The sequence below is a fragment of the Gobio gobio genome, assembly GCF_949357685.1.
Source record: "Gobio gobio genome assembly, chromosome: 12".
In the NCBI taxonomy this organism is placed as follows: domain Eukaryota; kingdom Metazoa; phylum Chordata; class Actinopteri; order Cypriniformes; family Gobionidae; genus Gobio; species Gobio gobio.
In genome coordinates this window covers 6,266,726-6,338,814 of record NC_137105.1, presented here as the reverse complement: position 1 = coordinate 6,338,814, position 72,089 = coordinate 6,266,726, and the positions used below count along the sequence as shown (strand labels likewise).

The following is a 72,089-nucleotide window of genomic DNA, read 5'->3' as shown; positions in this document are numbered from 1 at the left end:
CCTAAGATAATTAAACAAATTTATCAGAATATTAACAAAAGCTTATCAAACACTTACATGCTGGCTATACGGATAAAGGTTAACAGAACTTCAAATGATTTTACATATGAGAGCAGTTTTTTCCTTTTCTTTTAAGGGTAGTTCTAGGCATCATTCACTCACTAGATGGCGCTCTCACACAATGCATGCCATGAAGCACGCGCTTACACAAATCTTTCAAATTTTCGATTCTATTTTTAGCTGTCATGCTTTCACTATACAACTATAGGCTAAAGGACAATATGCAAATCCGAAGCATATAAATAACTGAACTTTTATAGCACTGGCTACATGCATTGGAAACGAAAGACACTTCCGTTCAATTGCACACATATATGTAGGCTAAATAATGTGTAGGTTGTTATGCTAGGCCTATATTTTAAAATTAATTTTGCTAACCCAGCTTTTCTTCGTTCATATTTACAGCTTGTTTCAAAACATCCTTGAGATTTGTTTCATGTAGTTTTTTTAGAGCTTTCAAAGCACTGAATCCTCATGCTCGCGCTATTATTCATCACAGCACGGGCGTCTTTTTGAGCTCTTACACTAGCAAATCCATTGGCTGGTCGTTGGTGATGAAAACCCCATGCGTGCTTGAACGCAATAAATTATATCTAAAGCTACCGCAGAAAACTCTCGAATATTTCGCTATGAATGTCTAATTTGTTTTTGTATAAGACAGTCAAAGCTCTAAACATGAATGAAGGAATCGTTCATTGAGGCCAGTTGAATGCCATGACAACAAGGAGCGCGCTCACTTTTATTTGGCCAGTTTGGGTGTATTGTGTGAGGGCGTCAATCAACCATTATTTCTGCGCCCCAAATAAATGCAAAACCTGATCTAGCACAAAAACTTCCAGAGGGAGGCTTTCATTGGTCTATTGTCCAGAGCTTAGCTGTTGGTTTGTAGATGTGTTTGCACAGTCCGACCACCCATGACGCGCGCAGAGCGCACTGAACATTCACATCACATATACTGTCAAATAGAGGAACCAGAGACACCCGAATCATTGCAGAGGAGACGACTGGACAGACGCGTAAATGAGGCGTTCAGAGTCGCACAAAACAGGCAAAGTTATAATCTACAGAAAATCGTTTTGATTTAGATCGATTCAAATCTTTGGAAATGTGTATATGCACTTAAATCTCCCGTTTTAAGGAAAGTAAAAAATAACTTGTGCATAGCAGTTTTTCCTCGAAGACGAACAACAAAGAAAAATAAACCACTTATAAGAGCTACTAACTTCTAATTGCATATGCATATTTTTTATACTAAAAATGATGATGATAATAATAAGGTTTACAATGAGGTTTAACTAGTTAACATAGTTAACGGCTTTAGTTAACTTGAATTAACAATACTTCTACAGCATTTATTAGTGTCAATTCTGTCAAATCGATTAATCACGATTAATTGCATCCTACAAAAGTTTGTGTATTGTGTAAGTTTTATATATAAGCCTATATGTGTGTGTGTGTGTGTGTGCGTGTGTGTGTGTGTGTGTGTGTTGTGTGTGTGTGTGTGTGTGTGTGTGTGTGTGTGTGTGTGTGTGATGTATATAACAATATCTGAAACCTATAATATAATACAGCTAACATAAAAGTTAATATATATTAACTTTTGTTAGATGTGATTAATCGCGATTAATCTATTTAACAGCACTACTAATTACTGCTAATTTAACATTTACTAATACATTATTAAAATATATTTGTTAACATTAGTTAATGCACTGTGAACTAACATGAACAAACAATGAACAAATCTATTTTTTGATTAACTAACAAAGATGAATAAATACTGTAACAAATGTTTGTTCATAGTTAGTTAACTAATGCGAACTAATGAACCCTTATTGCAAAATGTTACCATAGGCTATTAATTGAACCTGCAACAGATTCAGAACTCATCTGTAAAATATTGTGTAAATATAATGTAATAAATATAACATGTTTTCGGTCTAAAAATAAACGCTTTGTGATCATTGTAAAACAAGTATGCAGTGAAGTATGTCGTTTTAACGCGCAGTACTTCAGCATCAGTTTAAACATCTGAATGAATGAATCATCAACGAAAAGCTTTTAAGCATCAGTGACCTACAGCATATAGCATGGATTCTGAAGGAGGGCAGTAACAGGATTCTGCTCTTGTCGGCAAATATGGGTCTGTGGCTTGATGAATTTGGTACTTGACTTAAGCTCTAAGCAAAATATTGACCCAAAAGGTTTCCATAATTTAGCCACTTGCCATTTGAAACAATCCCATTTCAACACGAACAGCTCATCATCCACAACACACAATGTTTCCGACTAATCACACCTTATACGATGTAAAACGCGTGCGTTTTTGATAGATAATTATAACGGAGGGTTTCCATTTGTGCCACGGACGCTTCTGATATGTAAATGAGTTTGGGGTGGGGTGGGGGGTGTCCCCCCATTTTAGTCGTGTCACCTCATCCCACTCAGGCATTTCTGGTGTTCCGCTGATAGAAGCTCAACTCACCATTTCACACTTGACTTCAGAGATCCGCCCTCGATCGTCAAGGCCTTTTGGGACGCTTTTCTGCAGGTCCAACACTCACCTGCGACCTTAAATGGACCAGACTAATGGATTGGTTGGGTCAAGCACTGTATAGCATCCAAGGAGCATCTGTGATCTGAGCCTGGATCCGTGTGCTGGCGCGCTGTCCAATCCGACGGACCTTCATTTGTAACTTAGCAGAACGCGTTTGGAGAGACTTCACTGTTTATTGGTTTGGAAAATGTCCCTAAAGAATTCCAAGTCAGGATTCTCTGTCCGGGATATTCTAGACCTCCCGGACACGAGCGACGAAGGATCAGTGACTGAAGACACTGAAGATGAGGCGGATGAAGGACTCTCTGGAAATCAGCAGCACGCGTCCGCCACAGATGCGCTTTGGCTCGGATCTCCATGTGGCCACACATATCCAAGTACGTTTATGCATTTTAATTAGCGAGATAAATAGCCTACTTCACGCTGCTTTCAGTATTTTATTCCAATCAAATAAAACAATAAAATGTGCATTTCAAAGAAACGGTCATGGTTTTACGCATTTACGCAACTCTTAAAAATAAAGGTTCCTTATTGGGGCATCGGTGGTTCCATGAAGAACCTTTAACATTATTATTGCACAAATGTTCTTTATAGTGGGAAAATGTTTTTGGGATTACTAAATTTTTAAAAACTGAAGATTATTGCAAATCCCCCTTTATTTTTTAGCAGTGCATATCAACATTGGTCAATTATTTGATCTAATACGATGACGCATATAGGTTATTAATTTGCATAATTATACCCAGCAGTGCCATCCGCATCTCCAGAGGACTTGAATCCAGAACTGTCCACGGATGAGTCTGTTGATCGCGACAGGGAGAGTTTGGAGGACTCGGGGAAAAGGCGCAAACGGAGAATCCTGTTTTCAAAGACGCAAACGTTTGAACTGGAGAGGCGCTTCAGACAACAGAGATACTTATCCGCCCCTGAGAGAGAACATCTAGCTAGGCTCTTACATTTGACTCCAACGCAAGTGAAGATTTGGTTCCAGAACCATCGGTACAAAGTGAAAAGAGCCCGGGCTGAGAAAGGAATGGACCCGTATCTGCTCTCTCCCGCACGGCGCGTTTCTTTCCCCGTCCTGCTGAGGGACGGAAGGCCGTGTCATGTTCTCAGTCCTCAGGACATCACTGCAGCGGCACCATTTTCTGCGTTTAACATCAAGCAATTCCCCCAAATGCATCAGAGTCATAGCATCATGATGACACACCTGACACCCGTCAGTCATCTGGGACACATGCAGCCCTGGTCCTGGTGAAGAGAGCGTTTACGCAGCGGAACTTTGTCGTTGAAAGTTGTTTCCGTCACTGTTCGCTTCATGAATTATATTTCTACAACGTGGACATATCTTTTTTAATGAGTTTTAATGTTCTAACGTTTTCTCCCCGTGGGTTTGTTTTATTTTCGATGAAACAGAAATAGCACAATGGGACACTCGTGCTGTTTGTAGATATATTTATGCTGGCAATTTTACAGTGTATGGATGAGTAAATGTCTTTTATTTAACAGTCAAATGTGTTACTTTCGTTACATGTAGAAGCCCTGATTTAATAACGTTTAAGAAATTCATTGGAAAGTTTCCGAGGATTTTCCCCCTGTTGTTTTCTATTATTTTAGTTGTATACTGAAAATTATTCTGACTAACCTGTAATAAACTTAATAAACTTTTTTCCCTTCTGAACACCGCGCAAAAGCGATATTATTGTTATTATATTTTTGTTTGTTGTTGTTGTGTGTGTGTGTGTGTGTGTGTGTGTGTGTGAGTGTGTGTGTGTGTGTGTGTGTGTGTGTGTGTGTGTGTGTGTGTGTGTGTGTGTGTGTGTCCTGGTAAACAAAGATGGCAATATCCGAAATCCTTGTCCTTGTGTGGACATTTCTTGGTCCCCATGAGGAAAACAGCTTATAAATCATAAATTTATGTTTAAAAAAAAAAAAAAATAGAAATGCCTGTAGTTGTGTGTGATGGGTAGGTTTAGAGGTAGGGTTAGTGTAAGGGGAGAGAATATACAGTTTGTACAGTATAAAAAACATTATGTCTATGGGGAGTCCTCATAAAGCATGAAAATGCAACAAGTGTGTGTGTTTGTGCGTGTATGCAAAAATATTCAAATACGCGCCCTGGCCATTATTTTGAGATTAATGTGCAGTTTGTTAGCGAGAAAAATAATTTAAAATATTTTAAGTTAATAATAAAATAAGTTGTGAAAGTAAAAAAAAAAAGTGCCGTGTTTAATCGTTCATATTTCCTGAATGAACTGAAATGAACCTTTTCACTATATGGCAGTTACCCATACTTGTTTTTAAGGGCATTTTTATAACCACATAAAAAATAATACTTGTAAGTTGATTGGAGTTGTCTCGAATGTGTTCAGAGCTGACTTGAGCTGCTTCACACACACTCCAGACGCACGTACGTCTCGGAGACGTCTATTTGATGTGCGTGTTGACATCTAGAAGACATAAGAGTGTTTGCTCTCCGATACGTCTATAGGACGCTGTGTTAGATGTCAAATAGGCGTTTAGAAAATGTCTTTAAGATGTTGATGATTTAGAATATATGTAAAACTGACATCTTAAAGAGGTCTATCAGATGTTTGTTAACAGCATTTCCAGATGAAGTGATCTTTAACAGACATATTGCAGACGTACGTGTTCTATAGCCTACTAAACCAACATGATAGACTAGAAAAGACTCATAATGGGGGGGGAAAAAACTTTTTTTTTTTTCTTTTTTTTTACTATGGGTCGATTTTTGGTTCCACACATGAAATATGGTGTATAGGCTATTGTAGGCCTATTAATCACTTTCAGTGGTAGCCTACTGTGAAATCAGGTGGTTTTATTGTACTATGAAGCGAAAAAAAATAAATCGAAAGAAATGGAGGTCACTAAGAAGTCACTATTTAACGAATATCACCTACGAACTGACAAGCTGGTAAATGTGCTTATGCGTAGCCTATATTACAAGGCGCACACGCACTGCATTCTCTTCGATGACCACTGGGTGGCAGCCTTGTATTATTATAACAATTTAAATGGGAAACACTGTCACTTGTGCATCTAGGGCCGCTTCTGTAGGGCTGCTGTCCTGCAGAGATCAGCTCCATCTCCAATTAAACACAACTGAACCAGATAATCAAGATCTTACTAAGCATAGGCCTACTGGAAACTTCCAGGCAGGAGTGTTGAGGTAAGTTGGAGCTAAACTCTCCAGGACAGTGCTCCTGTCACGTTATGCTGAGGGAAACTGAGGTGAGGACTCAATTGCAGGGAAAAGGTTTTAATTAACGAAATAAACAGAAACACAAAACAAACACCCACGAGGGGGGAAACATAATATAATACAAAACATCATATAAATGAAACAAACAACAAACCAAAAAGTCAGGGAGCGGATCACAGGGAATGGACACCAGGGAGCGGATCACGGGGAAGGAACACGTAGACAATACAACGTAACCACAAAGACTGTGAGCACATGGGAACTATATAAAGGGGAAGAAATCAGGAGGGAACAGGTGGAGGAAATCAAACACTAATCAGATAACAAGGGGGAGGGATCAGACAAGACACGAGCACAGCCCAAAACAACAACACACCACATGTGCTTCACAAGACAGGACAGACATGTGACATTACCCCCTCCTTAAGGAGCGGCTACCAGACGCTCCACCAGAACAGGGCGGGACCGGAGGGACAGACCAGGGCGGGGCGGGAGGGACAGACCAGGGCGGGACGGGAGGGACAGACCAGGGCGGGACGGGAGGGACAGACCAGGGCGGGACGGGAGGGACAGACCAGGGCGGGACGGGAGGGACAGACCAGGGCGGGACGGGAGGGACAGACCAGGGCGGGACGGGGGGGACAGACCAGGGCGGGACGGGGGGGACAGACCAGGGCGGGACGGGGGGGACAGACCAGGGCGGGACGGGGGGGACAGACCAGAGAGGGAAGGGGGAAACAAAAAGTTCAGGCGGCCGGAGCAGCCCGCGGAATTCAGGCGGCCCGCGAAGTTCAGGCGGCCAGCGGAGTTCAGGCGGCCGGGACGGCCCGCGGAGTTCAGGTGGCCCGCGGAGTTCAGGCGGCCAGCGGAGTTCAGGCGGCCGGGACGGCCCGCGGAGTTCAGGCGGCCCACAGAGTTCAGACGGCCGGGACGGCCCGCGGAGTTCAGGCGGCCGGGACGGCCCGCGGAGTTCAGGCGGCCGGGACGGCCCGCGGAGTTCAGGCGGCCGGGACGGCCCGCGGAGTTCAGGCGGCCGGGACGGCCCGCGGAGTTCAGGCGGCCGGGACGGCCCGCGGAGTTCAGGCGGCCGGGACGGCCCGCGGAGTTCAGGCGGCCCACGGAGTTCAGGCGGCCATCGGAGTTCAGGCGGCCAGCGGAGTTCAGGCGGCCAGCTGAGTTCAAGCTGCCAGGGCGACCTGCGGAGTTCAGGCGGCCAGGGCGGCCCGCGGAGTTCAGGACGCCGGGCCGGCGCTGGAAGAGCAGGGCGCCGGGGCGGCGCGGGAAGAGCAAGGCGCCGGGGCGGCGCGGGAAGAGCAGGACGCCGGGGCGGCGCGGGAAGAGCAGGGCGCCGGGGCGGCGCGGGAAGAGCAAGGCGCCGGGGCGGCGCGGGAAGAGCAGGACGCCGGGGCGGCGCGGGAAGAGCAGGACGCCGGGCCGGCGCGGGAAGAGCAGGACGCCGGGCAGGCGCGGTCAGAGCAGGGACCACCGGCACAGGGACCACCGGCACAGGGACCACCGGCACAGGGACCACCGGCACAGGGACCACCGGGACACGATCCACCGGGACACGATCCACCGGGACACGATCCACCGGGACACGATCCACCGGGACACGATCCACCGGGACACGATCCACCGGGACACGATCCACCGGGACACGATCCACCGGGACACGATCCACCGGGACACGATCCACCGGCACAGGGACCACCGGCACAGGGACCACCGGCACAGGGACCACCGGCACAGGGACCACCGGCACAGGGACCACCGGCACAGGGACCACCGGCACAGGGACCACCGGCACAGGGACCACCGGAACACGATCAGCTGGGACACGATCCACCGGAACAGGGATCACCGGAACTGGGACCACCCGAACACGGACCACAGGAGCAGGCATGGAGGGAACCTTTCTCCTCCTCCTCCGTTTCGGAACCACTGGAACTGGGTCCACCGGAACTGGGACAACCGGGACTGGGACCACCGGGACTGGGACCACCGGGACAGTCGTGGAGGTCAGTGGAGGACTAGGGTTCAAACGGTCGACAAACTCCCGGAACCCAAGACCTCCCATTCTCCTAATCTCCTCTGGACTGAGGGGCATATCCAGACAGAGATTGAAGACCTCCGCTTTCTCCAACTCATTGAGGCTCAAATGATGCACCTCAATAAGGAATTGGCAGGCAAACTCTCTTACATCCGCCCCCTGCTGACGGATGTATCTTGAGTTTACCTGCCGCATCACATGAAGCCGTCTGCTAAACTCCATGGCAAAAAATGGGAAACAAAAAAAAACAAATCCTCCTGCTGAGTCCTCTATTGGTGGTTACGTTCTGTCACGTTATGCTGAGGGAAACTGAGGTGAGGACTCAATTGCAGGGAAAAGGTTTTAATTAACGAAATAAACAGAAACACAAAACAAACACCCACGAGGGGGGAAACATAATATAATACAAAACATCATATAAATGAAACAAACAACAAACCAAAAAGTCAGGGAGCGGATCACAGGGAGCGGATCACAGGGAGCGGATCACAGGGAATGGACACCAGGGAGCGGATCACGGGGAAGGAACACGTAGACAATACAACGTAACCACAAAGACTGTGAGCACATGGGAACTATATAAAGGGGAAGAAATCAGGAGGGAACAGGTGGAGGAAATCAAACACTAATCAGATAACAAGGGGGAGGGATCAGACAAGACACGAGCACAGCCCAAAACAACAACACACCACATGTGCTTCACAAGACAGGACAGACATGTGACAGCTCCAGCGCCGAGTTTGTTTAAAACAAAAATACAGGATCAATATTTGCTTGAAGCTCTGATATTTCAACTCATTTTCTCCTGGAAACCAGCCTTGATTAGTTTTGTCAATACTAACAGAAAAGTAAATAACTTTTTCCACACATAAACTTATTGTAACTTTACAATGCATTCGATAGTGCTAATAATAAGCAAGCCTACACATGTTCATTTCAGCAGCAAAAGTGCACCGGACTCTCTTGCTGAAGGTAATAGAGATACATCTGCCTACTCAAGATCAAAGTTCCCCTTCTGGACTACATTTCTAAATGGACAGGCCTATTAAAAATAATCATAAAAATGAATGTGATGGCATTTGATGCATCCAGTGTAACCGCGCATCTTATTCGAAGGAATATCAAGTTGAATCCAAGGATGGCCTTTGCAAATATTCCATGGTAAAGTTCTGTTACACATTTAATTAAAACTCAAGGACTTCAGATTCATCCCAGAAAACTGACCTTGTCTCAGCTGAGCTCTTCATGAAGACGCCATGTCCTACAACCATGTGTTTCATCTGCCATCAAACACAGATATCCTCTGGATTCATCATAACTTGTGTTTGTTTTTATTTTAAAAGAGCTCAAGGTCTCGGAATTATGGGAAGGATACGACGTCACGGCGACGCCCGAACGTCGCAAAACTTGTGACAAAAAAAAACAAAAAACAAACACATTACCCTAAATATTCCTTAAATATTATGGAGAAAATGTAAAGAAAACCAGTGTATTTACATGCTTTCTTAGTGTATCACCGTCTGTGTGTTATTATATGACTACAGTGGTAGTTTCTGTGTCTCTGTCTGTCGTTTTGCATTTTATGTCTCGGTTAGGTTTTTGTTGTGGGCTATAACTTGAGCTATAATTTACAGCTATGGCTGTTATTCTCAATAATTATTGCTATGTTCTAATTTATACTGTAAACTGAATGTTCAACTAAAGCGTTTGTTTATTTATTTTGTAACATCCTTCAGTTATCTTTTTCTTTCTCTTTTTTTAATATTCTTATTTTTTATATATTTAATGGCAAATATTCTCAATTTGTTGTAAGATGTGTGTGTTAATTATGTATAATTCATCTATTTTTGGAGTTTATTTGGTGTAGGGGAGACCGGGGATGGTTGTTACACGGGTCAGTTGTAACATTTCTGATTTCTCCAATTAGGAACTAGTTACAAATCACCTGATTCACTTCACACATGCTCAGTTTAGTCTTTATTACACATGTAATAAAGTAGAGCCCTGTGGCACACACAGCAGATGTTAGAGTGGAAAAAAAACTTTTTAAAAAAAAATTTTGTTTATTTTTGGTATGGGAATTTCTGCTTCGTAGTTAAACTCATTAAAGTTAAATTATGTTTATTGTGTGTCTGTGTAGATATTTTTCATGCAAATTGTTAGTGCTAATGTTTTAGCTGTGAGCTAGTTTATGGCTATGTGACTCTGGGTTAGTTTTAACAACAATGAAACTTTATAATCTACCCCAAGAAAATGTTGTTGAATTCACATAGCCTATGTTTTATTTGATTTTCAGTATGCCTAGGTCTTGGAAGATGTTAGAAGAGAAGGGATCAGGAGAACTAGAGTATATCACAGTGGAAAGAGGGTCTTCACTGAGGAACAAGAATAACATCCTCAATTGTTCAAGTTATTATTGTCAATTACTAAGACTGAGAGTGACAAACACACTGAGAATGAGAGTGACACACACACAGACACTCACATCAGTTATATTGAAAATCAGTGTTGAAAAGCTTTCAAAATAATTTTTTTTGTCATAATCCTTATTTCAATTTGCTACTTATCACCCCGGTGGATATCATAATGTTTTTCACCCCAGGGTATGTTACAACTAACCCAGGGGTGAATTGTAACATTTCACTCCTTGTGTTTGAAACTAAACCATGCATTTTGTTTTCGTGTTGCTAAGATATTTTTTTATGTAGCCTAATCCCTTGGCAATGTTCTTCATGTAGCCTAATTGTTCAAGCTTTAAAAAAAAAAAAAAAGCATATTATTAGGCGAACCACTTCTTAATTTTCTGTCCAAAAAAAGATGCACATTAGCCCCCAAAATAGTTTAAATTCGGTTTCTTTGAAAGCAAATGGAATGTTGAACATCATCAAACGTTCTATTTTCTTTGTCCTGGAGGTGGCGCCATTCCAGAACAGCAGATCATCAGGTTTGTTCATGGTGATCCAAACAACTGTGAAAGAACAGAAGACTCTCTTTTTGTATCAGTTGCTCTTTAATCACAGGGTGCAATAATACGAATATAGATTTTATAATCTGTATCTGAACTTCTGCCATTAAACTCTGTGGTTTTTGGCTGGTGGTGCCTCTTTCTGAGTCATGAGTTTTGGAGTGATTTCAGTGGGAGAGATGTTGTAATTGTGCTGATGCAGAACATCTTTCTGTGTGGTTGTTCGCTGTACCTGAACGTCTCCACTAGAAGTCAGATGTCATTCAGTTGTGTGTGGACGCACCTGAGTGCTTTAAGCTTCTCGAGAGCTCTTCTGTAGACAAACTTCTTCACAAAACATCTGCTTACCTCAGCAAATATTACAGAGGAAGCAAATGTCACTTCGTTCTGAGACCCTTAAATCTATCTATCTATCTATCTATCTATCTATCTATCTATCTATCTATCTATCTATCTATCTATCTATCTATCTATCTATCTATCTATCTATCTATCTATCTATCTATCTATCTATCTATCTATCTATCTATCTATCTATCTATCTATCTATCTATCTATCTATCTATCTATCTATCTATCTATCTATCTATCTATCTATCTATCTATCTATCTATCTATCTATCTATCTATCTATCTATATATCTATCTATCTATCTATCTATCTATCTATCTATCTATCTATCTATCTATCTATCTATCTATCTATCTATCTATCTATCTATCTATCTATCTATCTATCTATCTATCTATCTATCTATCTATCTATCTATCTATCTATCTATCTATCTATCTATCTATCTATCGTTTTATCCACCCATCCATCCATTCCATCTACACTCAAAAAAATGCTGGGTTAAAAATAACCCAAGTTGGATTGAAAATGGACTAACCCAGCAATTGGGTTGTTTTTTTACAGTTTTTTTTATTCGCTTTGGTACTATTTTGACAAGCAAGGTGTACATTTTCGAAACTCATAGTGCTAATATCACAACAGATCATCAAATGTGCACTTTTTTCAAACATTTCAGCATATTTTCAATTGTGTTAGTACAATACACAAAACCACAAAGTATCCACTACACAAAATAAGTGTTTCATCTTTATAAATGTTTCATTCACAGAAACTGCCTTTCATAAAGCTCTTACTATCAAACTTTTGATTTGCATCTCTTCTCGTTCAGTTTAATACATTTGTCTTTTATTTAATCCATTGATCTTAATGGTTAATCAATTAATCATTTGGTACACCTATAGATTTCTATATATATTGATTATATAGACATAGTTTATACTTCGTTTGCAATTTCCGAAATGGATAACCATATGAAATTTATTTTTTTTATTTTTTTTTTGCGATTTTTCTTAGTTTATAAGGTGTGTGTTTGTTTACCAGGGTAAACTCTACATTATGGGGACAAAAATATGGCAATATCCTAAATCTTTGTCCTTGCAGGGACATTTTTTGGTCAAGCTTGTAAAATGTAAAAATGCAGAAATGTTTCTTTGATGTGTAGGTTTAGTGTAAGGGGGAAAGAATATGGATTTTGACCAGTACAAAAATCATAATGCCTATGGAGAGTGGGACAGAAATATTAGCAATTTGTGAATAGAGCAGAATAGAGTATAAGGGAGTGGAAATAGTCAATGACGGTGTAACATCAGACTAATCAGAAATGCATCAGAAGAAGGGAGACAGATGGTATCAAATACATCATTTTACATAGCAGCATGTATGCCATGTGATACTGAAAACAGATTACCATGGTAGAGACTGTCACATTACTGTAACTCACCCTTATAAAGCTCAACTACAGTAGATTCAGACATATGGTACAGTGAGAACATTTACTGGCAGCAAACTCTGATATAGCACAGAACATCATGGATGTGTCGTAACTTCATCACACCTTTTTGATAACACACTGAATACTATTACAAACATCATGGATTCAATTACATAAGTTAGGTAATGCAAGTGTATTTTCTAATGAGGCATATATAGCCTGTGTTACTGTAGATAATTCAGCAACGAGGGAGATTTGAAACATGTATCTTGCATTGTTTGCTGTTGGATGAACTGATTGTTTAAAGTACTAAACTGAAAGAAGATCACACTGTTGTGTGTTTCAGTGATTAAACCAAATGTTCTCATTACATATTACAATAAGCTTGTGTTTGAAACCGTGATTATGTGGACTGAAAATATGTGCAACTGAATGAAAGCATTACATCAGGGTTTGAAAGAATAACTTGTTGTGTTACAAGTGTGATCAGTTTGGATTTTTGTACTATGAGTTTTGAAAATGTACACCTTACTTGTGAAAATAGTACCAAAGCGAATAAAAAAAACTGTAAGCAAACTTTTAACCAAACCACTGGGTTAAAACAACCCAATTGCTGGGTTAGTCCATTTTCAATCCAACTTGGGTTATTTTTAACCCAGCATTTTTAGATTGTATTCTGATGAGCCAAAACATCATGACCTAATGCGTGTTGCCAAAACAGTGCCATCCCGCCCAGACACGGCTTCTACAAGAGCCCTGAACCACAACGTCAGCAGTAGATCCTTCAAGTCCTGTAGATTGTGAGGTGGAGTCGCCATGGATCGAACCTGTTGCAGCACATCCCACAGATAATCATCTGGATTGAGATCTGGGGAATTTGGAGGCAAGGACAACACCTTGAACTCTTCATCATGTTCCTCAAACAGTTCCGAAACAGTGTGGCAGAACGCATTATGCTGCTGAAAGAACCACTTCCACATGAATGGCGGGACCCAGGGTTTCCCAGCAGAACATTGTCCAGAGCGTCACACTCCCTCCACCGGCTTGTTGTCGTCCCACAGTTCATCCCGATGCCATCACTTCCCCAGGTAAACAGTGCACACCAGCACGGCCGTCCACGTGATGTAAAAGAGAATGGGACTCAACAGACGACCTTCTTCCACTGCTCAAAGGTCCAGTTCTGACGCCTGTGTGCCCATTGTAGCTTTAGATGGTGGACCGGGGTCATCATGGGCACTCTGATTGGTCTGCGGCTACGCAGCCCCAAACGCAGCAGATGCACTGTGTGTTGTGATACATACGTGCCACAGTAAACCTTCTGTTGGCTCAGACAAGACGGGATAGCTTTCGTTGCCCTTTTGTTGCCCTACCCAACACCCTGTTACTGGTTTGTGGTTTGTCCCTCCTCGGACACTGTTGGTAAATTCTCACCACTGCTGACCAAGAGCAACACACAAGCCTTGCCGTTTCAGAGATACTCCAACCCAGTCGCCTTGCACAACAATTTGGCCCTCGTCAAAGTCGCTCAGATCTTTATACCTGCCAAAAACACAGACTACGAGAACTGATTGTTTGCTTACCATCTAATCTCCCCAGACCTTACAGTTTTTCTGAACTGCTAAAACACTAAACCCCATTAACATTCTCAATAGCCTAAACCAATGTGTCAAATAAATCACTCTTTCTGCAAAACCTTAAACAAGTTCATGCAGTTAGAGACTGCTTACAAATGTCATACTCGTTTTGCACAAATTCCCACTCACTAAAACACATTTCACACTGTGATACCTTTGAGTCACAAAACACTAAACAGACAAAAGTTAAACACAACTAAAACACAGCTGACATGGTTTACACACAACAACTCAATTGTTCACACTTATTTCTAATGATGTGATTACAGTTTTTCTCAGTCGCTTTGGTACATTTCTCAGATCTCAGAATTGAAATTCTCAAAGCTACCTGTTCAATCTTCACATCATTGTGTCACTTGTGCACATCAAAAAAGCAGTTTCTCATTTCTTGTTGCAAATGCTTGTGTGCATCCATGCAAATGATTATGTACAATTCTCTGCTGTTTCCTACATTATCAGTTGCTTATGTCATGTTGATCAAAATGTATTATAATGGGTCTCTGTTGAATAGTCTCACCCCCCACAACATTTCGGCATTAGTTCATAGCAGAAGTCTTTACATGCAAAATGGTTGAACAAGTTGTCATAAAATGTCAAGCATATTTCTATACATTTCTGTTAGACATTCACATTTCTACTTTTGTTTTTCTGGGGTTTTTTTTCCTTTGTGCTATGCAGTGCTGTCTTTTCCTTTCTGTATCGCAATGACATGGTCTGTCAACAAATTACAGTACTTACAGTAAAAGCGTAAATGTGAATCTTGTCCAGTCTCTTGCAATCAAACTCCCACATACACTAAGGTGTAACCTACAATTTACAATAATTGTCATCAAAATTTTAGCCATATTTACATCAGAACATTGGCTTTTGCCAGAGACTGGCTTTTGCAGGTAATCCATGGTGTTTTGTACGAATTGTTTTGAGAAATGCACTTGCTGTTTTGCTAATGTCGAGGATGATTCAAGAAATGTACCAAAGCGACTGAGAAAAACTGTAAGCCAACTGTACAAAATATATAATATAATGTTGATACCAGCAATAGAGGGAAACAGTCTGAGAGGGAGAGGAGGAAGAGAACGTGCAAGAGATGGTGGACGAGGAGGAAGCATGGTGTGGAGAATGTTGTCAAGACTGGACCTGGCACAACCAAGGGTTTTCCCCTTTGCCTGGCAAGAGACGACATTGCCTGCGATGTGGAGTCCTCGACAATATTCGATAATATTCAACAATATGATTGATCTGCACTGACACTATTGAATGAGAGCTGAGCTTAGCCGGACATTGACATCGCTGTTTTCTCCAGACCTGCTTTATACTCATTTAATAATTGATGATCTTTACAAAGGAACTGAATCAACACTGAACCGACACAATGACAGTATTTTCTGTTGCTGCTGTACAGTCGAAATGAACTCTCTTTGCATCACTGATCATCATTTTCCTGAAAAGCTGCTTTGAATCCATCTGTATAAAGCACTATATAAATGAAGAGGACTTGACTCAGGCCGGACCCAGCACAAAGACGTGATGCTGAGGCAGAATCAATCTCTCACTGACCTTGATTCAGTTGCACAACTCTTTTGAGCAGTACTGTAACACAAGCTTTCTTTGACCTTTTGCATGCCGTATTTTTACAGTAAAAGTGTTGAAGTGATCATTACCATACACTATTCAATACAGTACTGTACTTGCAGAACACAGTGTACAATATATTCACCACATCTATAGCTTTTGATTACAATACTTTTTTTCACGAGTTTGTGTGCCCATATAATCTTAGCGAAAAGTGGTAAACAGATTTGGTTTGCTGTCTGCTATAGAGGGGCTCGGAGAGGATATTCTCCTCCAGCTCTGATTGCTCCTCTATAACAGGAAAAAATTGTACAAAAAGGAGGAGAAGGGGAGGAGGAGGGATGCCGAAAGAACTAACAACGGGTAGAGGTAAGATGCTGCTTTTATACCTGGAAGATTAGATTGGCGTACTCCTATCGAAATTACGTTTAATAACTTCACTTACATAATTGCATGCAATATACATATTTCTTATGTTCTCCATTTTTTTTGATGTAGTGTTTAATGGAGGATCTGTAGTGCTTATATCATTGACTCATGTATATGATCTGAAAGCTTTGTTTGATTTTGAGAACGGGTGAAGTATTTTGAGGCAATTGCTTGATTTTGCCAGAAGAGTCAGGGGTTTTGTGAGAATTTGGATTTGTGTTTAATGCTGTGAGAAATGAGTGATGAAGAAATGTGTTTTAGCAATTCAGAAAAACTGACCTTGTCAGGAGATGATCAACATATTCGCTTCACCTTGACTGGTCATAATGTTTTGGCTCATCAGTGTGTATCTATGTATGCTGATGCATTAGCATGCAAAATTGCCCAAACACAAACACTGTAAGCTATAGCTATAAGGACATGCAGCAGACATCCACTGTTTTTATATAGACTTAATTCAATTTAATATAGATCTAAGTAAGCCCAGACAGCAAACTCTGAAAAAGGGACTGGTTTGATGGGGTGATATGGGTCCGCTGTGGGGATGCCAGGTGGTCTGAACCCAGTCTTTAAAGTGAGCAGAGTGGGTCGCCTCTTCAAACGCTGCAGGAGCTCAGCTGCCTGGCCTACTGCTCTTCTCATTTAAACCCAAGAGAGAGAGAGAGAGAAAGAGAGAGAGAGCAGGAGAGATTTGCTGCTTTAGGTGAGGGGGAAGAGGCAGGACAAAGAGAGAGAGATTCAGAGAGAGAGAGAGAGAGAGAGAGAGAGAGAGAGAGAGAGAGAGAGAGAGAGAGAGAGAGAGAGAGAGAGAGAGAGAGAGAGAGAGAGAGAGAGAGAGAGAGAGAGTTGCTACTTTAGGTGAGGGGGAAGAGGCAGGACAAAGAGAGAGAGAGAGCGAGAGAAGGTAGGTATGTGAGAAAGAACTGATGGAAAGCTCAACTGAAGAGGGGGAGGAGATTAGAGGTCAGATGTGAATTCAACAGAGAACATGGCCTAAAAACCCTACGTTTTGTTTTGGATATATTTGGACTGGGGGAAACAATGTTTGCTTTGAATAATTTATAACATATGAACATATATATGTTCATATATATACATACAGTACACACACACACACACACACACACACACACACACACACACACACACACACACACACACACACACACACACACACACACACACACACACACACAAATATATATAGCTATATATATGTGTGTGTGTGTGTGTGTGTGTGTGTGTGTGTGTGTGTGTGTGTGTGTGTGTGTGTGTGTGTGTGTGTGTGTGTGTGTGTGTGTGTGTGTGTGTGTGTATGTATATGTTGTCCTATATATTTACTAAATTTACTTTGAATAAATACAACTTTTTGACACACATTGCTACAATGTAAACTGCAATGTGAGAGAAAAAAAATACAATATATCGTTGATAGCATTAATATAGATAGTTAATAGAGCTAATAGTTAATATAGATAATAGCATTATCAAATAAAAAATGTGACATATCATCACAAATGAATTAATGATATACCACAATCACAGATTCTTCTTTTCCATTTTTGATTATAAGCTGGAAAACGTTGATATGTCGTCTTTAAGTGTTTCGATGTGCAGTGCGCGTGAAATTCACGTGAAAAGATTAAAAAGGGGCAACCATCACAATTTTTCTAGACTGAAAAAGCTCAAATAAAAGAACTCAATAATAACATATTATGTGTTATTTGATTTAAGCATAAATATTCTCTTTACTTCCATTAATAAAATAATACAATTGATGTGCGTATGTGTAATATGCATACATCACGGACATCATATGGTTCTGGTTTTTGTGCATTCTTTCGTGTCAGAAAATATTTAATTACCATGCGTTTTAAAAAGTATATTGCCTCGAAGCGCATGCAGTGAATCTGGACTGCTTGTGTTTAACACGTCACCGTGGATACTGTGCATTTTTATTGAAAATAAATAATTATACTAATCTTTAAAGATATATTGGTAGGCCTATCGAGATACAACGTACTGGGCATATGTTTGGTTAGACTATACGCACGTCAACTTTATTTATATGTAAGTTGTATTATACTCTATAATATAGAATTAGCTTATATATGACATATTTAAGATTGATATATTTCATAAGGAAATAAAAACACGAATAAACGTAATAAAAATGCACACGCTGAAGCAAATAATAGCATTTGGAGTTTTGTAGCAAAATAAAATCGATGTTTCCTTTAGATTTCCTTTCGTTTTTGTAAAGACACGCAGTGAATATAGTCTACATTTAGCGATACAAAAAAAGAAAATAAAAATAATCTTTACGTGAGAACTTTTGCCTCTTTCTGAAATTGAAATTGATACGATAAAAGTCCTCACATTTTGATTTCCAAAATTGATTGATTGTTTGCCGTTTCAATTTCGTTCGATTTTAGTTTGAAAGCATTTTTGTCATGCAAAAAAATAAAAAAAAGATGATGCAAATGAAATAAAATTAAGTATCGTCGTAACATGTTTTACCTTTAAAAAAGACATGAAATATTCATATATATATTTAGACATTAATAAAAAATAAGCATACAACTGTAGGCCAATACAACTCAGCTCGAGTCTTTATTAAATCTGTTCGTAAAGAAATATGCAGAGGTATTAAAACAGGCAAAGGCTAACGCTTTTATCATCATTGATGCAGACCTTACCTCACGTCAAATCACTGCAGGGAATTCTTCAGATTATCTTTTTAACTCGTACATGTTTTTATAATCGCTGTTCCATTAAAACGCAATGGCAAACTGATTAGATACATGTATTTCCACACCGCCAGAGGCTTTCTACCTAACTATTAGCATCATTTCAGTCCTTCAATATCATTAATTGCGGGAGACGGCAGAAGAAAGGCTGTTTAAGTGCTCTGTCACTTGCGTCGGACCTTTCACCTCATCACAGGCTGGAATGCGTCCTCGAGCGCGCCACCGCGACACATCTACACCTGGAGAATCACCGCGCGAAGCCTTTGGAGGACAAAATAAAGCACGTTCAACAAAGAAACTCTCGATGTTACAAGCCACACATATCCAACAACTTTTGATGATTTCGTGAAACCTTTAACGCAGGGATTTGTCGAGGTTTAACGTCAAATTACGCATTTCAAAGCTAGCAAAAACATCATCATAAATAACACAAACGCAAATAATATCACAGGCATATTTTACGCAATCAATTAAAACCCGTTTGTTGTTTTGGAACAAATTCCAGTTGGCCAAGTCCCTTCAGTCCTGTCCAGCACGAGTTATGGCTTTAAAAATGCAGATAACCCGTGTGATTTATTTACATCATTGCAGGACTGCGCTCCTCTGACCCTTTCCAAATGTTTCATGGCACATTTGGAAATAATGCGACTGTTTTTGATTTGTTTAGCATCCCCCCCAAATTGGCCGATTTAACCAAAATGACAAATATCCCCTTTTTGTTCTTACACGGCCAGAGAAAAACCGGGAATATTCAACGCTAAAAACGTTCTTAATCGTTTGATTAGCAACTCTCTTCCATATGGACTCATTTGAATCAAGAACGTTCCAAAGTTATGACCTTATCAAAACACAATCAGAAGAAATTTAGTTTTAATGATCAGGACGGAATTCGAACAAACACGTTCCTGCTTTGTTTTTGTGATTTCACAGACCATTATAAAACTATAAACTAGCACATATCGATTGATTACCTGACATATTTTGCAAAACTTCTGCCTTTGGCTCCTTAGAAATCCAAGGCAATACATGCGGGAAATATAGGAATATTCACAAACTGAGAAAGTTTCCTTCATCCGTTTGCTCTGCGCGGACAGTGGCGCTGGATACACACACACACACACACACACACACACACACACACACACACACACACACACACACACACACACACACACACACACACACACACACACACACACACACACACACACACACACACACACACACACACACACACACACACACACACACACACACACACACACACACACACACACACACACACACACACACACACACACACACACACGGCTGTGGTCGTTGGCCATGCCCTCTGACTTCATATACAGGGTTAAGGGCTTCTCAATTTGCATAGTGAAACCACACGAATTTTAAACATAAATGATTTCATCGCGTAAGTAAAGTGATACAAACTTATACAAAATTGTTTCATAGCCTACATTTGTATCGATTCAAAATAAATAATCTAGACTTTGCCATTTAAACTAGAGCTAATGCGTGTTCGCTTCGGTGTCATAAGAACACACTGAATTATAGTTCATATTGATGGTTGAATATCACATCCTTCTGATTTTTAGCATAAACTGTGAAAGTGAAATTGTAGCCTGACCGGACGCGTTTCGTGTTAAACCGAGCTCTCAAGTTTGTATAAAGAGAAATCTCTGATGTTTGGAGGAGAATCCAGATTGTGAGCGCCACTTATCATAATGCGAAAGCTTGGATACATTGATGCAAAAAAAAAAAAAAAAAATAGCTGACGCCATGCACTTGGAAGCTCAAAATGATACAAATTTACGTTCTGATGGCATTCTTTGTGTATCTTTTGCTCCGTGAGTATTTTCTTCAATTACTGGGATGTCAATGGCTCGTTTGGCTCGTTGCTCCGCCCCTCGTGTTTGTCGTAAAGCAGCGGTCTGACGGGAATAAGGCAGAAATAAGAGCGTCCAGGACTCGCCTCTTACTCCAGCGCGCACATTCGGACCTCAGCGAGCGCGGTTACGCACGGAGGACACTTGGCGTCTGGCGGTCGCGCGCAACTTCCACGGGCTTGTGGCAGCTTCAGCAAACTCGCTCGCGGGCTGAACCATGTCCTTGAGCCCCAAACATTCAACGCCTTTCTCAGTGAGCGATATTTTGAGCCCGATCGAGGAGACCTTCAAGAAGTTTGCGGCCATGGAGAGCAGCGCGAGCCTGGCGTCTCCTCTGTACAGACAGACCCAGGTGTCTCAGGCGAACCTGCAGCAGCACAGCATGGGCCACAACACCTACCACATGCCGCACTCTCAGTTCTCGCACGGCGCTATGGGAGGATACTGCAACGGGACTATCGGCGCCATGGGAGACCTGCCGTCCTACCAGGATAGCATGAGGAACGGCGCGACGGCCACGGCGTGGTACGGCTCGAACCCGGAGCCGAGATATCCGACAAGTGAGTCAGATCAAAAGAAGCACTCGTTTTGGATAGCCCACCTTATACGGATCAATAGCAAACAAAAAGCTGTCGTGTTTTTAAAGCCCTTTTGATAGCATATATATATTTGATTCGGGGGGAAAAAATCCATTATTTTACTGTAAATATTGGATATTGGTAAACTTTTTGAGTTTATTGAAATTCAAAATTTGAGTTAATTCAATGAAGGAGATTAACGGAAACTCAAAATATGATGTTATCTGAACCACAAATTATCTAAATTGATTTAACAAGAAAAATATGTTTTACTGTCAAAATAAGACTTAAGAAATTTGTCTTGTATTTAATTCTTTAGATTATATAACATAAATAATGCATTGGTGGCCTACACATCAGAAACATGCACATGAAATAAATAAATAGACATAGATAGATAGACTGTAAATATTATCTTCCGAAGTTGTAAATAAAAGGAAAAAAATATGATTAGAACACATAATATTTCAGTCTTTCTACTTCAAAATTTCACCTTTAATTCTAGTCGTTTCTTTCTAATTATTTGTGAAATCTATTGCAGTGAAAATAAGTCAATCGTACAGTTTTTTTTTCAGTGTAAATAGAGAATAGAGATTTCTCTTTTCGTTTTTTTTTTTCAAATCTCTTTATTTAATTCGATTTCATTTATAATTGGCCGAGATATGTGGACGTTTACTTGCATCTTAAAACACAGTAAATCATTTTAAAAATGCTAGGCCTATATATGCTATAGAATATAAGGTTACGCTTTATTTTACAGTGTATACAGCAATAACAGTTCATTTTGCATAATTACATGCAACTAACTTAAACCAAACCACAATCCTAACCCTATAGTAAGTCACGTAGTTACGCAATATTACAGTAATCGCAGTGTAACAAAGACACCTTCAAATAAAGTGTAACCCTTTATTAGGTGTGCGTGTTACAGTGTGATAATCAATTTATGCACTTTGTGTAATAATAATTAATGTAGGGTCACGGTTAGGATTGGGGTTTGGTTTAGGGTTAGTTGCATGTAGGCTAATTATACATACATTTATATTTATATCACTACGGTAACACTGTAAAATAAAACGTTACCGAATACAGGATTTATTTTTTAATTGTAAAGCTGCTTTTATGGGTCGACGCTAATATTAATTTGCCTGTTCTCTCAAGTCTCCAGGTTTATGGGTCCCTCCGCGGGCATGAACATGGGAACATTACCGGGCATGGACGCGAGCAAATCTATGGTGACTTTACACGCTGCGCCGCGGAGGAAACGGCGCGTGCTCTTCTCTCAAGCGCAGGTGTACGAGCTGGAGCGGCGCTTTAAGCAGCAGAAGTATCTGTCGGCACCGGAGAGGGAACATTTGGCCAGCATGATTCACCTGACCCCGACCCAGGTCAAGATCTGGTTCCAGAACCACAGGTATAAAATGAAGCGCCAGGCGAAGGATAAAGCGTCCCAGCAGCCGGACAGCGGAAACCTGTGCGCGCAACAGTCGCCGAGGCGCGTGGCCGTGCCCGTGCTCGTTAAGGACGGTAAGCCGTGTCCGGCTCCAGCACGCCGACGCCGGTCCATCAGCAGGTGCAGAGCGTGATGGGCAGCGAGACTTTGGCTTCAGCGGAGGATCTGGAGGAAATGTCGCCCAGTCCTCCTCTGATGAACGGCCTCTCTCAGACTGACGCCGCGCTCATCGAGTACACGAGCGGCATGGTGAGCTCCAACCTGCTGTACGGCAGAACGTGGTGACACGGATCAATACGTCCATTTACACAAAGACCTTTTCTAAAAATCCTTTTTTAAACAGCACTCGTCTGATGCAGGACCCTCGTGTGAATTGTATGGATTGTAATTTGAAATCACGAGGATGAAGTGAGTGTGCGTGCGTGTGTGTGATGAAGAATAGTTTAGTGATGCCATTAATCCGACATCATTTTTGTTGCTTTGTAAAATACAAGCTGTAGATGAAGAGATGTTGTGTGTAAATATCTAACACAGGACAAATAATGCTTTCTTCAAGTCTTTTGTAAGTTTAAAAGGAAAACAATAAATATGAGTGCTGCAAATATGAAAGAAACCACCTGAAGTGTACAACCTTTTTTTGTTTTTGTTCCTCAGTTTTAATTTCAAATTCTAGTTTACAAAACTGATAACATTATTAGACCAATGGATCTCAATGCTATAATATCATTGCGGAAATATGAGCTTAATTGAGGAGATTTTGATAAATACGAATTATTTTTAGTAGGCTATACGTCAACACGAATTCATATTTTTTTTTGCAATCAGTCTCGCTACATTGAGAAATGATTTTGGTGTCGCAAAATTACGTTAATTCATGAAATGCATATTACTATTAAAGCAGTTTTTAAACGGTTTTGCGTTACTCAAATATGGGTTTTCATCATTCAAAAGGAAATTATTAATCTAATAGCTCAAATTAAAACTGAAGCGCAGCTTCTATAAAAATAGGCGCAGATTTACCCGTCAGTCATTTTCCATTCGTTTAAATTGAATTAATCAATGGTTTAACAATAAAATACTCCCAAAATCTCTGTAATTGCCAAGAGTTAAGCTATGAATATTTAAATATTAAAATACACTACACAAATGTACTCTGCTCACCACAGCTATGAATTAGGGGTTTATAAATAGATCTAAATTAAAATAAACCATTAAAATTGAGAATCTAATGAATGCCTAATAACACTTGTTGTGTTCTCATGTTTCATGGGGACTATGATTTTTATACTGTACAAACTGTATTATCTATCTCCTAACACCCATCACAGAAAACTTTCTGCATTTTTACATTTTCAAAAAAACCTGAATTTAGTCATTCCCTCATTGGGACCACAAAATGTCCCAATGAGGACATTGCCATCTTTGTGAGGACATTTTGTTCCCATAATGTAGGGTTTAACAGGACGCACACACACACACACACACAGAAATAGATCAAACACAGCAGTCTTGTCTCTTATGTGTATTTCATAAGTTTCACAGGCATATTCTTAAAAATCAGTACATAAGAACATTTTGTCAGTAAAACAAGAAAAACTTTACAAATCAACAGGCCCAAAAAAAAAGACAATGTTCGCTTGGAATAGAAAATAAGAAGCCGTTTTCTTTCATATAAGAGCGAGAGTTTAGCTCCAGTTGTAGCGTCCGCCCCGGCGGTTGTCCTGCTGCTGGTTCGGGGGTCTCCAGCCTCCTCCTCCTCTCTGCTGGGTCTGCTGGGTCTGCTGGTACGTAGCGCCCTGAGACTGCATGGACCGATCCCAACCCTGAGCTCCCTGCTGGAACCTGCGGAGAGCAAACAAATAAAACAAACTCAAATAAGTCTTCGGTAAGCTTCAGAAAAAATACAACCTGATAGAGTAGTACAACATAATCCAGGTATTAAGCTATTAATAAAGGCAAAGTAGCTTATAAATAAATGTACACTACTGTTAAAAAAGTTTGGGGTCAATAAGATTGTGCGTGATGAAATTAATACTTTTGTTCAGCAAGGATGCAGGAAATTGACTAAAAGTGACAGTAAAGATAAATAAATAAATGCTGTCATTATGAACTTTCTCAAGGTATCCTGAAAAAATAAAACGCAATCAGTGTTTTCACAGAAATATGAAGCAGCATAACCGTTTTCAACATTGAAAATCAGAAATGTTTCTTGAGAAGCAAATCATCATAGAATGATTTCTGAAGGATCATGTGACACTGAAGACTGGAGTAATGATGCTGAAAATTCAGCTTTGATCACAGGAATAAATTACATTTGACAATATATTAGTATAGAAAACAGCCATTTTAAACTGTAATTCACAATTTTACTGATTTTACTGTATTTACGATCAATTAAATGCAGCCTTGGTGAGCAGAAGAGTGTCTTCGAATTCTGAAAGGTAGTGTACTAATTTTATTATTAATGGTCATAAGTGTATGCTGTTATAACATGTTCTTATTGTTATGCAATACAAAAACTAATAATTATATTATATAATACTACAGTAGTAGTAGTGAGTTTGCCATTTCAGCATCAAACGGCTATTACATGGCAGACACATATTAAACATTTAACAACCATAATACCATAAATACAATATAATGAAGAAACATTTGATAAAATTCAACAGACAAAATTAATTGCATGTACAATTAAAATGAATAAAATTCTATAAAAGATTCTTTAAAATGTACTTGTGCTATCTGGATCCATAAATAAGTGCTTAATTTGTCCTGATAAAAAGCGCAGGCTCATAACATTTAAAAAAATGGGCAGTCAAAAAGTATGTTTTATAGACTAGTTGGAACTACAGTATTGACGTTTTGGTTAAATATAATAGACTATAGATATTCCCATGATTTTCTTAAGGCTTGGATAATCAATTTTAACATCAACTCATGTTTTGGTATTCTCCTAGACATCAGAAAAAACACTTTTCATTGGATCATTCAAAACACTACAAAAGAGCTCAAACCCGAGCAGGTCAAACGCAAAGTCCAGTTCATTCTTTGATTTCCACTTCGCTCATCTGCATTAAAACTTAAGTCTCCCGAACGCTACGAATAACACGGCCGTAACCAGCGCTCAACCACAAAACGGCTCACCTACCCACGCCTCCCAAACATCTATCGCTCTCTAAAGACGAGATCTGGACAGACCGGCATCCCTCATTACTGACGCAGGTCACAATCTTCCTGAGGAATCCATAATCCCTCCTCCAGGTTCCTTGTGCGTTTCATTCGGCTCCGTCCTGAACGGTTAAAGAAACTCTGCTCTAATAACTACTGACCTAAGGTGACACAGGGCCACAATGGGCTGCCGGGCCTAAAAAGTTGAACCAAAAGAAGCTGATTAGTCCCTGAAGTGGTCTGGAGCCAGAATCAATGGCGGCTCTGTGCGGCCCCTGCGCACAAGAGACAGTGAACTGCAACCGCATTAGTGCTGCCTCATTAAGCCCCGCAAACCTCTTTACCAGAACATTTGTTTAGCGCGCAGAGAAACTAATTCCAGTCCGGCCCCCCCAGGAAGAACATCAATAACTCGTATCCTACACAGGAAGACGGCTAACAGCGGGAGGGAAAAGGTAACTGGAGTCTATTTGGTGGTTTCGGATTCTTGTATGCATGAAGAGATGTAAAAACACAGACCGTCTCGGTCACAGGTGCATTGTGGGAGCACCTGTGACCATGAGTAAAGAGAAGATCTTACCTGGTGTACGGTGCGGTGCTCGCTGGAGGCTGTCTGGAATCTGTGACGAAAAAAGGAGATTAGATTAGTTTTATTAGTGGCGTTTAGTAAAGCAGTTCCAGTCCAGAACACGAGTTCATGTACACCTGCGATCCAGACATGAAGCATTCCTTAAATCACACGTCTTGAGGCCTAATTTTAGTTTTTCAAATGGTCAAACGAACCGGGATATTTGAGACACAACCTATAGGAATCACTAGAATACCTCAGCAACTGCATTAGCACCTTAGAAACACCCTGACAACAACATGGAACACCCAAAATAATACCCCAGTAACTGCATAGCAATGCTAAAAACCAATAACATTGGTCCCATTAGTTAATGTTGATGCATTAACAAGCAAAACACATGTTCAGTATTATTTATTGGTCTCAGTTAACATTACATTAACAATCCAACGGTTCATTGTTGGTTCACATTTGCATGGACCCATTAAATATTAACAAATGGAACCTTATTGTAATGTTTTAGGAACACCCTGGCAACCCACCTAGAACACCATAACAAGCAACCAATAGAATACCTCAGCAAAAGCATAATAAAACACCTTAGCAACACCCTAGCAAACACTATAAAACTGTGCTAAAACTGAAACACCTTAGGTAATGCTCTAGCAACCTCTAAAATACCATAACTACCACACAGCAGCATTAACAACCACTGAAACACATTAGTAATGCCATAGCAAGCACTAAAATATCATAGCTACCACACAGCAGCACTAAGAAACACTAGAATACCTTTGCTACCACATGGCAATGCTAAAACATTCACTGAAAACAGTAATACAGCATTTATTCATCGTAGTTAATGTTAACAATACAACTGTTCATGTTTGCGTGGTGTGGAGTGGACACATTAAAAAAAAACAACAACAAATGGAACCGTATTGCTAAGTTTTAGGAACACCCTGACAACCACAGCAAGCAACCAATATAATACCTCAGCAAATGCATAACATAACACCTTAGCAACATCCCAGCGACCACTATAAAACTTAAATGGGATGAGCGTTCACCAACAACCACTGAAACACCGTAGTAACGCCCAAGCAACCCCTAAAATTCCATAGCTACCACATAGCAGCACTAACAACCACCGAAACACCGTAGTAAAGCCCAAGCAACCCCTAAAATACCCTAGCTACCACACTCCATTACTAACAACCACTGAAACACCGTAGTAACGCCCAAGCAAACCCCTAAAATACCCTAGCTACCACACTCCATTACTAACAACCACTGAAACACCGTAGTAAAGCCCAAGCAACCCCTAAAATACCCTAGCTACCACACTCCATTACTAACAACCACTGAAACACCGTAGTAACGCCCAAGCAACCCCTAAAATACCCTAGCTACCACACTCCATTACTAACAAACACTGAAACACCGTAGTAACGCCCAAGCAACCCCTAAAATACCCTAGCTACCACACTCCATTACTAACAACCACTGAAACACCGTAGTAAAGCCCAAGCAACCCCTAAAATACCCTAGCTACCACACTCCATTACTAACAACCACTGAAACACCGTAGTAACGCCCAAGCAACCCCTAAAATACCCTAGCTACCACACTCCATTACTAACAACCACTGAAACACCGTAGTAAAGCCCAAGCAACCCCTAAAATACCCTAGCTACCACACTCCATTACTAACAACCACTGAAACACCGTAGTAACGCCCAAGCAACCACTAAAATACCCTAGCTACCACACTCCATTACTAACAACCACTGAAACACCGTAGTAAAGCCCAAGCAACCCCTAAAATACCCTAGCTACCACACTCCATTACTAACAACCACTGAAACACCGTAGTAACGCCCAAGCAACCCCTAAAATACCATAGCTACCACACTCCATTACTAACAACCACTGAAACACCGTAGTAAAGCCCAAGCAACCCCTAAAATACCATAGCTACCACACTCCATTACTAACAACCACTGAAACACCGTAGTAAAGCCCAAGCAACCCCTAAAATACCATAGCTACCACACTCCATTACTAACAACCACTGAAACACCGTAGTAACGCCCAAGCAAACCCCTAAAATACCCTAGCTACCACACTCCATTCCTAACAACCACTGAAACACTGTAGTAACGCCCAAGCAACCCCTAAAATACCCTAGCTACCACACTCCATTACTAACAACCACTGAAACACTGTAGTAACGCCCAAGCAACCCCTAAAATACCCTAGCTACCACACTCCATTACTAACAACCACTGAAACACCGTAGTAACGCCCAAGCAACCACTAAAATTTCAGCTGCCAGAACACCAGCACTAACAACCACTGAAAAAACATAGTAACACCCAAGCAACCCCTAAAATACCATAGCTACCACACACAGCACTAACAACCACTGAAACACCATTGTAACACCCAAGCAACCCCTAAAATACCATAGCTACCACACACCAGCACTAACAACCACTGAAACACCATAGTAACACCCAAGCAACCCCTAAAATTGCATAGCTACCACACACCAGCACTAACAACCACTGAAACACCGTAGTAACCCCCAAGCAACCACTAAAATTTCATAGCTACCACACACCAGCAATAACAACCACTGAAACACCGTATTAACGCCCAAACAACCACTAAAATTGCATAGCTACCACACACCAGCACTAACAACCACTGAAACACCGTAGTAACCCCCAAGCAACCCCTAAAATTCCATAGCTACCACTGAAACACCATTGTAACACCCAAGCAACCCCTAAAATACCATAGCTACCACACACCAGCACTAACAACCACTGAAACACCATAGTAACACCCAAGCAACCCCTAAAATTGCATAGCTACCACTGAAACACCGTAGTAACCCCCAAGCAACCCCTAAAATTCCATAGCTACCACTGAAACACCATTGTAACACCCAAGCAACCCCTAAAATACCATAGCTACCACACACCAGCACTAACAACCACTGAAACACCATAGTAACACCCAAGCAACCCCTAAAATTGCATAGCTACCACTGAAACACCATTGTAACACCCAAGCAACCCCTAAAATACCATAGCTACCACACACCAGCACTAACAACCACTGAAACACCATAGTAACACCCAAGCAACCCCTAAAATTGCATAGCTACCACACACCAGCACTAACAACCACTGAAACACCGTAGTAACCCCCAAGCAACCACTAAAATTTCATAGCTACCACACACCAGCAATAACAACCACTGAAACACCATAGTAACACCCAAGCAACCCCTAAAATTGCATAGCTACCACTGAAACACCATTGTAACACCCAAGCAACCCCTAAAATACCATAGCTACCACACACCAGCACTAACAACCACTGAAACACCGTAGTAACCCCCAAGCAACCACTAAAATTTCATAGCTACCACACACCAGCAATAACAACCACTGAAACACCGTATTAACGCCCAAACAACCACTAAAATTGCATAGCTACCACACACCAGCACTAACAACCACTGAAACACCATAGTAACGCCCAAGCAACCCCTAAAATTCCATAGCTACCACACACCAGCACTAACAACCACTGAAACACCATAGTAACGCCCAAGCAACCCCTAAAATACCATAGCTACCACACTCCATTACTAACAACCACTGAAACACCGTAGTAACGCCCAAGCAACCCCTAAAATACCATAGCTACCACACACCAGCACTAACAACCACTAAAACACCGTAGTAACGCCCAAGCAACCCCTAAAATACCATAGCTACCACACACCAGCACTAACAACCACTAGAATACCATAGCAACCACATGGCAATGTTAACAACAAGGTAATACAGCATTTATTCATCTTAGTAATACAACTGTTCATTGTTAGTTCATGTTTGTGAACCCATTAAATATTAACAAATGCAACCTTATTGTAAAGTTTTGAACACCCTGGCAACCACCTAGAACACCATAGCAAGCAACCAATAAAATACCTCAGCAAATGCATAAAAACACCTTAGCAACACCCTAGCAAATACTATAAAACTGTGCTAAATGAAATAAGCATTCACAAACAACCACTGAAACACCTTAGTAACACCCTAGCAACCACTAGAAAACCTTAGCCACAGAAGCACTGGGATAAAGTTTATAGTAAACAATCAAAATAGAGCAAATCACTTTTTGAAAGTAACTTGGTACTTATCGATTACAACATTAGTGACTGTAGTCATCAATTAATTCAAGAGATCTGTTCAAAAACGCAGAATCATTCAGTAATGAAACAAGTGAAATATTTCAGCGAGTCATTGAATCATCCATTCAAACCAATAAAAATTATATATATATATATATATATATATATATATATATATATATATATATATATATATATATATATATATATATATATATATATATATATATATATATATATATATATATATATATATATATATATATATATATATATATATATATATATATATATATATATATATATATATATATATATATATATATATATATATATATATATATTTTAAGTAGACTAAAGCAATGAACATTGTCAGAACCTGTAGTAAATTACATGGTATTTTGTGTAGTTTTCTGTTCAGAATTGCAATCTCTATTTGAAAAAAAAAAACAAAGTCAGTCATGATTCATCCAGGCAATTTATCCAGAATCTTGCAGCTCTAAGTTTAAATTCATCTAAAACTACAAAGATTTTCTGAAGAGATGCCACAATTCAGCAAACAAGATGTTTCAAAAGCTACATAAAGCACTTTTGAGTGGGATGTTTTTATTAATGTCAGTGGATGTGAAATTTGATTTCAAGCAGTATTTTCAGGTAGGAAAACGAACCAAAACCACCACATACCAAGCTACGGTCAACAAATAAATAAATGAAATAGAATTCATTAACCTAATTTGTATCAGCTTCTAACTTCAGGAAAACGGTTTCAGAGATGAAGTGAATTGTGTTCAGTAATATGGACAAGATTTAGTGTTGGGGGGGTAGGGGACGTCAAAAGTGGCACATTTGCATTTCTTCCCGTGCTAAATGAAATAAGCATTCATCAGCCGGCGCTGCGGCGAGCTCAAGTGCTCTAGTTCCAGCGCTGCAGGTCCTTCACAAAGACAGACTTTAAAAAAAGTAGCAAGCAGCTTCTTTCCTGATCCGCCGTTGCCAAGGCAATCACCAGCTGCGGGGCTCCGAGCTGTTTGTTTTATAGGGGTAGGAGCAGAGATGAGTGTGTGTGTGTGTGTGTGTGTGTGTGTGTGTGTGAGAGAGAGAGAGAGAGAGAGAGAGAGAGAGAGAGAGAGAGAGAGAGAGAGAGAGAGGGACAAAGACAAGAACTTCAGCCCAAAAGAAAAAGCTGTCATTTACAAATGTAGGCTTGAAGGTGGAGCAAAGACAAAAAAAATGTAATTCCCTGTTTGGAAGCCAACGGGATTTTACGGCTTTAAAAAGAAAGACCTAGGTGTCGATGCAAAGAGACTTATAAAATAATAATAAAAACAACTGCATTTATAGTAATGCTCTTACAAAAAGATTATGTGGCAAGTGCACAGGGTCACGATACCCTAAAGCAATTTTTTTTTGTTACTAGATATGAACAGGATGCACATCAATGAAAACAACAAAATCATGAATTCACTATAGGGCCTTTCACACATGAAATAGTTACACAGCTCAATCTATCAATTAATCCTGGGTATTCCTAACCTGACGTTTCACTGTACATTCCTAAAGCATGGGTTCATGTTCTTATTTGCATATTTGTGGTGTCACTGATTGGATGAATGCAGCACGCGACTGGTTTACATAAAAAGATCTAAAATATTTAATATGCGGGCTATACTTTTGAGTTTATACTGAATGGACTTTATTCCGTCTCAAAGGTTAAATTTACTGTTACTATACGATGCACAGTCTTTCTGTGATTGTCCTAAGCACGCAAAAATTAGTACGTGATTGGTTGTCCGCTGCCAAGCGCCTAGTTGTAACATTCAAACACCGCATCTTTCACACTGTACAAGTTTGGCACCGCAATGAGGGGTTAACAGTGTAAAATCGGTGCCAACTAGTGGTGCAGCAGATCACAAAACTCACGGTTCGGATCATTTACGGTTTGAGTCACGGATCAGATCATTTTTCAGATCAGCCAAAAAAAATAAAGGGGTGGGGGGGCAAATGTAAATTTGCTTGTCATTTATTACTTTAAGTTCACTTAAAGTTCACAAAACAATCGTGATTTGAGCACATGCGATTTCTAAACCGCTTTTGCGATTTTATTTATTTATTTATATTTTAATTCAGAATACTACAACATTCTTGTGCGCATGTTTAAGATGTTAACCAATCAGAGCTCACTCAGCGCATGCAGTTCTCTCACTGCAGCGGACCGGACCGAGCAGACAAAGCGTAACAAATATGGTGGTGAGTAAATTAGGCTAAATAATGAATTTAGCGCACATATATATATATATATATATATATATATATATATAAATAATAATAAATCACCAGCGTGCTCCAAAAGGGTGATGAGATTTGCGCGAGCCATTCCTACCATGCTATAGTAGTGTAAAAAAAAAGTTAAGTTAAGTTAGTTTGACTTCTTGAAGTAGAAAGTAAGCAACAGTCTCACGCAGTGCAGGTTTCTTTACGTAAAGAACAGAGGTTTTACAACCTTTACAAGCGATGGCTGAGGGAAATCGGTCTATATGATTTAAAGTAGGACTGAATTCTAATAATGTATCTCTGAAGGGAAATGACTACTGTACCAAAACGACACCCTTGAATAATTATCTTTTATATTGCCACTAATGCCAAAGCAAACTTTAGAAAATTATCTGGAAATATTAATTTCATATTCAGTTTTTTTTAACCACCCACTTGCATAATGAATAATTAATTTAAGATTTATCACATTTCACAATGAATATAATTCCTGAATAAATATGAATAAAAATATAATATAATTTAAACATTTAAATTATATTCAGCAATGTAATGCTGTCAAAATAATCTGTCAACCAATTTTAGAATCCATGCACTGTATTTATTTGTTTTTATGAAACAAATATTACTAGAGAATAAAAACACATTTAGGACGCCACGACCCACAGATGTGTGGTCCAGCAGAACGATGGAGCTGCATATAAATTTAACGGTTTTGAAGTTTATTGATTGTTATGACTGGAACTTAGGTTAGTTAACCTTCATTTATTTTATGTTGTCTATTTTAAAGACAGTTTATTACGGTTTTGTTTATCAAGCTGTTAATACTGTTATTTCATTGTGAAATGTTATGCACTTCTTGTGCACTGGCATGTTTGAAAAGCATTTTTTTTTTTGCCAAAATCGCAAAAAAAAAAAAACCAATAATTATTCTGTCCATATTGCACAGCCCTACCGGTCACGAGTCAAAACCGCAGGCAGTGAGTGAAACTGCATCAAATGTCTGTTTTGTTGGCAATCGGCGTGTAATTGCATATAAAGTAAACAACGCGAACAGAGTGAATCGAAAGTTATCCTGGGATAATTCCATTATGTAGTATGTAGAGAGTGTGAGTGTGTGTGTGTGAGTGTGTGTGTGTGAGTGTGAGTGTGTGAGTGTGAGTGTGAGTGTGAGTGTGAGTGTGAGTGTGAGTGTGAGTGTGAGTGTGAGTGTGAGTGTGAGTGTGAGTGTGAGTGTGAGTGTGTGTGTGTGTGTGTGAGTGTGACTCTTTAGCTCCGCCCATTGCATGCCTCCACGAGCTCGGCTGTTTTCGGAAAGCGTATCTTTTAAAAATAGGATAAAACTAAAGATTCTTCTGAGATATGAAGGATGCAATACTACTCTATAGGTACTCGTCTTCATCAAATGGAATGTGTAGAAATAAGGACACTGAAACAGAGGTATGTCTGATCATGAACGCAGTGATGACAAGTTTTTCCTGATACACACAAGACAATGACAAGAATGGACAAAATATGTAACTGAACTGAGATTAAGCATCAGTTTAACAAAGAATAAAGGCAGAGATTTTAGTGATAATAAAGGTAAAATATTAGTCATTTTCTTCCTCATTTTTCATATAGACCAATAGCTCAGAGCAGATTTGTTGATATTTCTAAGAATTAAGAATAAAGCAAAATGTATTTGATTTGTTCATGATAGTTGTTAGCAGTCGTCATCCCCCCCCCCCCAATATTTTAAGATCCACTTGACTATGATGAGCGTGTTGTAAATCTGTGGTTGTCTCCATCTTTTCACCCTCTACACTTCCTTTTTCCACAGCCACACAATCTCTGACATGTAGAGATTGGTGTGCACATGATTTAATTGACTTTAAATCTCAATTAGATTATAAATGCTCGGTATATCCATTATTACATAACGATAATAGTCTTATATTACCATAATGTTTTGTGTCTATACTTTTGCATATTTCAGCTGCAATGTCTTGCCCCATTAACGTCTATTGTATATGCCTTACTACAAAAAGCAGGACGAGACCAATTTTTCTGTGGTGATCAACAGCATGCAACAGATGCTGTCAGATGTCCTAGACATTTAATTTGGCAGCCAATAAACACCTCCAAAAATGCAGTGTGAGATCTAATGACCAGAGAGGGAGAGAGAGAGTGTGAGAGAGAGGCCGGACCACCCACTTACACCTCCATTATCAAGCACTAATTCATCCCAGCTCATCTCACAACCAGTCAAACGAAAGACGAAATTACAGCCAATTCATCCTGCTCTCAATAAACACCGACTGCAGTCCACACACTGAACGTTGGGAAGTTAAAGCCAGTTGACACAAAGCCCAAATAGGATTACGCATTAAAAACACAACAGTAAACGGTGTTCTCATTAACTTAACACAGGGATTACATCGTCCCAGAGCGCAGACGTACACACACAGATGGACCCTGATCTCTGTAATGAGCTCGTAATGAACCTCTACAATACAGCTTATCAATATCCATAGAATGAAGTCTGCAGGACTGTAATACACTAGTTGGTCCTTTAGCACCAGCTGTTTTGATTAGGGTTAACAAAAGCCTTCCGCGCTTCTCGGGAACTCCACATTGAGCCGACACCGCAGGAGGGAGAGGGAGAAGGACAGCGAGCTGGGAAATGTTAACGAGGATTTGGTCTCTGGCACACAGACACACTCCACTAGAGAAACAAAGCTCCAGTAGAACGGCATGGGAAAACTGTCATGAGGTTATCAATGCAACCACCTGACTGGTAAAACTTAAATTGCAGAAAAGCCTCATTTTTAGGTGGAACACAAAAGGTGATGGTTGGGGAAATGCTCATGCTGCTCTATTCACTAAAAATGAAGAGACTGTATTAGCTACAAGGACAAAAAAAGCCCCGCAAAAGATGGAGAATACTCGTGGACTACATACTGAAGTTGTATGATATTTTGGTAAGTAACAATTAGCGTTGGGAAAAATCGATTCCACATTTAGATTTTTTACCACAGTATGTTAATGGGGTTTCTTTGTGCGTAGCACAATTTGAGAGGCTGTGCGAGCATCAACAGTGCAAACTTTTTACCACCTATACATTATAGGGCTGTCAACGAATATCAACTTCCACTTCCTGATCTCATACAGAGCAGACGTGCCTTCTATCTGCTCCCCGCTCTGCTTTGGCGCTGATCTTCCCCGCTCTGCTTTGGCGCTGATCTTTTTGTCTTAATCTGCATTTCTTTATTTCTGGAGAGCGTGTGGCGGCGCTTTAAATAGCTGCGGCTCGGAGGCTTGCTCCAAACTTCATTTCGTTGCATTGTACTTGTACATGTACATGTGTAATGACAATAAACTTGAATCTCATCTCATCTCATATTCTAAATTCGAATATATATTTGAATAGTTTTTAAAAAACGAATTTCGAAGGTGAAAATTAATATTCGAATAAATAAAAAAATGTGGGGGAAAAAACGCCCGCGGTAGTAGAGGCGTGGATGTCTGCTTTGCAAGTGGGCGCGCTAGCGCGCCTGAAGCCTTGTGTACTTTGGCCCGTCTCCAGAGCGCGAGCCCACGCTGACTGCGCGCACTCCTCCCCAAAACGGACGAGGCGTTTATATTTGACGCGCTCGGCGTTGTGCTTTTCTTTGAAACGACAGATGGCGACTCGGAGTAATTATTCTATAAACTATCAGGAAAAGCGTCGAGAAGTGGGCTAATATACACAGGTGACGATATTTATTTTAGTACACTTCACCGAAAACCACTACAAAAAAATCATGTAAAACAGATCACAATAAACCTTGATATTACTTGTGACATGAGAACAAAATGTATGTAGAAATGTAACGTTAACTTATACACCTCAATGTATGATATCTAAATGTTTCCTAATTTCACTAAACACTTTAGTGAGTTTTCACTTAGTTTCGTGAACTTTTCTTTATTAAACAGGCTTTTTTATGCTTTTGTAGGCTCGTTTTGTAAATATAAGCAACTAATTTGTATGTGCAAACTGGACCAGCCTTACTTTGCATCGCCCGCCACAAGCTCTCTGTCTGCAACACGCGAGGCCATAATGGAGAAATTAATTTTGTTCATTTGTAAGGACATGAGAGCGATCAGTGTCGTGGATGAGGCGGCTTCAGGGAGTTCTGTCAAGCAATGGAACCGAGGTACTGACTGAATAGATATTGCATGAATGAAGGATAAATGCACTGCTTCCACTGGTTTGATTATTTACCGTTTCATGTCAAGGACAAGTTCCATGTTTACCACAGCACAGCTCGCTCAGAGCGTTCAATAATATGCTGTAAAACTTATATTAATATTTGTTTCAATCACTGAATGAAGCCCGCTATATTTGGGACAAGAGTCGCAACCTTAAATTGCTTGCACAAAACTCTTGATCAGCTCTCAAAATGTGTTTGTTCATTTAAGCCGTTATGAGCAGAGAGCGTGAGGGCGAGAGAGAGTGAGGTCTGCGGTCTTTAGCCATTAGTTGATTTACTTGATTTTGTGTAGGTAATACGTTGTCAAATATGTTTAAACTTAAATAGACTACCTATATAAGTAGTTATGTGTCTTTGTATTCATTTGTCCTGTTATTGACGTAATGCGCGTCATTGATAAAATGCGCAACCAGATGTTCGAATATTCATGGTTTTTTTAGAGGGAATATTCAAACGTCATTTGAGCAATTTTGACAGCCCTAATACATTATATATGACCCACTAACAGTTATTACATTAAATGTAATCAAAGTCATTCTTGCGTTTTGGTGATTCCCTAGTTATGTTTTTGTAATTGACGTTTTAATCAGGCCAAGTAAAATATTGTTTCACTTGCCCCTTCAAAAAATCCACTTGTCCCAAACAAGCGTTAATGTCGAGCACTGAAAGGAATCTTTTAGGATACTTAGCATTTGTCTCAGACAGCCAAATCGTACCCAAAATCATACAGCGTGAACCCGGCTTTATTCATAGAAACATGAATGGCATACAGGACGGTTATTGTGCTGTACGTTTAACTGGAGGGTTTTGCATCAGGGCCGGAGCGCACAGGCCACTGAAGAGCAGCAGTGATCAGCAAACCCCCCAAACCTCTATTTGCATCAAGTGGCAGCAGGGCGGCTTCCATTCGCCCACAGATGCGATTATTCATCAGCTTGCAAATTGGCACATCAAAGTGGCGGCGGAGGAGAGCAGCACAGGAGCTGCTCACGAGCACAGGTCACTGTACACATCAAGAGCGACTCCTGTCCCTTGGTGTCACCAAACTACTGTATTAAACACTGCTCAGACACAAAGGCTTGTCCCTGGACTGCTGGAATAAAAGTGGACTTAATAGAAGCCTTATAGTACGAGGAATTGCGTATAAGAAGTTAAATTCGACTAATTAATGATCTTGGTTGTGTGTGGAAAACAAAAACGTGTGCAAAAGAGGGAACTGCATGCTCATGCTGCCCTGATGATCCAAAAAATTATCAAGATTAGTGGTATACCAGCTACTATTTGGTAAACATTTTGCAATTATAGGCATCCGTTTTTGGAAATAAATGTTCTCATTTAAAATCATGATTTTACCGTAGGAAAGTTTAAACTTACACTGGTTTTGAGGGTAATTGCCTCTCTGGGGTGGACGATAGTTTCCTTGTTGATAGCTTCTGGGGGGCGGGGCACTGCTGTAATGACCGCCCCCATGCTGACCGCCGTGAGACTGGCCGTGGCCAAAATGACCACCCCCTTGATTTATGCCCGCATGGTGACTGAAAGAGAGGGAGACGAAAAATTAGTTGGTAGTTTTTATATGTTGATGATCAGGGTTGAGAGACTTTCGAGGTTACTGTAAGGATTTCAAAGTGTAATATAATTGAATAAAAACATTATTTCTAAATGCTTTTCTTTGGTCTATGGTTAGTTGTCCCCAAGTTGGCTGAGGGGGTCTTTGGGTTAGTGTTATTGTTAAGTAACGAAAACCATTTTTAAATACTTTGTTTTAAGGAATAGTTCACCCAAAAATGAAAATTATCCCATAATTGACTCACCCTCAAGCCACCCTAGGTGTATATGACTCTTCCTTCATCCGAACACAATCAGAGTAATATTACAAAACATCCTGGCTCGTCTCAGCTTTGTAATGGCATTGAATAGTGCCCGAGTTTTCGAATCTTCAAAAAGCGCATCCTTCCATCATAAAAGTAATGCCAGGTTCAGACTACATTATATTTTTGTCTGTTACGATAGAGTTGGTGTCAGATTACACAATTTTGACTGCTAAATTCATGTCGCATCCTGAGAAATTATTGTTTGCCGTCTTTCATGACGTGCGTGATCAGAATCGGAACTATCGACTGACAGGTGTTTGAGCGCAAACAATGGCTACCGAAGTGGCGTCGAATCTTTCCTCCATTGCACCAATCCTATAGTCTTTCTTTAGTTTCGACATGTTTGAAAGCAGTGTTACGGAAGAGCTTCTGTGCTCCTATTGGTTAATGTCACAGATGTGATGGAACCAGATGTGGAAGACCGAAAAATATTAAACATGCTTGTCTTTGTCACAGCATTGGTTGTCCTCAACTATGACACTATAAAAGAAAAAACTTAATTGATTCTTGCGTCCCGACGCCCATTGTCATTTATGAATCCCACAACACCCTACATCAAATGGATCGTGCCAAAACGTAGTCTGAACCGGCATAATCCAGGGGGTTAAATGCGACTGGGTTCAGTGATGGGTTTCAAAATAAATAAATAAATCTAAAATAGCCAACTCGACTCTCTTCAGAAGGCATTTATTAACCCACTGGAGTCATATGGATTACTTTTATGATGGATGGATGCACCTTTTGGAGCTTCAAAAACTCTGGAAAGCTGGAAAGAGCCAGGATATTCCGAATATAACTCAGAATAAAGAAAAAAAAGTCAAGGATGACTTGAGGGTGAATAAATTATGTGATCATTTTCATTTGCGTGTGAACCATTCCATTAAGTGAAATAAAGGTGAAATTTTTTTACAATTTTTCTATATACAATTTAATTTATACTTTTACATGTATATTTTATATAAATGTGAAATGTTGCCTTGGCAAATCAGTACTAAAATGACAAACTGAAATGAATAAAAACTCTAATTAAATATTTAAAAACAACAAATACTAATAAAAATTACCCAAGCACAAACAAAATGACCAAAAATTATATATAAATGTATATAAATACAAATACATAACATAGCTAATACTCCTTTGGGCAGGAAAAGATTTTAATTGAACTGATAATTTTTTTTTTAAATATCCCTTGAATGCCTAATATTCTGAAAAAGAAAAACATTGAAAATTAGAAGGTTTAAAATGAAAAAAAAAAACCCACAAAAAACAAAAACCTTCACAGAACTATTTGAAGTCTAAGAACACCTGTTTGCACCGTCCAATCAAACCCCAAAAACAGCTTTCATTAAGAAATTAAGTCTTTGGTGGGCTTTCATCTGCATACATCTCCCCTAAACACCATGCATTATTCATCTCTCCTCATTGAAGCCTGAATTCGCCAGATGTTTAATTAGCCCGTTTTATATAGAATTTTGCACTAATTAGGTTTCTTTTTACACAATACCACTTAAAAACAAGCAATGCAAGAATTCAACCAAATAAACTGATGGATTCTGTGGGATTACTTACTTGAGCTTTCTGAAACCGGATTGGTCCAAATGGGCTTGTTGGCGGTTTGGGTTAAATCCCAGTTGAGGTCTCCATGAGCCGCGGTTACTCCTTTCCCAGTCACCTGGTTTCAGAACCTTGTTAGGGATCCTGGAGCGAGAAAATTTAATACATAAATATAAAATATTCAAACATCATTGTATCATTGAAAAGCCCATTCAATATATTCAAACTACCGTTTATAACATACAATAGGCCTTGATATCTAAGCATTTTAATTGAAGAGTGCAGCACTTACTTTGCCCCTGATAGGATAACGGCCTTGAACACAAAACCATCATCATACTGCGGATCCTGGAATTTGATTCTGCCAACCAGAAACAATCACTAATTAAGTACAAACTTTAAGTGGAAATATCTCATTCCAGAGCCATTCAGATGCACTGCATCAGTCCAGAGTTTAGAGCAGCTTCATTTAGTTTGTTGAACGTCTCTGGGTTTCATGCATTGTCTGACCTCTAGAGGAACCGGTAAATATGAGCAGGACAAGGCCAATGTTTCAATGCCTGACACTACAAATGTACAACCGTGCTTCTTTGAGGTGGTCATGTCTGTCTCTGGAAGGACACAAATATGAGTCCTTGAGTAGCTAACAGGGCTTAAAAGAATCAGACTGACACACAAACTAATAAACCAAATGAAAAGAGCAACTGAAAGATGCAATAGATCAATATCGATCAGGCTATGAATCAGACGTTATATGATGTGCATTGGTTGATGCATTAAACAAACTCTTACGCAATAGCGCAGCTGCTGCGGATGTCTCTCAGTGTTGGGATGGGTGACTCCACTGGTCTGAGGAAAACAAATAGGATGCGTCACAGGGTTTGTAAAGCTTTAGTCTCAAGTGCCTCAACAACAGGCATTGCCCATGTAATGAAAAAACATCAAGCAACAAAAGATAAATGTGTTGTCCCCTTACTTATCTGGTAGAATAGGGTCTTCATCTAGATTTAATGTACCTTGGATTCCATGGCAAAATTCTGCAGGGATCTCAGTGGCCTTGAAGAGAGAGGATTGGAAAACTAAGGATCATTGACACTTAAGGTTTTGGTCAAGATGGATTCCTTTTGATATAGGGATGTTCAATAATTTAACTTTTTTTAAAATGTCTTTTAAAAAAAAAATTAACAAAAATGTAAATAAACGAATACAAATCGCTTTATTGCAATCACACATTTTATATATTATGGCCACACATCACAATAAGGTTCAATTTGTTAACCTTAATTACATTAGTTAATATGTACTGACAATGAAAAATAAGTTGTTTTAATTTTTATAATTTACTATGTTACTAAAATCAAAAGTCTTGTCGTTTTTTTATTTCATCTAAGCAAACATTTGGTTATAAAGGGCTTCTGAAGCAAAGCGTTTTTGTAAGAAAAATATCCATATTTATCACTTTATAAACTATAATCACTGGCTTCCGGTAATGGCCGTACGCGAGTCAAGTTCCGGCGGAAGAGTGACCTCTGACCCGACGCATGACGTAGGTTGTAGGAGTAGTGTGAGCTTAGGTGAGTCAAACAAATAGGGCTGGGCAACAAACTCAAGCTCCTCCCAAATTTCTCTTTAAAAATTCTTGTTTTAGACTTCTAATTTGTGACCGGAGTTTTGTTTTGCTCTATTGTCTGCACTTCATCGTTCGTCAATACGTCATGCATCGGAACTCGATTCTTTATTATCGATATTATACTTTAAAAAAAAAAGGATTACTTTTATGATGGATGGATGCAGCTTCAAAAAAAATAAAAATAATAATAATAAAAGGTATCATTCACTCCCATTATAAAGCCAGGATATTTTTTAATATAACTGTTTGGCTGAAAGAAGAAAGTCAAATAAACCTGGGATGGCTTGAGGCCGGGCGAGTAAATTATGGGATAATTTTCATTTTTCAGTGAACTATTCTTTTAATACTGTTGCAAAATGTAGGTAACACTATTTCACAGTGTCCTTGTTATATGTTCCATGTTCTAGTTATAAAAGTAAATTATGCATAATTAAATGCAACCAAACCCTAATTCTACCCTAACCTTATATTAAAGTGCATGTAGTTAATTATTATTACTAAGTACATAAATATATAATTACACTATCAATGACACCTTAAAATAAAGTGTAAACCAAATATATTACTCATTGTTCGTTCAAGTTAATTAACGTTAACGAATGGAAACTTACTGTTAAGTGTTGCCATTATTATTTATGCATTATATAGTTTATTTATTTGTTGGTGCTTTTAGGGAGGGGTGAAAGCACACAGCTAAAAAACTAAAAGTGTGCTGGATTAATGACACTAATCAAAAGAACATTTCAGAAACAGAATTTTTCATTTGGTCTTTTTTTAGAATCACTGACAGCCTAAATCATGATTTTATTGATCAAAAACGTTCCCATTTTGGCTGGACGATTAGTTTGGGTTAACACGAGGAGGGGAGAGAGAGGGAAAAACCATACAGGAAGACCAGTACCTCATGAGATTCTGCACGGTAGAGTTCCTGGATGAAATCGCACAGGGGGTGGGACTTCCCAACAAACATGACATCACTTCCCAGACTGTTCCTTCTCACTGAAAACAACCATCAGATGGTACAGTCAGATTACACCACCAAAGAAAACCACTTCAAAAGCAGAAAATAATTTGACTCTTTCCCCTGCCAGCGTTTTTGAAAAAAAGTTGCCAGCCAGCGACAGCCTTTTTGATCATTTCCACAAAAAAAAAAAAAAAAAATGTTTCATGGCCACCAGAATATCTGAACATGCAATATATCAGAACGAACAGACCCTCTGCTTTAAACACAAAAAAACAGTTTCATTCTAGCGTCATGCACGCTTTTAAAAATTATTTCATATATATCATTTGAATGTGGGTTAGTTTCATAAAAAAAGCAACATTTTAAACAAAAAGCTGAGGAAAATGGCGTTTTTCTCAAAGACTACGTCTGGATGGGATTCAAAACAATGATCAATATACAGATGGAGGGGATCGAGTCCATCAACACCCCAAAAACCATATGCTGTTTAATGTTTCTGATTGCGTTATTTTACACGTTTCTGCTTCTTCGTCTGTGTTTTGATCATGAAATTCGGTACCCTTTCAGAAGATGCATAATAGCGCCCACTACCATTTAACAGTGAAAACACGGAAAGACAAAAAAAAAATCCCATCAATGGTGGGGAAAGAGTTAAGGATAGAATATAATGCAACATGATTGGCAAGTATTTCTGCTCGACTTCATTTAGACAAAGTAATATACTGTTTATTGGCTATGAAGGTATATGGCTCACCCTCCTCTGAGGACAAATCAGAGTAGACCTCTGCCAGCGCTGCACGTAACCTGCGCTCGTCCACAAATGGTAGCAAAGCAACACCTGTCACGAGAAGAGCAAAATCACAATGATTGAAAATACAGCACTCATTGTTTCTGTTCAGACTGAGAAGCTCAAGGCTAAGCGCTGACCCTGCCAGGCGTACTTCTTCCCATTCAAATCAATGGCAAAGTCATCAGGGTAGAAATCAATGATTGAGGATTCCTGTTAAACACAGAGGAAGATGGTTACAAAAGAGAAAGAACATTAAAAAAAAGCTATTTACACTCTCAAATGTCCCTGGTGTTACTGTGCACAAATAAATAAAACCATTTAACTCATTTTATTACCATTTTCTAAACTATAGCGAACAAACTGATAATGTGAGAAAATGTTGAAGAATTGATATACATGTTTACTTAATCATTTTAAAAAGATATTTAAATCATGTAAAAATATTGAGGCAACTTTTAAATCCTATTTTGAGTAGAATTGCCAATATTGTTGCTCGTCTCATACATTGATTGACAGATGTATAACTATAGATTTAATCATTTAAATGAATGTTTGAATGAATCTGCTGATCCATGCTCTTTCAAATCAAACTCCCAACAGACCAAATCAAAGTTTCACTTGAAAATTCAGTTACTTGCCATTTCTTTGTATTTATTTGAGTAAATTAAAATGAATCCTACACCAATTGTTTTTGTGTACATTATAGAAGTTTAATGCATTGTGAATGCAGTTTCAAGTATAAGTCAGAGGTAAATCTGCCACTCACTGGGTCCGTCATCAGGGCTCTCCATGTCGTCGGCAGGAAGTTTCCACTGGCAGCAGGAAATACACTCATGAGCTGCTCCAGAGGTTTGAACTGCAGACAAAGAATTATGATAACATTGTAATTCAATAGTTAACACATCAGGAACACAACAACAACATTGCAACACAGAGTCAAAACAAATCACGCATAACAGAGTTTGTGACCATGCGATGGGTTTTCAAATTACCGGTTTGGTCCCTTTCTCGAAATCGCTGAACATGCCCTTGATGTCTTTGAAGTCGGAGGCAAACGGAGCATAATGAAAGGGAAAATACCACTTCCAGGATGCGCAGCCCTGTGACAAAAACACACATACACAAAGACAAGTTAAATACATCTTCAGTTACTTCAATCAGAAATGCTCGATTTTGAAAAGACCTTCAATCCAAGTCATTTTAAGACCTCTTCCATTAGCCAGTCACACTTACACTTTCAATGGGTGACCTTGACACGCCATCAAATTTACAGCTCAATTAACACTCCAGAGGGCATTTATACCAGACAGTTTAAGAGAGAGCCAAAAGGGCTTCAACAAAAGACACATACACACACTCATGAAAACACAAATTTGTGGATTTAGTCCGTTCAGGTCATTAACATGCTAGCGTACTCTTAAACATTTACAATTATTTATTTTTTTAAAGTAGATGTGCAACCCCCAAAAATGATCCAAATACAACCAGAAAAAATAAATTACAGTAAAGAGGGACAATTTTGTCATACACTTCTAAATTTTTTCTACTGAGGTTTACAGTCAATTAAAGGTATAGTTCACCCAAATATGTAAATTTGATGTTTATCTGCTTTCCCCCAGGGCATCCAAGATATAGGTGACTTTGATGAAACGATCTACTGAACAAACAATGTGTCGTCACAAGCCTCAGGGTTTAATTTGAATTTGTCTGTGCCTGTTTTGTTACTCTCATAGATGCCGGTTACCATTCACATGCATTATATGAATGAGACTGCAACGGTTGGAGTTAAAAACCTTCATTTGTATTCTACTAATGAAACAGTAACCCAATATCTTTGGATGCCCTGGGGGTAAGCATACAAACATCAAATTTTCATTTTTGGGTGAGCCATCCCTTTAATTTCTGAAACCCAGTTCTTTCAAATGGTACATTACAATGAATCATTCAAGAGCAGTGAGTGATTTCTGTGTCATTTGTTGTTTGATCAACATTAAAAACCCAGACGGCATGAATAGGCTTCTGTCTCTTTAAGAAATAATGCACATCAGTAGCTACATACTGTTACACATGAACACACATCTTTATAGACTGTGTGTTTTACTTAAGACCTTAATACTTAAGACGGGTGTATACGCACACTAGTATAGTATCACACACACACAAAATAGAGCAAAGACCCAAACATAAAATCATCCTTATGTCTTTTTTTACAATTATTAATACATTTAATATTATAGATGCTTCGGATTAAAGGGAACGCATTTGGAAATCTCTTTGGCGCTCCAGTGACAGCATCCTGCTTTATAGAGTCAACCCATTTATTAATTTCCTGCATTAGAATTGACATTCTTTCAAGTGGCAAAAAGCTAAAAGGTGCAAGAAATCCGTGCAATAGAAATTATACTCGTGACCCCTCAAATGAAAAAATAGACACCCTAATGTGGTTAAATAAAAGCCATGTGGAGATCTGCCCCTGAAAATCTACCATTTGGCAGCGTCTGTGTGTGTGCGTGTGTGTGCGTGCGCGCAAATCAGAATGCGTGGCAGAAGGGAGCAAACACATCGCACAGCAGCGAGACTCCATAACGAATCTGTTCAGCGGTTCCCGTGGGACGGCTCTCATCCACCGAGCACACGGAGTGAGTGCAGGCCGCGCATATATATAGAGCTCCAATTACGGCGGACAAATCCCTGCACACGAAACTCTAATCAACCAGAGATCTACTGGAGAGAACGGAGCTCTAATGACTGAATTTAAAGGTAAAGATCAAGACCCTGCATTAAAACTCAACCACATAATACTAACTGGCTCAAAGAGCAGCGCAAACAGCGCAAAGCTGTTTGATCCTAGATCTGATGAACAAACAGATAAAGCGGAGGATATTCTGTAACATTTCCTGGATATATTGTAAAACATGACTGATAAGGAGAAGTGTAATAAGTAAAAAACAAGTGTGTAATAGGGATGCACCAACCATTATTTTTCAATTCCAATTCATTTTTTTTAACAATGAAATTGGCCGATTTTGGAAACTAGTTGCCAATTTTTGTGTCTTTAAGCAAATGTATTTGTTGTTTATTTGTTCTATAACATTCCAAACTGACCTTTAATTCCAAATGTCTACAGATATTGTTTGTTTGAGGAAACTCATGATCCAAACAAAGATTGTATGAGCATGAGAACAATAGCATGAGCAGTTGCTTTCGATTTAAATTAGATTGTCTCATTTCAATATTTAAAGCAAAAACAATGGTCTGACTTTAGATTCAGCAGACGGACTGAATGAAATTGCAACTTCACTCTCTGGTTTCTTTAGGTACAGCTGTGCACAACACAGCGCTGAACTTATAAAACACTACTTTATATGGAGGAAAGAGGAAAAGAAAATGCCATTGAAAATTTTCTGAAGTCAGTCAGTTCCCATTCAGAGATGCATTAATTTAAACCCCCACATCTAATTAAATATTTTAGACTTAAATGAACAGTTGCCTGGCACATCTTTGCGATTGCAATTGAGAGCAAAGGGTTAGTTCACCCAAAAATTAATTGTCATTAATTACTCACCCTCATGTCGTTCCAAACCCATAAGACATTCGTTCATCTTCAGAACAGAAATAAAGATTTTTTCAATGAAATCTGAGATTTCTGTCCCTCCATTGACTGGCTCAGTTCATATGGATTAGTTTTACAATCTCTTAATTAACTTTTTGGTTTAGTCCAAATTTTCTGAAGAGACTCGATCGCTTTATATAATGAACAGATTTAATTTAGTCTTTTATTCACATTTAAACACTGAGGCGCGAGAAATCTTGCGGAAACTCAAACACGCTGTGTAATGAGAATTAACCTCATTGGTTCTTGTTGAAGATCAAACGTGTTGAGTAACAAGAATTAGGGTTGTGCCGATGGAGCGCCACCATCGTGACGCCACGCCCCCGTTGCGAGTCTGTTGTGAGTGCGACACACTAATCTTCTTCTATAGTATTAGTTAAACTAAAAACTTAGCAGGGATTGCTCTGTAAATTAAATTGAGAATGTAACTAATGCATATATATGCTATTTTAAATACTGTAGTCAATGCCAGATATATCGCCTACATTTTGAAATAATTTGAGGCTGAAACATCCATAAGCATGTGTGTTTATTTAAGCACTTCCGTCAGTGAAACCACACTACAGCCTATAAAACATTTAAACGATTTTCAGTAAATAATGGTTACCAAAAGAATATAGGAAAATTAAATATTAGTTAGAAAAATATTTGATTCATACCTATTTCCCTGCAAAGATGTGTCATATCTCTGCGCTTTGAGAGGAATGTGGGACAAGCTGGATAGACACTCTAGACATTCTCCTGATGTTGCAAAGCAACACTTGTTGTAAAAGGTCTGAAGAGCAGATTTTATCTTCCACAGGGTCAAGACATTTAGGCAATTTTTTATTATTCACTGCCAGAGAAAACCAAACTAAAAAAAATCACCGGTGTGAAATGCACTATTCAAATAAACCAAACTTGACGCGCCTTACCAAGTTTAATAACAAGAACAAACTGTGTTAAATAAAATTTGAAGTAAAAAGGTATTCGTCCTATAGTGTTTTTAATAATTTACCACAGTAAAGAATGTGAATAGTTATAATAGACTTAATTATAAGCAAACAAAAGGAAGAAACGTTTATAATCTCCTGCCAAAATGGGTGCGACGTGAGTGAAGATTTGGGAAAGGAAACGAGATGTCCATGGGGATAAAATGACCAGATCGCAAAATAGAATAAAAAAAAAAAAGTGCCATCTGACCATTATTTCCTTTCTAGGCTAAACAAAGCTTTGTGCTTCACTCCTGTGGTAATATTCACGTGAAACAGCATTCACATACAAAACACTGGGTTAGTAAAATAACGAAATAAATACTATTTTCTACTTAAAAATATTATGTAAAGAGATATATTAAAATAAAAAGAGCTCAACTCTTAAGTGGAAGGAAGCTATTTTTTCCCCCCTCACGCGCAACCTAGTAAAAATAACGAAATTATAGTTTTAAGTAGAAAATAGTATTTATGTAGAAAATAGTATTTATGTAAAGAGATATAGTAAATTACCCCCCCAACGACGATATCATCGACCATCACAATGTTTTACTGTAAACATCGTCAACTGCCAATTTAGGGGACGTCGCCCAACCCTAACAAGAATGAACCTCATTGGTTCTTTTTGAAGATCAAACGTGTTGCGTAACACGAGAACGATCCTCATTGGTTCTTGCACATCAAGCGAACATGCTTTAGCTTCCGTTTACAACAATGATGTGTCTTGGAATGACATGAGGGCAAGTAATTAAGGACAGTATTGACATTTTTGGGTGAACTAATCCTTTAAGGCTCATAATTGCATGAACCTTGTGGAATTTTGAATCTGCTCTTTTTTTATTGTTATCCATTTTTACACACAAATGCATGCATACATTATATAGGCATCAATATGCACATTGTTTGAAGGAGAGCATGAAGCGGAATATCTAAACAAATGTGACCCTGGACCACAAAACCAGTCATAAAGGGTCAATTTTGTGCAAAAAATTTTTTCCATTGATGTATGGTTTGTTAGGATAGGACAATATTTGGCCGAGATACAACCATTTGAAAATCTGGAATCTGAGGGTGCAAAAAAAAAAAAAAGTCTACATATTGAGAAAATCGCCTTTACAGTGGTCCAAATGAAGTGTTTAGCAATGCATATTACTAATAATAATACATGTTTGATATATTTACAGTAGGAAATAGAACATGATCTTTACTTAATATCCTAATGATTTTTGGCATAAAAGAAAATTCGATAATTCTGACCAATACAATGTATTGTTGGCTATTGTCACAAATATACCCATGTGACTTATGACTGGGTTTGTGGTCCAGGGTCACAAATGGAAGAAATAATGAAATTAGTTGTAATAACTGGTCAACTATAAAGACCTTTAAACCTTCAGCTTCAGGTGTGTGTGTGTGTGTGTGTGTGTACCAGTGACTTACCTGATAGTAGTACCGGAGCACCCAGCACAGGCCCTCCACGTACGACTTCACCACTTTCTTACGAAACTCATCATCCGTCACATCCACATCAAATTTGGTTTTGTAGTAGCGCTGTTTCCAGCCGTCCTCCCATAACCTGCGAAAAACAAAAAATGTATAACAACGTCACAGATACACCGCTCCGTTTGTTGTTTTCTCTAAAGAAAGGCCTGCATACATTAAATCCAAAGCAGCCTCTCCTGTGCCAAATCGAGCAGGCTCCCTTTTATGCATATGCACGCCTATGAGAATTTCCCACTTTGACGGGCTCCATTAAGGGGCGATGGGAAACTTGTTTTCCACCTTAACGCTGGTCAGGATATTTTGACATGCTCTGGAAATGCAGCTCACATAATCAAGGAGGAGCTGCATCTGTCTAGTGTAACCTCTACAGCATCCCACAGGGGACACGGAAAACCTCCATGAATACCAATTGAACCCAATCGATTTAGACAGCGTTGGAAAGCTAATCACTGAAACATTTGCCGTATTAATCACTGGCAGTACGGACACGCATCAAAGAGACTCGCAGAGATTTGTGTAGGGATGTGCAACTAGTCAGCTAGTTTGTGCAAGTCAATTCACCTTCATTTCTACAGCGCTTTATAAAATAAATGGTTTCAAAACAGCTTCACAGTAATAAACATGAAAATAACAATCAATGATGGAAACTTCAAAATATGAGGCAAATTCAAATTCTGCAGCTTTAAGATGACAAGAGTGTTATTAACGACTAGTCAAAAAAAGCAATCTTAAGCAAGGCTGGAATAGTTAAGATAGCTTCAGGCTCACCACACCAGAACGGGAAGGGTTTAGTTGGACTTCACATGATACGCTCTTGTATTCAAAAACAGAAAAACAGAGCAACGGAACAATAGTCTCGAGATGCATGCTAAAAGATGGACTATTTCTAAATTAAAAAAAAAATAAGCTCTAAAATATGAATAAATAAAATGTTTTTGAAAGTAGTCTCATCTCAGCAAGGCTGTATTTGATCAAAAATACAGTGAAAACTAATATTGTGAAATAACTACATATTTAAAATAACTGGTTTCTGTTGTAATTTAATTTTTTTTTTTTTATAAAAATGAATGTGCCTTTGCTGATTTTTTACTTCAAACCTTTGTAAAGCAGTGCATCACGATTTCAGATAAATAAAAACAGCAAAAACTGGTTTTCAACATTGATAATATGATATTATAATGATTTCTGAAGGATCATGTGACACTGAAGACTGGAGTAATGACGCCAAAAATTCAGCTTTGCAATTAAAATGAATAACTTACATTTTAAACTGCATTACACAACAGAAAACAGTTCATTTAAATTGTAATCCTTCACAATATTACAGTTTTTATTGCATTTATCAAATAAGTGCAGCCTTGGTGAGAATAAGAAACTACTTTCAAAAACAAAGAAAAACTTATGTTTCCAAACTTTTTAAGTATAATAATATTAGAGACATTTAACTCTATAGAGAGGCCTGCTTTATTTATTTAGATGGATTTTATTTATTGATTTATAATGCTACACATGAAAACTAGTTAATACTGCTGATGACCTCGTTCTGTCTTCTGACCACTGTAATCAATCTCCCGATATTTTTTCCCCTTTTTTGAAAAGTCATAGAAACACTATTGTGGATTTTTTTATTTTTCTATTGGAGCAAATGGAAATTCAAATATTATGTTTCCGTTACCCACTATAGAGGTCTACCCAAATATAATGACTTCTGCTTCTGAGAACCCCGGAAATGTGAAAAGAGTCCTTTGTAATCTTTTGACTAGTTGGCTATTACAGGGTTTCTGCAGGTTTCACTAAGTCAAATTTAAGACTTTAAGACCATTATGAATGAAATTAAAAGGAATAAAAAAACCTATAAAAAGAAATGCAGTCACAAAATTATTTGCAAAGTAAATTAATTCAAATTGAACAAATCGATAATCTTGTATCGATAAACTTGCACTTTCCCATAGCTCAATCCTACCAGGATTTTGTGATTTTTTTGGGGTGATTTGAGATCAAAATGACTGCATTTGTGGTGGAAATTTCCAGAAATTTGCATAATTAGGATACCACATTTGCTATATTATGTATTATATTAGATGCACAATAGTCACACATGACAATAGAACAAACTAAATGCATAAATCTTGTTCTTTTTGGTATCTTGCCATTCTTTTGCGGTGAAATTACGAAGTATGCAAGATCTCAAAAAAAAGCATTGTTGATTTTCATTTGTATTTAGTAATCGCGGAAATGCGAAACACTGGAGGACTATTAGCTGAAGAATAAAATCCGTTTGATGTGTCTGTGGTACAATCCGAAAAAGACTCACGTCAATAACACGAAAGCTGATTAGCTGCAATACAAGTTGCATGTTGGTCTCATTTGTAGTCATAATGCAGCAAATTATATTTGGACAAGCGAAAGAAAGAACAAAACCAAAAAACATTCAAAAGCGCTGCGGGAGCATTTCAGTGAGCGTTACATGGACATAGGAAAATTAAGACCCTTTAAAATTATTTAAGATTTACCTAGAACAGAATACTTCCACGAATTTAAGACTTTTTTTTAAGGCCTAAAATTTTTATTTTGGAATTGAATTCCTAGATTTGTGTCATTACCTGACATTATCTTCTGGTTCTGGTTCACTATCACTGTCGTCAGCTTTACGTTTGACACCACGAGTCTCCATGTCGTCACTGGATCCAGCAGCACTCTGAGGGGGAAGGACAGTGATGACTGTCATTGATTTAGTGAATAACAGCATGTTCTGAGGTCGTTTGTCAAAAGCTGAAGTATAAAGCTCTTTCAGAAATGTTGCACAAAGAGCAGGAGTGAGAGAAAGATACATGCCTTCCCATTTTTGATCATGGCTCTCAAGGACTGAGCTGCTTCCTGAAAAATACAGAAACAACCGATTCAACCAAGGTGACAAAAGCGTGAATTTTATTTAATTCAAAAACAGCAATACAGTGCAGCAGTCGAGTTCTGTAAGTAAATGATTAACAAAGTATGAATCTTTCACAAAAAAAAATACAAATGAATAAGCTTTGAGGAAGGGCTGGATGATAAAATCGCAACATAATCATCCTTGATAAAACGAAAACAAGTGTTTGATACGTTTGTGTCAAAAGAGGAACAAAACCAATTCGAACCGAGTGCCACACCATTTATCCGCTCGGCTCAAAGTTCAAGCTTACTAGAGCAGATGCGTTTACTCGCCGAATGGTCTTGGTCATGTAACCACTAAATGGCGCAGTGAGAAGGGCTTGAATTCAGCCAAGAATATCGATATTGACTGATATGAAAAATTAATGTGATAATTGTTTTGGGCCATATCACCCAGCCCTACTTTGAGGTTGTTTAAGCAACAAGTTATGTGACCAAAACTTTAAGAAATCATATTTAATAGCCAGAATACCCCAAATACTATGGCACAAGAGCTATAAAAAAAACTTTCTATAGTTATGTGCAAAAGTCTGGGTTAGTTAGCTAATAGCTAACTTCCTGCAGTATTCAGCGGTGCGCGAGTCACCTTGCGCTAAAAGAATAACCCCGACGCTATGTTTTGTTAAATCCTCTGCGCTTTTCAATACGCATGCATCAAGGGTTCAAGGGTTACTCGATGCGTACTGCAATCCGCCAGAAGTTCGCTATTTTAGTCTATAAAGTTTTAAATATGGATATTTCTTATAATTTTTTTGCAATTTGAATAATTTGCAAAGCTTTAAGGTTCATTGCCTCTAAAGAAAATGTGCATAATCTTATATTTTGATTATCATATACATTCAACATTTAAATATTTTTAAGTGCTTGTTGGTTTGATCCAAAGCTCAAAATGCTTTATAGGAGATTTTTTTAAATGTCTAGGGAGGAAATGAAAGGGAAAAATAATTCTAGCACCATGGCTGCTGAAAAAAAACTGGTGATCACGGCTGAGCTCATGGTACTGTAGCCCATATTAAAGAACACAAAGACAGTGTTGAAAGGCAGACCTGATTGCGCTGGTTGCCCTGCATCCTCATTTCATACGCAGAATGTCTGGCGTTCTGCACTGCCATGGGTCTGTCTCTGCCGCCCAGGGCGTGAGGGGAAAACTGACCACCAGGGAGAAACGATGGACCCTGCTGCGCCTGGGAAGAGAGCAGTGACAAGAAGTTGATGATTTAGATACTTCTGGCAGAGTTTTACCTACCAACCAGCCAAACACAGGTGTATTTCAGCAGTGGCGTATAATGCAGTCACTCCTACTAGCCACTTTGGTGGGTTGAAATTGATATATAATATATACATTTTTCAATTGTAGTCTTTAAAAATAAAAAAAAAGGCTTCTGAAATAATAAACTAAATACAATGTTGTAGTGCAACGTAATAGAGGTATTTCAGTATCTATGTATAGAAAAAATATCGAATACTAATTTTCTGCAGAATAGACGCACGATACCAGCTGTGCTCTCGCCCTCTCAGACAGAGTTGACACACAAAGCCGCCTCCCCTCACTCACTCGTTTCATTTGCTCTGTATGAATAATGTTGGTGTTAAAGGGCTTGGATTTCAACATGGGATTGCGCATAATTTTACTCATTCCCACAGATTTTGTGCTAAAGCTGCCTTCTTTTTCACTGCTTATTGCACTTAAACAGTGAGTATTCACATAAACACAGTCAGTTCTGTTTAAAGTGAACGCATGTCTAACAGTATAATGGATCTGTGCATCAGCTCTTAAAGTGACAGCAGCCTAATATACCTGATGCCAAGTTATGAGATACTATTAAAAATATCTATGGCAGTTTTTCCCCATGGTATCGGTGTTAAAATTGTGGCCAGTGAAAATGCTGAGTGGCTAGTAACTTTGGAAAAACATTTTACTTTGGCTGGTGAGCAAGAAGTTAATGTCAAGCTTTAAATGCAACTTAACCAGCAAATGATATACCTACATTTTTCTTGCCATTATAATAATTTACGTTTTAATTGTTGGTAACATCTTACAATAAGGTTTAATTTGCTAACTTTATTTCACTACATTAGTTAACATGAACAGTAACATTAAGATTTATAAAGTTACTGTAGAAGTAATCTCAGCATTTACTAAATACATTTTTAATGTAAAGTGTTACCAAATTGTTTTATTTAAAAAAAATCTGTGCAAAAAAATTGTTTAGCTTTATTATGCAGTCCTACTAATAACCACCATAAAAATCTGTTATTTGCATGATATAAATGCACATTCATTGTGAGAATGCATGAATTTGCAGGGTCAAGATACAAACTATTCAGCTGCTGTCAGCCGAATTAAATGACCTTGCGAATTGATTCAACTCACTGGCTTTCAAAGGAACTGTGGGTGTATGCATGCATGTTAACATTTCAAAAGGAATTATTGCTAAACCTCTCAACATTCTTTTAATTGGTACAAAAGAAAAACACATTTTCACTCACTTTCATACGTTTCTTCTTTTCCTTCATTCTCCGCTTAAAACTCTCCTGCAGGATATAAAAGCCTATGATGAGCTGATGAAGTGCACATTTCTGTATCATAATCAGTGTAATGGGTCAGAGGTCACAAGCCCTCTGCTGCACAGTGTCGACAACAAACAACATTTATTGTGCGGTCTTACATCGTCGTCTTTGCGCTTTTTGAAGATGTTGTCCTCGGCCACCCCTACAGCTTGCATAATGAGCTCTACTCGCTCGAGATTGACAAAGCCGTTTTCTGTTAAGTAGCCCTATAGAGAGAGAGAGAAAAAAAACATTCATATAGTGGATTTATACAGTTCTCCCTTCAATCAATTCCAGATGGATAAAAATCAAGGTCACACCATTGTATATAATATTAAATGAATGTAATTTCATGTTGAATTTAAGCATGGGATATATCAACATGGAAATATTCACCCCAGTCTTATGTACGACATCTTTGTAGATGCCAACCAGACGATCGATGGCGCCCTCTCTGTTTGAAGACAAACTGAAGTCAGAACACACTGCAGAGCACAATGAAATGACAAAGTGGCTTCTGTGAGCGTACCTGATCTCAAGAGACGGTAAGTGGGGCAAGAAGTCGTTTCCCACAAAGAAACACATGAACACCCAGTCATCAACGCTCCGTTCAAAGTCAAATGGGAACGGCAGGCTGGCCATTGTTAACTCCCTCTCCAGGTACTGTGGAGCAAAAAAAAAACACATTTTATACAGACAAATATGTGTAAATAAATGTTGATGTCCAAACATCTTAGCAACCATTCACAATACCCGAACTTTGTGGCAGCAAATTTTGTACATACAAAAACATCACGTCCCTTATAAAAGCGCAAAAATCTAGTTTAAAATCATCATAAAAATCAAAATAGACAATTCAAGAATATTGCAGTTATTATAAATTTGTGCACATCGTCTTTTAAATTTTTTTTTTGACATGCCCTCAATCTTTAATTAAATAATGTTCCCTTCCCTCTTGGGCCCGGTCCCAAATGGCACCCTAAACCCTCACGGTCTTCCTCCGAGTCCGCACTTTCACGACATAATGCCGCTGTGATTGCCGGGTAGAAGTCCTCTGTGTAGCTCACGAACTTGTGGGCTCAGCTGAAGTGCGCATCGAGGGCGCATAGCAGCCGCAAAGGGGGCGTTCACAAGCACCCTTTTTAAGCTTAAATGGCGAATGGGACACTCTACGGTCTGGTGGACTTAACGGACACGCGCATGCAGCGGCCATGGTAAGTCCACAAGACTTAAAGTGCATATGAAGTGTGCCATTTGGGACAGGGCCTTGCAGTGACATCTCTTCAATTCTCTAATGATGCGTTTACTGGCGTGAAGGCGGTGCAACCCTTTCACTCACATGAGATCCACCAATAGCAAACCACAACCACATCCAATAAATTCCCCATAGAAAAAAAATAGTTCCGCCCTATATTTTTTTTCTTGTTCCAGAAGCTGTTTCCCTCGGATATACAAACACACACACAATAGGGAAGAAAATACTATTGCAATCTAAAATCTAAATAATCCAACACATTTAAACAATGTTAAGTATAAAACGCAGAACAAACCTCGCGTAACACAGCCAGTCGGATGAATATGAACTCCTGTTCTGATACTGGAATTGTGTCTGCAAATTCATCATGCTGAGAGAGAAAACACAAAACACAAACTCACACAAAGTTGAGGTAAAGTTCTGGGCATATGGATGGAGAGGATGAGTCTTACCTCGCCCTGTTTTTCTCGGGCCAATCCCTGACAGTCTTTGATCTCGTGGCCAATCTGACCACACAGGGCGCAGGGTCTGGGTTTGTTGGGTTTAAACTCTTCTCTTATAATGGTAAAGTTGGATTCATGTGTCGCCAAACCCAACATTATCAAATCAGCTGGACAGGAAGAAAAAAAAAAAATTATACAAATTATAAACTTCACTGAATTCTTCCAAAATGTTTTATTAAAGACAGAGAATGGCACATCAACATGCAGTTGATGTTCTTCATAAATGTTAATAATTGCAGCTTTCAGTCAGCTTCATATTTTGAAGTATCTTCTCTCCAGACTAATCAGATGCAATATAGGTTTCCTCATTCGTCCACTTAGAGCATTAATACTAGACAATGTTTTGCGTCAAGTCCCTTTATACATACTAATATCACCAGACAGATTTAATGAACCCTCATAATCTCAATCATGTTCTGTAGCTTAAAGTCACTATGAAATGGAACCGAATTTACAACCGTATTGATATTTCCTGAAATGCTATCAAACGAAGGAAAGAATGCATCATTTTATCCACTGGTTGTTGATTGCATCATGAAAATGAGCACTGTATACTGGAATGGAGGCAGATCTGAATGTGACCGGCATTTCAGTCGGAAATGTCAGAATATGGTTGTAAATTCAGTTGCAACTTCCATTTCATGCTGACTTAAAGCTAGGGTTAATTAAATCTGTCTGGTGTTATTAGTATGTATAAAGGGACTTAACGCAAAACATTATGTCTGTAGTATTAAAGGAACACTCCAATTTTTTCAACTCCCCTAGAGTTAAACAGTTGAGTTACAGTTTTCAAAATCATTCAGCCGATCTCCGGGTCTGGCAGTAGCACTTTTAACATAGCTTAGCAAAGATCATTGAATCTGATTAGACCATTAGCATCTCGCTCAAAACAAAAAAAAGGAACAAACATTTATAAAACATTGTAAAATGAGCCTATTTTTTTTAAAAAGTGTTCCTTTAATGCACTAAGTGGATGTCTATGACATCAAGTGAGCATATCACAGGAAGAGAAAGTCAGTGTCTGGATGAACTTTTAATTTTATGCAGACGTTGCAATGACATATGGAAACAGGTATTTAAGGTCTCACTTTCAGAATTTTGCTCACTAAAGTATAAACTAGATGGCCAAATTCACTTTAATGCTGTTGAAAGAAAGAAGAAAAAAAAAACACTTTACCATCAGCTCCACAGAGACAGTGATGCGTGTTTGGGTCGTGATTTGGCTGAGCTGGAAAAGAAAACCAACCAAATGACAGATTAGACTAGTGAGGCTCTTTGCATACCACATTTTAGACATTATTAGGATTATCCAAAAGCTTCTGAGGGACAGTTGTTTATTTTGAAACAGAACACCCAAAATGCTTCAACTAATATAATCGTACCACAAATCAAATCAATATTTCAAAGGACCTTCACAAATCTCAGTTCTACCTCTCTGTCTCCTGATGTAATCCATAATTTTATGCTCTCCTTCACCAGGAACACTAGCATCCGACAAGAAAACCTGCAGGACAAAGTATTTATTTATTGATTATATCTCACTGAAAAATAACTCAATAAAAGGTTTAATTGCGGTTCATTTGAGGAATCGTATGACCTACTGTGATATTGCGCCACCCCGGATCATTGGTCAGTCTGTCCGCGACGTAATACCGCAAGCATTTGGCCAAATTGTCCATGAACTCAGTTCCCTAAACACAAAACTACTAATTGAATTTGACAATCAACAAACTCATTGAACTGAGAAATCCTTATTGTAAAACAAAGTAACAGAGTGGAGGAAATGTAGATGCCAATAGAGATATCAGGATGACATGGTGTTTGGCCTGTACATCATCAGAGGACACACAATTTCATTAAACCATCCAAAAAGTATGAACACTTACAGGGGTGATGCAGTTACTGTCAAAACGTTCTTTAATTCCCTCAGGTGGCAGGTATCCACCTAAAAAGAGAAGCAATTAATCAAGCAGGGAAACCGGAGAATGCGTCCCAAACACTAAATACAATTATATTAGTGCTCATTTAGTGTAACTTGAACTTATTAGTGCAGGGATTCCCAAACTATGTGTCAGACAAAACCTTTTGACTTAAATTTATTTGAAGTACCCCATACGATTTGAAGTTAACTCATAGTTTTCACTTGATGTCACAACCTTTTATGAACGCCCAGTCACATTCTTTTGTGCAGATGTAAATTGTAATATGTATAAATCTGATTAATCTATATCAATATCTTTGTAAAATGGCACAGCTTTTTAAATATCTGAACGTACACGCTTAACATCAGTCAGCATTAGACTATGTTATGATATGATAATCAAGCACTATATAATGATAGAACTTAAGTTAATTAATTAGAACTAAAACTGTTGGAAAGCATGTATTAATGCATATTTGTCATATGCATATTAATGCATAATATTAATTATATTATTAAAAGATAATACTACTACTAATAACAATATACAACACACTAAGGATTGATGAGCTGCTAGGTTAATAACTCCGTTATTTTGACAGGAAAATACAACAAAGAATGTTGTTAACATGTAGCGCGTCAATTTTGAAGAAACACGCTCAGCAAAGCGACAGAGTTCTTCACACTAGAGTTCACGGTACGTCAGATGAGCCGATTTGAAATCGTATAGATTGCTTGACAAGAGCGAAACTCAAGCGCTCACTCAGAGTGTTCAGCGAGTAAAAATATATTTATGCTAAACTTATTCTTAGCATCTAACACACACTGGCGAGTAAAATCTGAGAATCTATTAGCCAATGGCTAATGATAGATATGATTTAATTGCCCAGAGTGACGATTTACTCGCATTGTAGAGGGTTGTTAGGTGTTTCTTTTTCAAAAACATTGATGCTATATATAATTAGCAGTTATTTTTTTCTAGTTATATGTTCATGTTTTCATGTCGTTTGTATTAGTCAACAATAATTTTCTTAACAGTCTTATAATATTTTCATTATCTCCATGACAGACATGACCGGCCCCTGCACACGCCCCGGCCCTCGAGCACTCGTTTTTTGAGACCGATCAATCATCGAAATTGGCAAAAATGCCCATTCCTACTAGCCTGACAAGCCAGATCCACATTAAGATGTTGGGTCTGGAACACACCATTGGCAGGGCTCAATCCGAGGAGCGGGATAAACGATTGTCTTTCAAATTCCCTCTGCACGCAATAGGATAGCGCTACAACCAACCAGAGCAACGAAGAAGGTGAAGCGGAGCTGGTTGATAGATTAAACTCTCGCCGTATCGGGTGGGCAAAACTCAGAAAACATTTTCTTAAGATTCCTCTTAAGAATGACTTCAGTGCCGTTCTTTGTTCTTTACTCAAAGAAAAGCTTAGCTCCAAGTTTTCCAGAGTGCAGCCCAGGCCGATTCGAAAGACCGCTGTTCGCCAGCTTCTTTGTTTATGAGTAGCACACAGAACCGCGGCAATTCTGCCGTCATTATGTTAAGCCCGCCCACTGACTATACACGATGTGATTGGCCTGACCAGAGTTTGGTTTTTCCAGCTCGCAAGCCAAATGGCTGCAAATTAGATTTGTTGCCGCTAGTGTGCGTCTAGATTTGTAGGCTACATCACTACTGTATATGGATCACAATATTTCAATTTAAAACATTATGCATGTTAATGGTTCTCTGATGTGTTAATGGTTTGTTAATTTTTTAGACCATATTTTAACTATTTAATTATCGTTTTTTTCATCAACTCACAAAGCCACCAAGTTCCCTCACAAACTCCAGTTTTGGAAACCATGGTTTAGTGAATAAAGTTGCTGGCAGACGAGGTGCAAGGTCTCTCACCTCTCTGAATTACTTCTTCTCTCATTTTCTCTTTCTCTTCTGCAAGCTCTGCTCCTTCCTTAGACGCCCGGAAGCGTCTTGATCGTTGCTGGTTCATTTTGGCACGAGGAGCCTACAAACAATACAGACGAGCAGCAAAAGAAATGCTTACTGAAATTGTTGACTAATAAATTCATGCATGCACTGATATTTTATTTCAGTGCATTAAAGAAATTATGAATGGTCACTTTGTTTAGTCAAACTTTTTTCAGTTTTGGAAAACTCCAAAGAAAGAGTTGACCAACTACATATTTTTAACTGAATGTCATTTCCTTAAAGGGACAGTTCACCCAAAAATAAATTCTAATGTAAACTGTGTAGTAGACTGACACAAGCGAGAACAAAATAGAATAAAGTCTTTATTTTTGTTTGTTTTTGCACACAAAAAGTATTCTTGTCACTTCATAAAATTACGGTTGAACCACTGGAGTCACATGGACTATATTAACTATGTCCTTACTACCTTTCTGGGCCTTGAAAGTGGTAATTAAATTGCTGTCTATGGAGGGGTCAGAAAACCCTCGGATTTCATAAAAAATATCTTCATTTGTGTTCTGAAGATGAACAAAGACCTTACGGGTTTGGAACGACATGAGGGCGAGTAATTAATGACAGAAACGCAAGTTTGTGCGTTTGTTTTGTCATGCCAGCTTATATATTTCCCATCATCTTCCAGCAAAAGTTTATGAATTTATAGCTGTTATGGAAACGCATAGCCGTATAATTTCCAGCTAGTAAAAAAAAAAAAAAAAAGACAATTAATGAAAAAAAAAAATACATTTCAAACAAAATGTAACTGATTTTCATCAAAGTTTTTTAATTCCCAGTGGCTTACTCCTGAATTTGTGCATTATTAAAAGAAATATTCAATACAATGACCCAGAAATTACATTATTTTCTCTACAGAGCTGTAGCTCCGTTATGCAGCAGAAATAGTGCTGTTGTCAAACTAGCCTAATAAAGAAGATATGAATATGATTATGAAGGATGATACATACCACACCATCAATTGCCATGTACAGAACCCGTCTCGGACGAACAATGTTAAAGAGACGGTCAATGTATTCGAAAATGGCAACCATCATTTCATCTTCATTTTTAGGTGCTGCCCTGCGAATATTAAAACATTATTTTAACCAGAGTCACTTAAAAGGATAGTTCACACAAAAATGAAAAGTTTAATAATTTACTTAGCCTCAAGTTGTTCCAAACACAAAAGATATTTGGAAGAAAAGGGGTAACCAAACATTGACCAAACAATATCTTTTAAAAAGAAATTCATACAGGTTCGGAACAACTTATGGGTCAATAAATGACAATTTTCTTTTTTACATCAAAATATGTCAAAACATGAGAGAATCTCACTTGTCCTCAGGATGTGTGCACGGGTGAATAATTCCATTCATGTCAAGATACAGGTTGTCAAACTCCACTTCGTTTGGGTTCGGTTTGCTGGTATCAACTGGGATTTTAATGCCATTGTACTCCTTGGCCTGAAAATAAGAAGTGTACAGACAAATACAAAGATATTAAAACTAACTGATGAACATGGCAAGACATCGTAGTCTAAAAACCTAGTAAACTACCAAACAACATTCATTGACATGGACAGAGCAGCATTCTGAAGAAATGTGGGTCCTTGAAAATGTGCATACTCGTCTGTGATTGGTTGGTCGTGCGAGCGGGCTCGCGTATTTATGCTACTGTCACGTGCTATCGGAATTATCGTAAATACTAGTTTCTTAGAGTTAAAAAAATGGACATAACCGCAATCTCAAATCGAACGCGTTGAGCTCGTAATAACGACTTCAGAAGTGGGAAGTAGGAAATTACCGATAGCACGCGAATGCAGCATTAGCCACCCTAAAATGTTTCTAGATAATAACCAAGGTGTTTGAGACAATCAGATTTAAATACGTGCAAGTTAATCAGCCAATGAGATTAAATTGAATAAAATTAAAACCACAAAAACAAGCTAAAACGAACACAACAACATGCGAGTGTCGGGACTGTTAAACATAGTCCAGTATAACCATTTTAAGTATAACAAAACGATTAATTACATAATTAAATAAATAAATAATCATTCAGATGCGTCTCACCTTCTCCTCCAGACAGTGCACTATTATCGACGGATACTTCCGACTCAACCAGCGGAAAAAAGCGGGGACTCCCATCTCCCGTAAAATTCAGCGCTTTATAATGAAAGAGCAACTTTAAAAACGATTAAAAACAGCGAAACACGCAGTAGGATGAAAACAGCCAACAAACACAGCGCACGCAGTTGATTTACCCCAGCACACTGTGACAAACTTCCGGGTCATCCGGAAATGATGCACAGTGAAGCCAGCCACGCGCTGGCTAAAAAGAGAATTGCACACCCAAAACAACACTCAAAAGCAGCAGGAAAGGAGTAAAAATGAGACATAGGCCTACTAACAAATAAATACTAACAAAACTATGCAAAACTAGACTTAAAAAACAGGCCTATGTAATTAAAGCCCTCCCGCTACAATTTTTTTCAAAAACGTATACAAAAAAACATTTTCACAACACCAGTTTTAACCATTGATCGATCTATCTATCTATCTATCTATCTATCTATCTATCTATCTATCTATCTATCTATCTATCTATCTATCTATCTATCTATCTATCTATCTATCTATCTATCTATCTATCTATCTATCTATCTATCTATCTATCTATCTATCTATCTATCTATCTGTCTGTCTGTCTGTCTGTCTGTCTGTCTGTCTGTCTGTCTGTCTGTCTGTCTGTCTGTCTGTCTGTCTGTCTGAACCTGTCTGAATTTCTCTCTTCTGCTGAAAAACAAAGGAAGATATTTGGAAGAATGTTTGTTTCCTGGCAGATCTCGGCAGCCATTGACTATAGTATTTTCCCCCCACTATAGTCAAGATCTGCTTGGTAACAAACATTCTTCCAAATATCTTCCTTCCTTTTTTTTTTATTAATTTGTTATTTTTTTATAAAATCCGAGGGCTTTCTGACCCCTCCATAGACTGCAATTTAATTACCACTTTCAAGGCCCAGAAACGTAGTAAAGACATTAAAATAGTCCATGTGACTCCAGTGGTTCAACCGTAATTTTATGAAGTGACGAGAATACTTTTTGTGCGCAAAAACAAACAAAATAACAAAAGGAAGACATTTGGAAGAATGTTTGTTACCAAGCAGATCCCAGCCATTGACTATAGTGGGGGTAAAATACTATGGTAGTCAAAGACTGCCGAGATCTGCCTGGTAACAAACATTCTTCCAAATATCTTGTTTTTTAGCAGAAGAGAGAAATTCAGACAGGTTTGGAACAGGTGAGCAAATGATGACAGAATTTTCATTTTTGGGTGAACTATCCCTTTAAAGTCGTCCTTGTGCACATTCAGCACAATGATAAAAAAATATATAAGAAAAGAGATACAAAGACTTGTAACACTAAAGGGATTTTAAGTGTTTGCATTTTAACAACTCATACTGATATAAAGAGAATTTTCTACCAGTTTATGTCTTTTAATTGCATTTATTTCACTACACAGTTGCAGATTTCTGTAGCTCCTTTCCAATGCAAATGAGCATCATATGACAATCTATGGAGACTTGAAGTATTCAGCTGATTTCTGTGAAGAGCTGTTTGATCTTTGGTGATGCAAATTTAGTAGTTTGTCCTTGTCTTCATTTGCTCTTGAGTCTTCACATTACAACCACGAATCCAGCGCCTCGTTCATTGATGAAGCCTCTTGTCACACAAACATGGACACACACAGACACACACACAAACATTTATGCAATTGTGGGTAAAAATCACATATAATTCAGCCATCCATACAACCAGAGTAATAAGCAAACGTTTACTTAAACCAAAAAACACATGTATACATGCATTGGATCTCTTGAAAAAAATGGTCACACTGCAGAGTGCAATCGTTTATGATGTCAATCAAATCATGTTTACCGTCTCTGTAACTACATATTTCATGCAGAAAACAGCCTTCAACATTCCTATAGGAAAATCCATCAGCTCTTCAGAAGGCAAATAACCATCATAAGCAAGTCATTTTCAGCCGGAGCTAGATATGGCATATTTACTTTCAATCATATAATTCTCCAGAAACATAAACCAAATCATGGTGTCCTGAATTGATCTAATATGTATGGAAAACATCCATTTTGAAGAACGTGATGCATATGCTTGAAGCTCAATATCTCAGCAATCCAATATACATAAGCCTATGTGAGTAAAGGCCTGTTTACTCTAAGGACGAGAATTATAAAGATAGAAGTGGTGTTCAGAAATGAGGAGTTTTGTTTATTTTTTATAAATAAAATATAAATTCATGTCCTATAGTTACACTTAATGTTGTCACATATTTCTGGTTAAATAAAAACGAGCCTACATTTAAAAAAAAAAGAAGGAAACCAAGTAAAATTCTATTTTGTATTTTCACATGAACAATGTTATTAATGTTCTCTTCATTAAAACCAAGTATAAATCTAATCAAAAGAGATTTATTGTCATTTTCAAGTGACCAAGCGGTGATATCCAACTTACTGACATACTTTTTAAAGGTGCACTATATGTAACTTTTCCGTCCATTAGAGGTCGCCTGTTCAAAACAAAGGCATAGATTGATGACGGCAAGTTTGAGCGCAGAATCTTGGGACATGTGGTCTTCACCTCACAGCTGGTTAAAGAGTCGGGATAGGACTCAGGCAGAAATGATGTTGATGGATGTGATTATTAACGTTACTGTAGTCTGAAGCAGAGCAGGACCCAGTGTTGTGGAGCTGAGGAACCGCTGGAGCGATTGTTAATAAGATGAACGCAACACACGCCTCGCGAGCAGCGGGACTTTTATTATGCCACAGTTACCAGCGCCACTTCCGCTTTTCCGGTCATGAGTAGGAGGTAACGTATAGCTCTGTTTATCATATTAGACACATCTGAGTGTGTTGAATATGTATGTATGAGTAAAGCGTTTCTGCTAAATAAAACCGGAAACCCAGGGTAACGCAGATTTGACGCAATTGACAGGCGACCGGTTCCTTGGTTAAAATAGCAATTTCTCATGATTTACAAATAATTGGAAACATTGGGGATATAAGTACTCAACTGAACAAAACATATAACAGTGGTCTAGTGGTTTTTGGATATTTTACTGAAATTATTTTTACAAAGTGCACCTTTAATTAATCTTCCCATGATTAGCTCCATCATTGTTCATTCAGACTGATTCGCCAAATCGGAAAGCCGAAAACAAGAGGCGAGATTTATCGCAGGAACCAATCATATCCAATCACAACCAATCACATCCAATAGTGCGATAGAGGCATGGCCTTCTCTCATGTGTCTTCCCCCCATTCATTCTCAATTACCCCCCACCAAACCCACCGCACCCTTTAGCGGGATCTGTTAAAACTCAATGGGCTGGTGTCGCTGTTGGACAGTGTTACTTTAGAAAAACAAGTGATTTATACCGTTTTTTAAATGTCCTTTTGTAATATGTGCGTTTGAAAGTTGAAAATTTATGTTATAATGCTAGTGTGAGACACTTGTTGCACACTGTAGTGAGCTAGATTGATATATTAGGCATTAGGCATGGTAAAACATGGTACTCGCAGTCGCAGTAAATCAAGAAAACCAGATGTAAACAATAAGACTAACTGTGTTGAGCTAACAATGATTAGTTTTCTGTCAATGAATGTCTCCAAACGGTTTCTTACCTGTCTAATAAAACACATCAGCATCTTTGGTGTTTCTATGGTTTCTACAAAATAAAACCGGAAATCGAGGGTAACGCGGGTATGATGTCATTGATAGACAACGCACGGACACGGTCCATGTCCTGGTTAAAATTGCTTATTTCTCTGGATTTAAACACTCTTGGAAACATTTGGTATAATATAAGTAGGCTACACAAGTCAACAAATAGTGTTTTTTGGATATTTAAATATCCAACCCTAACCTAACCCTAACCCTATAGGCTATTGTGCCTTTAAATGGTCGAACGCAGGATGTAATCTGATGGGATGTCAACTGTGCTTTTATAGGCTATTTAGAACTATTTAAGAACTATAGGCCTATATGTTTATGGTCATCTCTATTGTTAACGTCCTTAACAGGCCTTTAATAATCTCGCTGCAATGGCAGTTACACATTATATAACAGAATGAAATCTTATTTAAATTGTCAGTTCATTGAACATTAAAGGCATAGTTCACCCCAAACTGATAATTCTCTCATCATTTCACTCTGATGTTGTTCCAAACTCGTATGAATTTCTTTCTTCTGCTGAACACAAATGAACATATTTTGAAGAATGTGGTTAAGAAACTCATACAGGTTTGGAAGAACCTGAGGGTGAGTAAATGACAGAATTTGTGGGTGAATTATCCAGGCATTACTATACAAGTCTGCTACAGCTTTGTTTGTGATCGGCCTTGCCTTTCGTAATCTTACTGCTCCCTTGTGGTGGATTGTGGTACTTCAGATGCCTTTCGTTTGTTATTGAGTTGAGTCTCTTACTCAATATTTTTTGTAACACGACTTTGCAATAAAGCCTCATTTGTTAACATTAGCCTAGTTAATGCATTAACTACCACAAACTAACAATGTCCAATACATTTGACAAGATTTATTAACCTATTAATTATTATAATTTTTTGTTATCATTAGGGGTAATCTTCATTTGCTATGTATATCTTATGAATCAAGATGAGGATGCTTCTTCATTAAAAATGAACAGCTGCAGAGCAAACAAAAACATGTAGAAACGGAAAAACTAATGAACGCATAAATTAATGAAAGCACTTAATAAAATAATTGAAGAAATTGTATTGCATTACTTTTTTCTGCAATTAACAAATTGGCATTATAAAAAATAGACATAATAAAATGACAATGTAAAGTAACAGTAAAATATATAAAAACATAATAATATAAATAATCTGTCCACTACAATCATATGTTGACCGTTCTGACTCAAGATGGTGTGCTGGTTAGTATATCATCTGAAGAGCTAAATGTTACACCTTGAAGAACAGCGTCCTCTGCTGGACAGCACTTTTCTTTACTTGTTTTGAGGTCCTATTTAAAGTTTGTTGGGTGTTTATTTGCCTATTTATGTCCTATGTGTTTTTACTGCATATATTTGTCCATGTTTTTTTTTGCAAGTGTCAAAGATTCATCTAGTGGATAATAAACCCGTAATATTTTCAAAAATATCTTTGTAATGTACATTAACCCATGTAATAGATCACAACTTTTGTTCTGATATATGTTTGATCAAGCCTGTGTATAGCAATACAAATTAAATATACCAAACAAAACACATTCATAATGTATAGAGGAAACTGTGAACATATTATTTTATGAAGTCACATAACTCTCTGCAAAATGTGCCACTTTTAGATTTACAAGTTTAACAGATTTCACAAACTTCCATTGAACATCAAATTACAATTCTTTGTACCAATTAAATAAAATAAAATATGTCAATGGCAAATGTGCAAACAGTTGCTCTTTAGTGGAGGACCCAGTGAATTATTCCTCATGTTTTATTGCCATTATTCCCATTATTATCATTCAGGGCATGCAAAGTGTTTTGGCCTTCCAGTGTAGTACCGAGTTCGACCAATGAGGATTCACTTGCACATCTCATTCTGCATTCATAACATGAACCCTGACAACAATACATCTCTCAAAGCTCCTGAATGGACAACCTTAACACTCACATAAACAACCACAGACCAATTACTTAATGAACACATAATGAGGTTCCTTACAAATGAGCATATAGATGCATTTAGGCAGGAGCAGTTGCACGAATGTGTTTCTCTGGTTTAGAAAAAGAGGATCGTTACATTATAAAATAACTTTTTGATCAATTCAACATGCATCCTGTACCTTTAATATGCAAAAAATGATGCTGAATGATCATGCACAATGTAATTTCATATTTATTTATTTTTATTTTGGGGCAAAATTCAATGTTCTGTGAGATGCCAACATAATTGCAATAAACATACTCAAAACACAGAGTTTTGAGACTTCTTTTTCTCCTTTTCACATTTACAAGTTCGAATTCAAACACATGTAAAGCTCAATCTCAATTCACATGCTACAAAGGATTATACGCACCCAAGGCTGAGAGCGGGCCTTGAACCTGGGCCTTGTTCAGAATGCCTTAGAAAAGAAGCCCACTCAAGATGATTTTGTTTAAATAAAAGGATAATGAAAAGCAATCCAACCCAACACCCAACTAACAACCATCACAATTAGCGTCCTCTAACAGGGTTTTGCATTACATACATTTATGAGGAATTTGCATTTAGGATTTGTTGAGATGATCTTAACAGGAGGGGGGGGGGGGTACTTCCCCCCCAAAAAATCTGCAACGGACCGAAATTTAAAGCATCTACTAATAAGCAATGAAGGAAAAACATAAATAACAGCAAAATTTTGGCTTAATTGACATACTAAAGGAGATTTTTTGGGGGTCAGTTTAACCCACACCAATTAAAGCATACCGTTCAGTTCCTAATTTTGAGTGAAAAAAAATATTTTCGAGATAAAATCATGATGGAAGTAAATGGGTTCAGAGGAGCACAGATACAAGCATAAATAGCAACAGCGTAATTGCCCTTGATTCGACAGTAACCTATTACGCAAACTCTTAATCAAAGTAGATTTGGAAAGGAAAATTACCACTACTTTGATCTGTGTTGAGATTTTTTTTAAAAAAGAAGAAGTGTTATTAAAGCCAATCAGGATGTTAATTAAAGCCAAGAGGACATTTGAGCAAATAATATGAACCAAATGAGTGCACTGGCTTTTGCGAATTTGGCAAGACAGTGGATACTGATAGCGTTTTGCTGTAAACAATTGCTCTAATGTGTAGCCAACTTTTCTACCTTTGTTGAATATTAAAAATTCTAGAACAAACAGCAGATGTGACAAGTGAACTTTATCACAAACTATCATTCCAACTAAGGATCAACATTAAGAAGTAGGCTAAATATAACACATAGGCCTACATTTAAGCAAAGGATAGCTAGTCAGCTGGTCATTGTTGCAAAACAAATAGGCGTACGATAGTGCAAAAGGTCGCTAAATTATGGTGGTGGTGGGGACCTGGACGAGCTGGTGGACCAGCTTGGCTAAACTGGTGGGGACCTGGACGAGCTGGTGGACCAGCTTGGCTAAACTGGTGGGAACCTGGATAAGCTGGTAGACCAGCTTGGCTAAACTGGTGGGGACCTGGATGAGCTGGTGGACCAGCTTGGCTAAACTGGTGGGGACCTGGATGAGCTGGTAGACCAGCTTGGCTAAACTGGTGGGGAACTGGATGAGCTGGTGGACCAGCTTGGCTAAACTGGTGGGGACCTGGATGAGCTGGTGGACCAGCTTGGCTAAACTGGTGGGGACCTGGATGAGCTGGTAGACCAGCTTGGCTAAACTGGTGGGGAACTGGATGAGCTGGTAGACCAGCTTGGCTAAACTGGTGGGGAACTGGATGAGCTGGTGGACCAGCTTGGCTAAACTGGCGGGGAACTGGATGAGCTGGTAGACCAGCTTGGCTAAACTGGTGGGGAACTGGATGAGCTGGTGGACCAGCTTGGCTAAGCTGCTGGGGACCTGGATAAGCTGGTAGACCAGCTTGGCTAAACTGGTGGGGAACTGGATAAGCTGGTAGACCAGCTTGGCTAAACTGGCGGGGAACTGGATGAGCTGGTAGACCCGCTTGGCTAAACTGGTGGGAACCTGGATAAGCTGGTAGACCAGCTTGGCTAAACTGGTGGTGACCCGGATGAGCTGGTGGACCAGCTTGGCTAAACTGGTGGGGACCTGGATGAGCTGGTGGACCAGCTTGGCTAAACTGGTGGGGACCTGGATGAGCTGGTGGACCAGCTTGGCTAAACTGGTGGGGACCTGGATGAGCTGGTAGACCAGCTTGGCTAAACTGGTGGGGAACTGGATGAGCTGGTGGACCAGCTTGGCTAAACTGGCGGGGAACTGGATGAGCTGGTAGACCAGCTTGGCTAAACTGGTGGGGAACTGGATGAGCTGGTGGACCAGCTTGGCTAAGCTGCTGGGGACCTGGATAAGCTGGTAGACCAGCTTGGCTAAACTGGTGGGGAACTGGATAAGCTGGTAGACCAGCTTGGCTAAACTGGCGGGGAACTGGATGAGCTGGTAGACCCGCTTGGCTAAACTGGTGGGGAACTGGATGAGCTGGTAGACCCGCTTGGCTAAACTGGTGGGGACCTGGATAAGCTGGTAGACCAGCTTGGCTAAACTGGTGGGGAACTGGATAAGCTGGTAGACCAGCTTGGCTAAACTGGTGGGGACCTGGATGAGCTGGTGGACCAGCTTGGCTAAACTGGTGGTGGAAGAGTGTAAATTCCTTTTATAACTGTTTTAATTTTGCTTGCTTTTATTTTGTGATTATCTCCTTTTCTGTGTAAATCCCTTTGAATTACCGTATGAAATGTGCTATATATAATAAATAAACCTGCCTTGCCTAAATTTGATAACTTTTATTTTTTAAACACTTTTAGTCAACGTTTATAAGTAGGCCTACACTAGCATATAGAGAACTATTTCATGGATGTAATGCTTTGAAAGTTTCAGCATTGTGCTTAAAATATGTTATTTACA

The 72,089-nt window shown here is 38.8% G+C and overlaps 3 protein-coding genes across 3 annotated transcripts; 2 read left to right on the top strand and 1 right to left on the bottom strand.

Annotated features, from left to right (window-relative positions):
• Positions 1 to 2,804: 2,804 nt before the first annotated feature.
• Positions 2,805 to 3,875, top strand: nkx2.2b (NK2 homeobox 2b; the record flags this gene model as incomplete). Its single annotated transcript, XM_079830535.1, has 2 exons — positions 2,805 to 2,994; positions 3,367 to 3,875. 2 exons carry the CDS (start codon positions 2,805 to 2,807, stop codon positions 3,873 to 3,875), a joined length of 699 nt encoding a protein of 232 aa, XP_079686661.1.
• A 17,255-nt stretch (positions 3,876 to 21,130) lies between these two features.
• Positions 21,131 to 23,229, top strand: nkx2.4b (NK2 homeobox 4b; the record flags this gene model as incomplete). The annotated part of the gene is given in 3 exon segments (XM_079832141.1): positions 21,131 to 21,473; positions 22,653 to 23,026; positions 23,029 to 23,229. Coding segments are annotated over 3 exon segments (918 nt in total).
• A 1,222-nt stretch (positions 23,230 to 24,451) lies between these two features.
• Positions 24,452 to 63,754, bottom strand: xrn2 (5'-3' exoribonuclease 2). The gene is made up of 30 exons (XM_079831410.1): positions 63,517 to 63,754; positions 62,780 to 62,907; positions 62,413 to 62,524; positions 61,376 to 61,487; positions 59,436 to 59,494; positions 59,151 to 59,240; positions 58,981 to 59,053; positions 58,727 to 58,777; positions 57,499 to 57,656; positions 57,342 to 57,416; positions 56,321 to 56,454; positions 56,188 to 56,245; positions 55,911 to 56,018; positions 55,732 to 55,776; positions 54,288 to 54,425; positions 53,146 to 53,187; positions 52,914 to 53,008; positions 50,248 to 50,383; positions 45,216 to 45,323; positions 44,990 to 45,079; positions 44,361 to 44,433; positions 44,188 to 44,271; positions 43,371 to 43,468; positions 41,816 to 41,895; positions 41,632 to 41,688; positions 41,132 to 41,200; positions 40,855 to 40,983; positions 38,783 to 38,943; positions 26,696 to 26,735; positions 24,452 to 24,786 (listed from the first exon to the last, which is right to left on the bottom strand). The coding sequence occupies exons 1-30, from the start codon at positions 63,589 to 63,591 to the stop codon at positions 24,630 to 24,632; spliced, it is 2,835 nt and encodes a 944-aa protein (XP_079687536.1). The 5' UTR covers positions 63,592 to 63,754; the 3' UTR covers positions 24,452 to 24,629.
• Positions 63,755 to 72,089: the final 8,335 nt, after the last annotated feature.

Bases quoted from the DNA above. Each gene is read 5' to 3' on its own strand.
- xrn2 (XM_079831410.1), bottom strand. From the start codon at position 63,591: ATGGGAGTCCCCGCTTTTTTCCGCTGGTTGAGTCGGAAGTATCCGTCG. The intron at 58,778-58,980 runs GTAGAACTGAGA...TTTCTTTTCCAG, and splicing joins TTACATCAGGAGACAGAGAG to CTCAGCCAAATCACGACCCA. The intron at 56,246-56,320 runs GTACGCTCACAG...GTCTTCAAACAG, and splicing joins TTACCGTCTCTTGAGATCAG to AGAGGGCGCCATCGATCGTC.